This window comes from Girardinichthys multiradiatus, chromosome 14 (genome assembly GCF_021462225.1).
Source record: "Girardinichthys multiradiatus isolate DD_20200921_A chromosome 14, DD_fGirMul_XY1, whole genome shotgun sequence".
In the NCBI taxonomy this organism is placed as follows: domain Eukaryota; kingdom Metazoa; phylum Chordata; class Actinopteri; order Cyprinodontiformes; family Goodeidae; genus Girardinichthys; species Girardinichthys multiradiatus.
Window position 1 is genome coordinate 21,690,844 of NC_061807.1, and position 60,948 is coordinate 21,751,791.

The 60,948-nt window shown below is 39.9% G+C and overlaps 3 protein-coding genes across 4 annotated transcripts; all 3 read left to right on the forward strand.

Annotated features, from left to right (window-relative positions):
* Nucleotides 1-110: 110 nt before the first annotated feature.
* Nucleotides 111-10,563, forward strand: lgi2a (leucine-rich repeat LGI family, member 2a). The gene is made up of 8 exons (XM_047385041.1): nucleotides 111-504; nucleotides 705-776; nucleotides 2,720-2,791; nucleotides 5,462-5,533; nucleotides 5,624-5,695; nucleotides 5,787-5,956; nucleotides 6,062-6,226; nucleotides 8,642-10,563. Exons 1-8 carry the CDS (start codon nucleotides 326-328, stop codon nucleotides 9,457-9,459), a joined length of 1,620 nt encoding a protein of 539 aa, XP_047240997.1. The 5' UTR covers nucleotides 111-325; the 3' UTR covers nucleotides 9,460-10,563.
* Nucleotides 10,564-24,302: 13,739 nt separating this feature from the next.
* Nucleotides 24,303-31,805, forward strand: LOC124880265. Its single transcript, XM_047385255.1, has 7 exons — nucleotides 24,303-24,326; nucleotides 24,442-26,410; nucleotides 27,358-27,521; nucleotides 27,600-27,826; nucleotides 28,074-28,203; nucleotides 28,358-28,458; nucleotides 28,817-31,805. The coding sequence occupies exons 2-7, from the start codon at nucleotides 24,460-24,462 to the stop codon at nucleotides 29,040-29,042; spliced, it is 2,799 nt and encodes a 932-aa protein (XP_047241211.1). The 5' UTR covers nucleotides 24,303-24,326; nucleotides 24,442-24,459; the 3' UTR covers nucleotides 29,043-31,805.
* Nucleotides 31,806-33,075: 1,270 nt separating this feature from the next.
* Nucleotides 33,076-53,369, forward strand: ccdc149a (coiled-coil domain containing 149a). 2 transcript variants are annotated; one of them, XM_047384953.1, is made up of 13 exons: nucleotides 33,076-33,223; nucleotides 34,192-34,353; nucleotides 34,512-34,550; nucleotides 34,810-34,917; nucleotides 35,005-35,121; nucleotides 35,871-36,043; nucleotides 40,953-41,025; nucleotides 41,194-41,278; nucleotides 41,911-42,055; nucleotides 42,970-43,046; nucleotides 44,165-44,197; nucleotides 49,820-49,912; nucleotides 52,126-53,369. In XM_047384953.1, exons 1-13 carry the CDS (start codon nucleotides 33,173-33,175, stop codon nucleotides 52,563-52,565), a joined length of 1,596 nt encoding a protein of 531 aa, XP_047240909.1. In that variant the 5' UTR covers nucleotides 33,076-33,172; the 3' UTR covers nucleotides 52,566-53,369. The 2 variants fall into 2 exon arrangements, with proteins under 2 accessions (XP_047240909.1, XP_047240911.1); XM_047384955.1 differs by lacking the exon at nucleotides 44,165-44,197.
* Nucleotides 53,370-60,948: the final 7,579 nt, after the last annotated feature.

Here is a 60,948-nt window from a genome sequence, read left to right on the forward strand (position 1 = left end):
TAAAAACATGCATAGAATCCAGCCGCTTCTGGCACTAATGGGGGTTTGTATTTGGCTACATGTGGTTGTTTAACCAACAGTTACCCCTCCCTCCTCTCAATAAATAATAGAGGGGTACAGAAAGGGGAAACTGCAGCTGATTTGCTGATGTCAGGCAGCCAGTGCAGCATTTCATGGTGCAGGGTGGAAACGCGCGGTGCTATCTGCTTTCAATCCGTGCTCTCAGTGAATACCCGCTCCTCCCTCCCCCCCAAAAAAAATTTTTTTTTTCTTTTCTTTAAAACAAAAAGGAGAAAACCTCACACATGCGAGCCCGACAGGAAAGATGCCGCCAGCTCTTAGGATTTGGGCTCTGCTGTGTGTGTCGCTGTGCAGCCTGTGTCAGCCCGCTGATCTGAAAAAGGCTTTCCGATGTCCTTCAACATGCAGCTGCACCAAGGAGTCCATCATATGCGTCGGGTCCTCCAACATCCTGAGGAGTGCCCCCAACGAAATCACTTCACTGTAAGTAAAACACCAGCCATCTTATTGGGGTTTTTTTTTTTTTTTTTCTATCGTTTCAATTATTTATTTCACATACTACCTGTATGGGACACTGTGTGTGAATCTAAGCTCGTAATTAGAAAAATCTCGTTTTACCATGCAAGCTGATGGCACTCCGTGTTCTGCTTATTCCAAATATGTATTTCGCTTGTTTTATCCAGGAGTATCGTCAATGGGACTTTCTCTGATGTCAGAGAGGCAATGTTTGCCCACATGCCCACCCTCCAGCTACTGTAAGAAAACGTTTACTACCTCTAATACCTCTCAGATTGCATTCAACCTTGCAGTGAGCGCTCTTTATGAGCTTTACAAAGATGCCTATACCTGGGGCGCATATGACATACAGTATACAGTAACTCTGCATCACATCATTATGCATAAATAATGCAAGCCTCTATAGCTGACTCTATCACCTGCATGTTCAGTACCTTTGAGTCACTTACTGTAATATATTTTAAAGGTTTTCCAGCAAGAGAATCTTTAAAAGCACTGTACAGCTGGAAATGAATAATGCAAACACTCCTGTGTGCATTTAGCACACCCCCATTTGTATGAGGTGCTTTCAAGGGGCCGTCAATCTAAGTTGTTACTCAACCGCAGTGACAGCTTAGATGTCAGCATAAACAAAGGTGAAGCGGATGCACAGCACAGGGTGTTGAGGTTATTCCAATAGTCTAATGTTAGCCTGTTTTAGTCATTCCAATCCCAGTTTTAATGTAAGTTTGGCATCACTGTCATGTTGAAACAGCCAGCTGTGTCCAAGTTCCTTTGTTCTGGAATTTGATTTGAGGTAAGTTTAACAAATTTGAAGGCAGTCCTTATTCCTAATTCCCTTTAGTTTCTGTGTTTCCAACAACATGTTTGACAGCCGGTGCAGCGTTCACCTTACTTTGACTCATACTAACTCACTCTTTATTGTTTTGGCCAAATGGCTTAATCTTTTTCTCGTGAGATCTTCACATTTTCTGGGGGCAGCTGCAAATTTCAGCCAAGCTTAAAGGCATTAATTTTGGTTTAAAAGCTTCTTTGCTGGTTGGCACCCCCTCGGTCCATGTTGACATTATTAGACTTGCTTCCCTTCACAAAATGGTAACACATCCAAATCATTTGTACTTACATACAAACTGGCAATCGTACTTAATTGAAATGATTTGTGGATTTTAAGAGCCCCAAAGCAGGCAGGGTGCAGGTAAAATCACAAGAACAATGAATCTTTGATAACAAAACCAAAAATGAGCTAACAGTCAAGAAACATGGGAAAACTGGGAATAATGGGACCAGGACGCTAATTAATACAGAACTATGAAAACAGAAGTATGTACATCACGATACAACTAAACAGAACATGACTGAAGACTGAAAAAATTAACACAAAACTAAAAATGAAAGTGACAAAAGTCAAAGTCTATGGGATTATAACACAAAGACTTTCCAATCTGGTGTTAATCTACAGTTTTTCTTCTTAGTTCTTTACTGAGTTCCCTGGACTTTCGCAATGTTCTGAGTATTAATCAATGTAATCAGTGGTGTAAAACAAACAAAACAAAATTCTGCTGGCAAACAGAAACTAACAGCTAAAAATGATCATAGTCACCAACAAGCAGTCAATAAGTCTTGACCTTGTTAAATTGAAATACATTCTATAGCTGCCAACATTGCTTGGGAAAAGTAAAAGTTAAGAAAATGTACTTATTTCACACTGCATGTATAATTTTGACCCTTTGTAGATCTAAAATGATCCACATTAAACCTGTGCACCTGATGCATGTTTTTAAAAATCTGCTGTATCATCACTCCACCCTGAAAAATAAACAGCTGAACTAAATCAATAAAACCCGACACTTTATTTGATAATCATGCCCACAATGAGTGTATGTAAACATCTGAGCGAAACTCTGTGTTTTAGTCATGTGCGTCCAATAAAATGAATATATTTCATCGAAAATTTCTTTTTATTTCAACTTTACACAAGATGAGTTTTTTTTTTTTTTTTTTGTTGAGTAGAGAATTTTGTTTCAAATGGTAGAAAGACAATATTGTGACAACAGAAAAAACTGATTCATCTCTTGATTTCATGTTTATTTACATAATAAGTTGCACTTTAACATTTGGTTCAGTTTTGATCAAATGTTTTGTTTATTCTGTTCTGACGGGTCTAATGTCTTATCAATTGCAGACTTTTGAATTCTAACTCCCTGACAACTATAAGAGATGATGCTTTCTCAGGCCTTCCACATCTGGAGTACCTGTAAGTTGTTGCGTTATTAAGTTTTTATCCTTTAATAAGCGATGACCAAACATGTTGGAATCTTAATGCATTAAAATGCATTAAATTGAAACCACATAAATTGCTCCCTTCAATCACAGTTTTTCCATTCTGTACAATTGAATCATAACTATGGAAAAAATGAAACAAATCTTTTGACATTAATCAGAAAAGGGACCAAAAGGCCTATTGTAATTAGGCTGAAGAGCTCCACAGTTCAGTTAGGAGAATCTGTCAACATGGCAACTATTAGTTCTGAACTCCTCAGATCTAGTCTTTATGAAACAATGGCAAGAAAAGTCTTAGTTGGAAGAAAAGCATTAAAAGTATCATTTGTGGGGACACAAACATGTGGAAGAAGGTGCTCTGATCAGATGAAACCAAAACTGAACTTTTTTACCCACACACAAAACGCTATTTATAGTATAAACTCAAGCACCTCACATCCCACACAAAATTCCTACAGTGAAACATTGTGGTGGCAGCATCATGCTGTGGGAAGGCTTTTCTTCAGCACTGACAGACAAGATGATCAGAGTTGATGGGGAGATAGATGGAAATACTGGAAGAAAACCTGTTAGTGGCTGCAAAAGACTTGAGGCTAGGGTGGAGGTTTTCTTTCAAGCAGAACAACCCTAAACATAAAAACATGTTCATGTGTAGAATGGTCCAATCAAGGTCCAGGCCTAAATCCAAGTGAGCATTAGCTTGAGCTATTTTGCAGAAAGGAACGGGCCAAAATGTTGCTTAGATTTTCAAAGCTGGTAGGTATAAACATAAAGCTTGAAGCAGTAATTGCCGCAAAGGCCGGTTCTACAAACTGTTGGCTCAAGGGGGCGGAATACAAATGCACAACACACTTTTTAGGTTTTTAAAAATCCTACGTCATTTTTCCACCCACCTAAAAATGATGTGCTGCTTCATGTTTATTCATACAGTCATATGAAAAAGTTTTGGCACCCCTGATAATTTTTATTATTTTTATTTTTAAATCCTTGGGTGTTTGAATCAGCTTTTGCAGTATGATATGTCAAATCACTGATGGATACAGTCATTTTTTAGTAGTGAAATGAGGTTTATTGGATTAACAAAAAAAGCGCAATATGCATGAAAACCAAATTTGACAGGTGCATACATTTGTCATTTTATTGATATGAATACCTTTAACTACTTAGCAGTGATTTATTGAAACACAAAACTGGTTTGGTAAGCTTATTAAGCCTTGAACGCCATAGACAGGTGTTTTCAATTATGAGAAAAGTACTTCAGGTGGCCAATTGCAAGTTGTTCTCCTCTTTGCATCTCTTCTGAAGAGTGCCAACATGGGGGCCTCAAAACAACTCTCAAATGACCTAAAAACAAAGATTGTTTACAAAAAGCAATCTCAGAAATGTCAGCTGTCAGTTTCCACTGTGAGAAACATAATAATGAAAACGAAGACCGTAGGCACAGTCCTTGTTAAAAATATCAGCGAGGCAGAGAAGGATGATGAGAACAGTCAAAGACAACCAACAGAACACCTCCAAAGACCTACAACATCATCTTGCTGCAGATGGTTTCACTTTGCATCGTTCAACAATTCTGCAAACTTGCACAAGGAGAAGCTATACGGGAGAGTGATGCGGCAGAAGCCTTTTCTGCACACACACCACAAACAGAGTGGCGTGAGGTCTGCCAAAGCACAATTGGACAAGCTAGCTTCATTTTACAATAAGGTGCTGTGGACTGATGTAACAAAGATTGAGTAGTTTGGTCATAACAAGGGGCGTTATGCATGGCGGCAAAAGAACACAGCATTCCAAAAGAAACACCTTCTGCCCACTGAAAATTTGGTGGAGGTCCCATCATGCTTTGGGGCTGTGTGGCCAATGCCAGTACTGGGAATCTTGTTAAAGTTTTGGCCCGCATGAATAACTCAATATCAGCAGGTTCTTGAGAATATTGTTCAAGAATCGGTCACAAAGTTGAAATTATGCCGGAGATGAATATTTCAACAAGACGACGGCCCAAAACATTGCTCTAAATCTACTTAGTCATTCATGCAGAGGAACAAGTACAATGTTTTGCAATGGATGGCCATCCCAGTCCATAGACCTGAATATCATTGAACATCTGTGGGATGATTTAAAACAGGCTGCCACGCTCAGTGACCATAAAACATAACTGAACTGGAAATGTTTTGTAAGGAGGAATGGTCCAAAATACCTTCATCTAGGATCCAGACACTCATTAGAAGCTATAAGAAGGGTCTAGAGGCTGTAATTTTTGCAACAGGAGGATCTACTAAATATTGATTGATTTATTTTTTGTTAGGGTGCCCAAATGTATGCACCTGTCAAATTGCACATTGTTGATCCAATTAACCTAATTTCACTAATGAAATATTACTGTGTCCATCAGTTGTTTGATATATCAAACTGAAGTAGCTGAGCCAAACACCCAAAGATTTAAAAATAAAAATATTTAAAATTATCAGAGGTGCCCAAACCTTTTCATGTGACTGTAACTTCCATTGAATACATTGAAGTTTTTGGTTGTAACAAAACAAAATGTGGGAAAGTTATAGAAGTAATACAACTATATAATAATGCTTAATAGCATGTTACTATAACACATGCTCATGGTTTTTTTTCGTTTATTATCAATCCTCAGGTTCATTGAGAGCAACAAACTGGAGACGACATCTAAATATGCCTTCAGAGGACTCCGGGACTTGACTCACTTGTACGTCCTAAACTTATTTAAGAACCTTTTGTGTTCTTACATTTTCTCTCTGCATTTGCTGCGTATTCACTCACTAGAGCTGTTTTCCAGGTCTTTGGCAAACAACAACATAAAATTCCTACCCAGGGACGTTTTCATTGACCTGGACTCGCTGATAGAGCTGTAAGTTCACTACAGGTTTTATAAATGCTGTTAAAAGTCATAACATGGCTGTTTTATTTCTGCAATGACTCGCATTGGTTCTGCTGTGCAGGGACTTGCGAGGCAACGCCTTTGAGTGCGACTGCAGAGCCAAATGGCTCATGATGTGGCTGAAGAGCACCAACGCCACGGTGTCGGATGTCGTGTGTGCCGGACCGGAGGACATGAAGGGCAGGCGCCTCAATGACATGAGCAGCCTGCACGATGAGTGCACCTCGACGGGTAAGTACCAACAGAGCCAGCTTTGTTGCCGACAGCGGTGTCGGTCGACTCAGCAGGATCAATCTAGGAAAAAATCGCCTCATGATTTCACTCACCTTTCCACAGATTTTGTCCTTCATCAGTCTGTGGCGTCTGAGTCACTGTCTGTTGACACATTCAGCTTCAAGAATGATGTCTATGTGACTATTGCTGCTCCCAGCACAGACAGCTGTATGGTTCTACAATGGGACCACATTGAAATGAACTTCAGGACGTATGACAATATCACAGGTAAAGTAATCTCTTCACCCTGCATCCAAAAAAGTCCAAAGTTACTTTTTTTTGCCTTTTCCCCTCCAAAAAGACATGCTTTAAGGCTGATAAACCTATATTGTTCTTTATTTTAATGTGCCTAAACAGAAGAAAAGACAAATTCCTTTAAGCGTATCATTCAATTTCAACTAATGTGGCCTGCATAGTTTTATGTTTCACTTATTTTAAAAGGACCATAGGTTAAAGGAATATCAAAATAAAAATCCCGATGCATTAAAGTTGTCTTTTTAAATATAAAGATAATTAGATTTTCTGTATTTTTCATCAAAGTTACAGCAGTAGAAGGTCACACTGAAAGGTTTTGTATGTTCCATTCTCAGAAAGTTGCCCACCGGAAAATCATAGGTGGGGCACCTGCTTCTACGGTACTTTCTAAAAGTATTTACATCCCTACAGATTCTTCATAATTTCTTAAATCACATTTTCAAATTCTTATCTAACCAGAGCACCTCCTTCCACATGTTTGCTGTCTCCCCTATATGTCTTATTTTACATAAAGTTGTGGACTGTGTAGATAATTTTTGTCCTGTCTCCCACCCGAGCTGCAGATAACTGCAGCTCCGCCAAAGTTGCCGTAGTCCTCTCTGCTGCTTCTCTAATTAATCGCCTCCTTGCCTGTGAGTTTAGGTCGACAGCCATGTCTGGGTATGGCTGCAGTTGTGCTATACTGTTTTCTTGTTTGTTCATAGTTTGGTGACTTCTGAAGTGACGTCCCTGGATAGCACTGGTTTTATTAAGGGGTATCAGATTATAGGGCTTCAATACAAATGTAAGCCACATTTCAAATGTTTATTAAATTAATTTGTGCTGATTGCCTAGGAAGATCAAAATGAAAGACATTGTGAGTTCAACTGGCATGAATAGGTTGAAAGGCAGTTTACCTCCATTTCCAGTGCCAACCATCATGTGCTCTTCAGTAAAAAAAAAAATGTCTAATGCAAATGTGACAACAGTTTTAAGGTTAATTAAATGGCACTTTCATAAAATTCTCTGATTTTTTTAAGACGATTGAAGTATTAAAGTTCGCTTTAGAATGAATGCTTAGGGTGTTTTCATATCTAAGGTGTTTAGTCTGTATAAAACAAACTAGTTTGTTTCCACCCTTGGTGCAGTTTGATGTTTTGGTCCGCATCCCAACAATACAGAGACTGTTTGGTGCGGTTCTAAATTAACTCTAAATTAACATAGAGCTGTTCTTTAATGATGTGAACGCCAAGCCAAGCCAGCTTTATTAATAAGAATTTTAACAGCAGGTACTGAATTCAGTTCAATTCAGCATTATTTATATAGCGCCAATTCAGAACATGTCGTCTCAAGGCACTTCACAAAGGGTTTGGAAGGGTGTGGGTTGTTGGGGAGGTTGGAATAAACTACTGAGTGTTAGAGTTTGGCCATATTTAAATGGGCTATGTGTAGGAGCACTAAGTCAAATATTAAACTGATAAAGTGTGTCCATCTAGAGTCCACTGATGGTCATTGTTATACTAAAACCCACAATGATTGGGATACCTCTCTCTGTCAGACTGATTATAACCATTGGAAAAGTGAGGGGGTCATACAGGTAGCAGAAATGGAGGGTGTGTTTACACCTCAACCATAACTGAGCTGGTTTAGGCTAAACCTGACTCCCCCTTACTCCATCCAACAGGGAGGGATGAAGGCAGAGTTAAAAATAATTGTTGAGTGTTGTTTCCTGTTGCATTGTGTGAAAGGTGAGTAATTTTAAAATGGGCTTAGTCAATTCAATCGAATCATATAGATTTCGAGTCAGGTACATACATTCCAATTAATCCTAATCATTGAACAGTGCAGTCAGATTCAGTTATTTATTCAAATTGGATAAAAAGTTTTTCTATCTAAGGAAACCCAGCAGATTGCATCGAGTCAGAGATTTGTAGCATTCACTCCTCCTGGATGAGCATGTAGAGACAGTGGACAGTCACTGGCGTTGACTTTGCAGCAATCCCTCAAACCGCACAAAATGTTATGGGATTCGATCCAACAGAAACACCAGGTGGAAGCTGTAGGCTTGAGCCAAAAATCTTCAAACTAGTAAACAAAGGCAGTGCATCTTTTTTATTAGGCAGAAAACATAAAGCCCTATGCAACTTTTAAGACATATTCTTAAAATCATTCGGTATACTTCTCTGATCATTTTGCCTGAAATAGTCCACAGAGTAGCACCCAGCCTAAGGGTCAGATGAATCTGGATTAACACTGAAACAATGAGAGTTAGCTACTGCATTTCAGATATTACCAGCCTGTAACCTTTTAGGAGAACGACCCTTCAGAAAAGCTGAACTATCATTTTAAGCAAATGTCTCACTGATACCTCAGTTGAGTTTAATTGTTAATGTGCTCTTCTGTTTGCAGGTCAGTCCATTGTTGGTTGCAAGTCAGTTATCATCCAGGATGAGGTTTACGTCATTGTGGCTCAGCTGTTTGGTGGTTCCCATATTTACAAGTTTGATGATGACCAAAGCAGGTTTAACAAGTTCCAGGACACTGAAGTGTCCAAGATCTCCAAACCCAATGACATCGAGGCATTTCAGATTGGATCAGACTGGTTCTTTGTTATTGCTGACAGCTCCAAGGCTGGCTTGTCAACCCTCTACAAGTGGAATGATAACGGTTTTTACTCATACCAATCCTTGCATGAGTGGTTCCGTGACACAGATGCAGAGTTCCTGAACTTAGACGGGAAGGCTCATCTAATCCTGGCAAGTCGCTCGCAGGTTCCAGTGATCTACCAGTGGAGCCGGAACAACCAGAAATTCATCCTGCAAGGTGATATCCCCAGCATGGAGGATGTAGTAGCGGTGAAACACTTCCGGATTAAGGAGGAGCTCTACCTTGCCATGACTCGCTACATTGGTGACTCCAAGGTCCTAAAATGGGGACCCAAACAGTTTTCAGAGATCCAGGCAGTACCGTCCCGAGGCTCCATGATCCTGCAGCCGTTTTCGTTCAAGGATCGTTACTACTTGGCTTTGGGAAGTGACTACACCTTCTCACAAATCTACCTGTGGGATGACGACAAGAAAGTCTTTGACCGTTTCAAGGAGGTGTACATCCAGGCACCGCGCTCATTTACTGTGGTCTCCACTGACCGCAGGGACTTTATATTTTCCTCTAGCTTCAAGGGGAACACGCTGATCTATGAACACATCATTATTGACCTGACCTTGTGAGGGGCATGCCTTATTGTCCCTCATAGAACCAATTGTCTTCCATTCAAAGGATAAGTGACTGAAAAAAGGAACAAGACTTTAAAAATTGGTAAATTCCATTACATTTATTGTCATAACTCATATTAGAGCTTGGTGAAGCATTGGATTGACTTGTTCCTAACAGATGTCCATCTTGATAGATCCATGAGCTATAATAACTCCAAGAATCTTTACTTTTTCTCTGATTGTTGCCAACTGAGGACACAGTAGACATGTTTGCCTCCTTCATGACTTTAAGGCCTGTGATGTACGTTATGCTGTCCTTTCAGAGTAGAAGTGCAATGCTCTGATGGACTTATAGTGCCTCCTCCTGGCCATGATGAAGTATCACACCCTGTTTTTCCTTACAGGGAATCTCTTGAAAGCACAAACCTTTAACAATTATGGCTGAGATCTTAGAATGTAGCTGATTAGTGGAAACATTACTGTAGGTGCTATTTGCTGTAATATACACAGCAAGTTAATTAAATGTTAATAAATGGTTGTTTCAAGAAGTTCAGGATATAGATGATTCCACCTCAGATAAAGTTACTTGGATGGAGAGTTCTCATTTTGTTCCAACTTTAGATCAGAGGATGTATGTGTGTTCATCAGGTAAATTTGACATATTTTCAAGTCTAAAAAAGGTTTGTTGGTTTGTGACATAAGAGTTTTTTAAGCATCTGAAAGAAAAAAAGAAATGTAAATATATCCAGTGAAACTGAGAGCTTCTCTCTTTTCTGTTCTTTAAAAAAAACCTGAATGTTGACCTCTTACCAAGTGTACATATAATTAGGACTGCAATGCCACTACCTGTTCTCAAAAGTCTTGCACTTACTAACAAAAATCTGTTGTTACTGCAGCCTGCAACAGCATGACGTTTAGAAAAGGAATAACTTATTTTTAGAGAAACATGACAAAGCCTTTAAGTGCTTTAAAATGGGATGAATTGCGTTGCAAGTAAAAAATGAAATATGCAAGCTTTATAATTCTTTCGTAAGATCCTGTTTGAAGCTTATTGAATGTTTCTCTTAAAAACTGGTGTACATTCATTGAATTGAGTATTGAAATAAATGTGAAAAGATATGATTGTAAAGATGTCTTATTCACTGATCTAAAACTGTGGAAAATTATTTTCTGTCCACTTATACTCTCTTTTAAGGGGCAGAAATATTTTACTTTATAGACAAATGTGAAAAATGTTGCTTCTATGAATAAATTAATAAAAACAAAATCTAATAATAAATTACTTCAACTGAGTTTATCAAAACCATCTGTTGTAAACCCTTTTAGAGCAGCAAGATCCACCAGAAAGCTTCGTACTTGGTGAAGCTGTTGTAGGACCTAAATGCAGACATTAACATGGGAGGATCATGATGAATGGATTGTTTATTTAATGAAAGGCCAGAAACCATACAACACAAAAAAATCTAACAAAACTCAACAACAGCAATGACATAAAGAAAACAACATGAACACACTGGACAACAGAAAGCGAAAGGCTAATAGATGTTGGGAGGGGATGTGGTTATTGGAACAATACAAGCAGACACTGGGGGATAACCAGTGAACATGGAACAACTAGAACTACATTCAAACACAAATTGCCCAATCCAATGCCCAAAATAACGCAAAGCAAAAGAACCAGGATTCAGTTAAAAACAAACTCATGGTGCATAGAACTATAAAACCAAGTCAGTTGCACAGAAATAAATGTTTTATGGGAGCAGCTGCTGCACTCTAAACAAATGTGCCACAGTATAATTATTAACAAAGCTGTATAGACAAGTTTTAGATTAGCACTTGCTTTCAGCATGTCACTGCTGTCACCAGAGTTCTCTAACAAACCTCTGAGGTCTTCAGCTAGATTTATATTAGATTAAATTACACAAATGTGGACTCAAATTACTTATTAGGTGACATCTCAAGGCTGTTGAAAACATTGGATTTTTTTTAAGAGTAAAGGGGGTTAGGGTTACTTTATGTGAGGTGGTATTGAGAGGATGTGCTGAGTAGGAGCAGGACCCAAGCGGAAGCAGGAGAACTGGAGTGTCATGGTGAGTCGAAGGGTTTTAATAATAACAGAACAGGGAACTTACAGAAAGGAACTTAGGCAGAGTTACAGGCAGGAACACAGAGGCATTGAACAGGGAAGTTAGCAGTTGAATCCAGCAGAGAACAATGAAAACAAGAGGGTATAAATACTAGGATATGGAGGAGAATGGACCAATAGACAAGGAAGGTAATTGTGAGCAGCTGGTGGGATATAATGCATGACAACTGAAGGAGGGAGGGTAATTAACTCAGATAATCAGGGAGTCCAGGGAAATAACAAACATCTAATCGAACAGCAATAAGTAAACAATGGAACTAACTAAAGAGCATAAACTGAGACGAACCAGATGTACAAGGAAATACAAACTAAAACATCTAACTCAGGAATCGCAAAACGTTGTTGGACACCAGACTCACTGGTCCCACTGATGAACGTTCACCCCAAAATCAACAACCACAGTGAGAAGGTGCTAAGGCAGTTGGATGTGACAAGCTTTGGTTTTTTGTATTATTTAGTGTAATTAGTAACAAACAGGAAGGCAAAGAAGCAATATGTGTGTGTGACTTTTTTGCAAAGTGTGCATTGGGCTCTGTGTGGGTGTAATGCACTGTTTTTGTGTTGTACGTGCATCATGCGCATTTTGCCTGTATTTGTCTGGGTCGGGTGCAATGATGCTGGTTTTGTGTGTCACGCAAACAATGGCATCGGAGTTGAGGTTATGTTTGTGTTGGTCAGGTGTGGTAATGGTTTTGTGTGTACCCTCCAATAAAATACTGCAGGTGCCTGTGACTCAGTCCAAATTTAAGATTAAACAAAATAACATAGAACGTCCTCTAGTAATAACTAGCTTCTTTAAAAAGTTACTCACCAAAACCTACAGAAAACTTTCAGAAGTACATTTAACAATCTCACTTTGTCTATTGGTACAAATATTGACTATTGGAGTAAAATTTGCATAAACACTCCTGGTTCTGACTGCTGCGCCAAGATGGTGCCTGCCCGGCTCTGTGGCGGTTTCCTCTGCTTGATGCCGAGCAGTGTTGCTGCTGGGGGTCGGAGCGGGCCCTGGGCCACCGGGGGGGCCGGCTCCCGGGATTGGCATGAGCGGCTGGGGGTGGAGATGTAGCTGGGTCGAGGGAGCTCAGTGCTCTGTGTCTTGTTTTGTGCCTCCTTGACCTGGGGGCTGCTGCTCCTGTGCCTTACTGGTGACCTACTTTTGTGCTGGGTGTATGGCTGACCTGGGGTGATGCTTTATGTCTGGCTGCATGAGACTGCTGCTGCCTTCTGGAGCTGGGTCTACCTGCCCTTTGTTGCTCTTAGGTGCTGCTTTTAGGCCTTCTACTGTTCTCACCACACTTACAAATGTACACTCTCAGGTGACAAACTCTCGCTCACACACACCCACTCAATATTTCTGAACATATGCTCACCCACCCACTCATCTACACACACACAAACACCCACCCATGCACCAACACACAATTATTCAAATGATTGAAGGTCATACTAACACAGGTTGCGATAACATCAATGTGGTTTGCCTACTCTGATGCTGAAATGAATCTGAAATGAATAAAGTTAATCATGCAATTAGGTTACTACCTTGAAATAATCCTTTTTGTAGAGCAAAACTGCCCTGGTACATATAGAAAACCATCTACTCTATATGGTATACATGAAACACCACAACAGGACACATAAAAAAAAAAGAAACTGGCTGCAGGGCAGTATTACAACATGATTACGACCCTAAAACCACCTCATCAACACTTCCTTGATAAAGAAATTGAGGGTAATGGTCCTCAAACAGGAAGGTGGAGGAGCACAAGGTCTGTAACATCCACCAGTGATGTTGTCATGCAAGAGGATTCTAGTGTATAGCTCTAGTGAACTCTATGCCGTTTACTTTTTCCTAACACGGCTCAGGATTGACAACACATTTTGTGTCAGTACATGTGGATCATCAATCATTACTAACACAGTCAAATGCCCACAACATTAGAATACGCAATCCATCAAAAGCTATAAAAAGCAAAAATAACTGCATAAAACACATAAGAGTTACAAAACACTCTGCTGTTCATTAGTTTGTACAAAACATATGTTAGAACTTACTAAACAAATCATCAACGGTAGAACTCACTTATGACTAAAACCATTCAGGCAGCAAAGCAGCATGACTTACAACAGGATCGGCAGCAGATTCTGAGCTAAGAATAGCAGACAGCACATGAGACCCATTTCTACAGGTCATTCAGAGGGACAAACAGCAAGATAATCTGAAACCCTCTGCTTATATAAAGGCCTACACACATTTACTTTGATAGTCACTGAGCTCGTACGTATTGATGTCAAAAGGGTGGAGCAAAAAGTAGAAAGTAGAATAGAGAGGAGGCAGGGACAAAAGCAAAAGAAGACAGCCAGCGGACAGATGTAAGACAGTGTAAGTTTGCCACGATCCTATTTAAAATGTCTCGTAAAATCACCTTATGTTGTTATCATGCAATTTCTGTCTTTTTGATGTGTTTTTTTTTTTTCAAAGTAACACATGTTTTGCCTAATTGGGATTATTATTTTTAGTAGTAGTAGTATCATTATAGTTAGGAGTAGTAGCAGTCGTAGTAGTACTTAATGTTTGACGTTTGAGGTTTTAAGTAAAAATACAATTTGTATCCCCTGCTTCGGGAGCGCGCAATCGGCGGGAGGAGCGGCCCCAGTTCTTTCCGTCTCAGTTTTAACCAACTTGTGTCACCATTGTGGTGTCTATCTGGTAGGTCGTGTAGTAGCGGGTGTCCATACTTAATCTAAGTGTACCGTGGCTTTCTAATCAAACTATACCGGCTGCTCCACTATCAAACCCAGTGCCCCAGATTCAGGTCATTTATGACAGTCCTTGGGCCATTTATCCTTGTACTGTGTGTCGATGAGCATTCTTATCCTATTGTAACAGAAGGGAAGCATTAGAACTTATACTTTATTTCACTATGGTATAAATGAAAAAAAAAAAAAAAACAGCTATAAGCATATTAATAAAAGTTATTCCTAACAGCGATGTTACTTCGGTTCGCGTTTCCTCATCAGATCCGGTTTCCCCAACATCTCTCCTCACCCCCCAGGCGGCAAAAAGCGCGCGTGCTTGTTGCAGGCTCGGAACCGCCACGCTGTGCTCGTGCCACAGGGAAACTACGGTTACCCTGAAAGCTCAAACATCGTGTTTCAGAGAAGTCGATCTACAGTTGTTGAGCTAGTGTGCTCTCATTAGATAAACCGATTTAAATATTCAAATATCACAATCTTAAGGATACATACCCATAGGTGGATAGAAAGATAGATGGACGGATAGATGGATATTAACAGGGGAGTGGTGGCCTAGTGGTTAGAATAGGAGGTTTGGGGACACAAGGGGCCAGGTTCCTATCCCACAGATTGCCACTCTGAGTTCCTATATTTATATATATAAGTTGAGAAGTTATCTATCTAGACTGTGTCTCTATATATATTTAGCCTGTAGGCTATCTCTATATGTATTTTTTTTTGTCTCTGTTAGCAGATTTAACTTCACAGCAGTACCTTGACACATTATTCGAGCTTTATCTGATGGAGAAATAACTTCATACAGACTCGAATTTCAGCTTAGAGTGGAGAAGGAGAGATATTCCTTCTGCTTTCACTCCATTTTATTAACTATCACACCATAGAACAACAACATGCTTCATTGGCTATTCAATTAACATATCACTTCCTTTACTGACTTATGGAAAGAAAAGCTTACACATATTTATACAACCGGGAGCATAAACCTTAACTCTCTCTCTCATATGAGAGAGAAACAAAAAATATATAGAGAGATAGAGATAGCCTACAGATATCTATACTGTTCAACTTGTCAATGCACAATCATGTATTTATTGTCATTTTCAGCATTAGACATCCCCAGTGATAGAGTTAGAAAGCTGATAAATACAAACAAGTATAAAATAAGACACAAGTGAACCAAGTAAGTTTGACTTGCAAGGGTGAGACAGTCCTCTGCCAGAACAGCGACTTCCTTCTCACAAAGGGAGAAATCCTTGCACCAGCCTTTTATTTACATCTCCCATTCCAACAAGCAAAAAGTGGGAATCGGTTCAGCCAATTCCTACATAGATCTCAACCTAAAAGAGTAGTCATTCTTCTTTTTCCTGCTCTCGGTGGAGGTGGACGCTTTTTCTCTGTCTCCCGCACCCCTCCCATATCTGCCCTGCTTCAGCTCTGTGTCTTGTCTTTTTTTTGGAGCCTCTTTTTGCACATCTTCCAAATTCTTCCAAAATATGGATTTGGTCAGCTGGTCTCTCAATGCAATTGATCAAATTTTCTCGACGAGAAGACAGGGGTCGGGAGAGCCCACTTGCCCGGACGGGACATTTTTCTCCGGATACACAATGGACTCCTGGCAGAAGTGGAGGATTGTGTGTCTGTCGATATTGTCAGTCGAGGATGTGGAAGATGTGTATATAATTGGATGTTTGATATCAGGATTTCTGCTTTTTGGAGTCAGCGGTTACCTGGCATATTGAGAAATTCGGAGAATGTCAGCAGCTGTTCTGGCCATTGTAAGGCTGCCTGGCATGTGTGATGGGATCTTCAGAGCGATCAACACTCAGACTGAGATGTTACGTGAGCTGAATCGCAGACTGGATGTGATCCTTACACAGGATCGCAGGCAGCTTGCGGTTCCTGGACTCGGGTGAAATGGGATAAATCTTGGAGAAAGTTGTTCGCTCGGATCTGGCAGAAGGACCAGGAATTTGGCTGTTTGGATTTGCCTTTGAGAAGCACCAGTGAGACTCTCAAGGCTGACGGAAAATTAAGAGTCAGCCTAACCCAAATAATTATTGTTTTTCTGAATCTGGCTCCCCTGCACGGCCTTGATGGCTGGCTATCTTCAACTTCTCCTGGAAGTTATGTAAACATGACGCTCTGCTCCCTCTGCCCCCTCCCTTCCCTGAGGACATCTGTGGACCTGCTCAGAACTTTGTGGCCGGTTGATGTACATTCCAACGAACCATCAAGGACAATGGCCTCTGTGACAGTGCTTCATGGACTTACTTGCACACACTCACTTGCTCACACACACATGCTCAAGATAAACATTTGCACCCCTCACACCACCTTCACCGTTCCCGGCATGATGTTGTTTTGTAAATTTGTTGCTTCTTTGTGCTGAGGTTTTTTGCAATCTCAAACTGTATCCTGCTAAGGATAAAGTGTGAAATATGATTTTTTTTTTCCCTCTACTTACCTAATGTGGCCACTTTTCTCATCTAGCAAGGGCAGCGCCTGTGAGTGGGCAGCAAAGCCTCGGTGACCCGTCCCCCCATTGTCTTGTGTCATGATGTATGTTTGGATGGGTTGTACTGGAATTCTAATTTCCCCTCGGGGATCAATAAAGTATCTTTGAATTGAATTGAATTGAATATATGGTATAAGCTTGTCATGTCCAGGGAGTGATCCACTCCAGATCACATTCCTTAACCTTCCACAAACCCTTTAACACACTAAAAAACAATCATAAGAATCATCTAGCTAGAGTAGAACTTCAAACATAAACATGTATTAAACTAAACAGATAATAACTTATATACATTTTTCCAACACCCAGCTAATCATTTCATACAGTCCTGATAGGTATCATGAATTGCTTAGATAGTCGAAGTAGAACAATACCAGAGGATGAAACAGACTCAGCACACAGGATAAGACGGTAAATGAGGTTTATTTCTTCTGTAGACTTTGTTTAAGGAATCTTGAGCTGGAGTTGTCCAGTAGCCAGAGGAGGAGGGGGTAAACCCAGGAATCCAAGGAGAGAGAGAGAGAGTACTGGTGATGAGAATATTTACAGTGCAGTCCTTAGGAGGGAGTATTACCAGATGTTGGCAGGCAGGTAGGCAGATAGGCAGGTCGACAGGCAGGCAGACGGATAGGCAGACAGACAGGAGTCCACATAACTGAGGTTATGTTCCAGCAAAGGTCTGCATCAGCAGCTACCTTAAGAAGCCCATGAGCTCATTAGGAGAATGCGTTGCAGCTGCAGACAATGAGCTGCCAGAACCAACCAGAAGGGGAGGAGCAGAGATCCTACAGTACCCTCCCCTCAACGATTGCCTCCAGGCAATCCAGAATGCTTTTCAGGATGACGTTTGTAAAAGGACGTGATGAGAGCAGGGTCCAGGATGTGAGAACGGGGAACCCAGGTTCTCTCTTCAGGTCCATATCCTGCCCATTCCACAAGATATTGAAAACCACGCCCCCTACGCCGAACATCCAGGATACGATTGACCGTTTATGCAGGGTGGTCATCAATGAGTCGAGCAGGAGGAGGGGGCTTGGTGGGAGGACTCAGGGGACTTTACGAGATTGGCTTGATCTGGGAAACATGGAAAGTAGGGTGAATGTGCATGGAAGATGGTAGTTTGAGTCTCACCGCAGATGGGTTGATGATCCTCTCGATGAGAAAAGGGCCAATGAAACGGGGGGCCAACGTTCTAGAAGTATCTTTTAATTTAATATTCCTGGTGGAAAGCCAGACTCTCTGATTGATGCGGTAGACAGGTGCAGCAGAACGGTGACGGTTAGCAAACCTCTTATTTTGTTCCAGGGTGCGTAGGAGGGTCCTCCTGGTCTGTTGCCAGATCCTACGACACCTGGAAACGTAATGCTGAACAGAGGGGACTAGGATGTCAGATTCAACACTGGGAAACAGCGGGGGTAGATAGCCCAGTGAAGCCTCAAAGGGGGACAAACCAGTAGCAGAGGAAGTATGTGTGTTGTGAGCATATTCGATCCATGTGAGATGTTTGCACCAGGAAGAGGTGTTGTCATTTATTACGCACCTCAAGGCGACTTCAAGTTCCTGGTAGCATCTTTCTGTCTGTCCATTAGATTGGGGGTGGTATCCAGACGAAAGACTTACGGAGGCACCAAGAGCTTTGCAAAACTCCTTCCAAACTTGCGAGATGAACTGCGGGCCTCGGTCAGAAACAATGTCCAAAGGTATGCCATGGATGCGGAAAACGTGGAGAACCAGGAGTTGGGCAGTCTCCAATGCAGACGGAAGCTTGGGTAAAGGAACAAAATGGGCTGTTTTAGACCAGTGATGAAATCAACGGAAATGTGGGACCAGGGGCGGCTAGGGGTGGGCAGAGGTTGAAGAAGACCAGCAGGGGGTTGATTAGTGTTCTTGTTTTGAGCACATGTGGGACAAGCTGCAACAAAATCTTTAATGTTGAGGTTCATAGTCTGCCACCAGAAATACCTTTTGGTAAATGTGATCATACGAGTCACCCCAGGATGACAAGTCAATTTATTGTTGAGCACCCAATCCAGAACTTTATTGACGACAGAGTTGGGAACGAACAGCTTGCCCACTGGGCCAGTACCTGGGTCAGGTTCGGACCTCTGTGCCTCCCTGATGTCCTTTTCAATGGCCCAGGTGAGGGCGCCCACAATACAAGAATCCGGTAGGATGGAAGCTTCAGTCTTGAGTTGGTCAGAATGAGAGAACTGGCGAGAGAGAGCTTCAGGCTTAATGTTCTTGGAACCGGGTCTGTAGGAGATAGAAAAATGAAAACGAGCAAAAAACAGAAACCAGCGGGCTTGTCTGGGGTTAAGTCTCTTGGCATTTTGAATGTAGGAGAGGTTCTTATGATCAGTCCAAATGAGAAAAGGGACTTCAGTACCCTCTAACCAATGCCGCCATTCCTCAAGCGCCAACTTGATGGCTAAAAGTTCACGGTTGCCCACATCATAATTTTGCTCTGCTGGAGACAAGCGACGAGAAAAATAGGCACATGGATGTACCTTATCATCCAGAGGAGACCGTTGAGATAGAATAGCCCCTACTCCAATGTCAGAAGCATCAACCTCTATAATAAATTGTGCACATGGATCAGGATGGGTCAATATGGGTGCTGAAGAAAATAGAGTCTTTAATTCCCCAAATGCCCTTTCTGCCTCAGGAGTCCAATGGAACGTTTTCAGAGAGGAGGTGAGTTGAGTGAGAGGTGCAGTGACCTGACTGTAGTTCCTTATAAACCTCCTATAAAAATTTGCAAATCCCAAGAACCTTTGAAGTTGCCTGCGATCAGTTGGAGTAGGCCACTCTGCCACTGCCTTTTTTTTCTCGGGATCAGTTCTGTACCTGCCTGCCTCAAAAATAAAACCCAAAAAAGACACAGATGTGACAATGAATTCGCACTTTTCAGCTTTAACAAAGAGTTGATTCTCAAAAAGCCTCTGGAGAACTGTTCTGACATGCTGGCGATGTTGTTCTATGTCCTGGGAAAAAATCAAAATGTCATCCAGATAAACGAAAACAAAGAGGTTGAGAAAGTCACAAAGATCATCATTAATAAGAGCCTGGAAAACAGCGGGTGCATTAGTCAACCCGAAAGGCATAACCAAATACTCAAAATGTCCTAAGGGGGTTTTGAAAGATGTTTTCCACTCATCACCCTCTCGGATCCAGACCAAATGGTAAGCATTGCGCAGGTCGAGTTTAGTGAAGATCTTGGCAGAATGTAATTGTTCATGTATGGAATCAATAAGTGGTAGTGGGTATTTATTTTTAATAGTGATTTGATTCAATCCTCTATAATCAATACAGGGTCTTAATGTGCCGTCTTTCTTACCCACGAAGAAGAATCCGGCACCAACAGGGGAGGTAGACGGACGAATGATCCCAGATGCTAAAGAATCCTCAATGTACTCTTTCATGACTTTTCTCTCGGGTCCGGAGAGATTAAAGAGTCTGCTGGATGGTAGCAGAGCGCCTGGGAGGAGATCAATAGAGCAGTCATAGGGGCGATGCAGAGGTAAAGAAAGAGCCCCTTGTTTGCTAAACACAGATGCGAGATTGTGGTATTAAGGTGGAACTTTGGACAGATCAACAGGCTCAGAAGGTTTGAGTTGTTTGATAGAGTGAGAGACAGCAGTTCTTAAGCAGTTCTGGAGACAGAGCTTACTCCATCTCTCTACTTTGCCCTCCACCCAATTAATAGCAGGATTATGTTTCTGCAACCAGGGAAACCCCAAAACTAATTGTGGAGAGATGGAAGAGACAACAAAGAAATCACCCCATTCATGATGGTTACCAGAGGTGATGATGTGAAGCTGAGGCACTTTAAATCTCACTTGAGACATGGTTTGACCAGTGATGCCAGTGACAGAAAGGGAATGGTTGAGAGGCTGAGAGGGTATTTGAAGTTTATCAACCAGATCCGAGGAAATAAGATTCTGTTCAGCACCAGAATCAATAAAAGTGTCAACAGGAAACTTCTCTTGGCCAACAATAATAGTGACCGGAAAACACAGACGAGAGACAGGGGAAGAATGGGATATGCTCATCAAAGTCCCCTGACCTATTGACGAGCCCTCTCTTTTCCCTTTTTGAGGCACCTTGTGATAAAATGTCCTCCTTGTCCACAATATAGGCAAAGACCACCCTCAAAGCGACGTTGTCGTTCCTCTGGGGAGAGTCGAGTGTGACCAATCTGCATCGGTTCCGGTTCCGCAGATCCCTCTGAAGAGGAAGTGGGTGCGTCGAGGAAAGTGGTTCGATGCGCCAGAGAGTGCTGCCACTGTGAATTGTAGTTCCTTTCTGTTTGTCTCTCTCTTAGACGGTTGTCAATGCGGATCGATAGGTTGATTAATTAATCCAGTCTTTTGGGTTCATCTCTCAAAACCAACTGGTCCTTTACTTGATCTGCAAGGGAATTAACAAAAATACCCTTGAGTGCCGCTTCATCCCGACCCACATCCTGCGCTGCCACCCGGAAGTCGATGGCGAACTCAGCCAACGCTCTCCTTCCCTGTTTGAGGGTGAGTATCTTCTTAGCCGCTGCCTCCTGCTGGAGTGGTTGATCGAAGACTCTCTTGAAGTGACTGAAAAAAATGGCATAACTAAGAGACTCAACAGGGTTAGATGCCAAATAGGCGTGCGCCCAGCACAGAGCAGATCCCTTTAGCGAGGTAACAATATAAGTAATCTTGGAGGCAGTAGTAGGGAAAAGGGAGGGGGAACGACTAAATGCTAATTCACACTGGAGAGAAAAACCACCAAAGTTATTAGGATTACCATCAAACAGTTCAGACGGACGGAAGTCAGGCTCTCGGATCCCAGAAGATAGAATTGTGGGTGGCTGAGGATTCTCTAAACGAGCTGGAGGATTGGAAGAGGCAGGTGAGAGTTTGGTTATGATTTCGCTTAAAGCATGAACCATACCACCAAGTTCTGTGAGATGAGAATCCGTAGTCCTTTGTTGTTGCAGTAGCTGTTGAAGCATGGTTTCAGTAGATTGTAGGCATTCCTTTAAGGAAGTCTGTTCATCATCTGAATTGTTCTTCGACTTGTTAGTGGGCTGGAACATACTATCATGAATTGCTTAGATAGTCAAAGTAGAACAAAACCAGAGGATGAAACAGACTCAGCACACAGGATAAGACGGTAAATGAGGTTTATTTCTACTGTAGACTTTGTTTAAGGAATCTTGAGCTGGAGTTGTCCAGTAGCCAGAGGAGGAGGAGGTAAACCCAGGAATCCAAGGAGAGAGAGAGAGTACTGGTGATGAGAATATTTACAGTGCAGTCCTTAGGAGGGAGTATTACCAGATGTTGGCAGGCAGGTAGGCAGATAGGCAGGTCAACAGGCAGGCAGGCAGACGGATAGGCAGACAGACAGGAGTCCACATAACTGAGGTTATGTTCCAGCAAAGGTCTGTATCAGCAGCTACCTTAAGAAGCCCATGAGCTCATTAGGAGAATGCGTTGCAGCTGCAGACAATGAGCTGCCAGAACCAACCAGAAGGGGAGGAGCAGAGATCCTACAATAGGTCTATGCACCCCACGAAAAACTTCCTCTTCCATAAAAAATACTAACAGTTTCAAGGAACCTGTCCTTGACCCTTTACCAGAACCACGGCCAGCCATTATAAAGCAGTTTATGGTTGTCAACGTGATGTCAGGAGGTACTACATTTAAACATGTCATTGCAGAAGTCTCCTGGCTCAATCCCCATCCAGACAGACATTTTTATGGAAAGCCTGTAGACGTTTGGAGCTTGCAGGGAACAGACCCCTCATACCCAGCATCATTTCTATCCATTGAGCGCATTGCTGGAAGATGCGTTGTAAACACATCGACTGTCCATTTGAGCAGGACAGTAGAGAGGGTGGCTGTTGTTATGCCACTCTGCACAGTGGTTGAGATCTAGAACATGTAAATAATGTATGGGACAGTGATAAAAATCAACACAAATTTATACCATCTTCAAATATCTCATAGAAAAAAACTTTTTTTACAACTCATTAAAGAAAAGAGGAGCTTTAGAAAGGAACCACAAACGGTAAACCCGAAAACCCAAACATACATGCATCACACATAGGTAGAAGGAGGGAAGGATAACTTAACAACAAGGGCCCTCTGAGACCCACTTTCACACACTACATAAACATACAACCACTAGTCTCTCCCCACTAAATAATCAGGGCACACACCCTCCCCAAGACAAGTAAAATGTAATTAGACTTTCATCATTGCCTTATATTTACTATACATTAAAATGTCATAATGCAATATAACTCGGAAAGAATTTCTTGAGAATTTAATGTTGGCTGAATGATCCCTCTGTACTATGCACTGTACTTAATTTCAAGGCCACTATGTGCCTTTTATAACGGTTTTTTATATATCAAAATAGCTATTTTTCTGTAGTGGTGGCTAATTCCCTGGAGAAAAAAATAGTATAATAAACCAAGCACTCTATCATTTAGGAATATTCCTGTCTTGGAACTACGATAAATGCCAGGGTGTAAACATTACTCATTTCAAGACTGCCAGGTAGCCAAATCCAACTTTGTATTCCAGATGTCCTGTCTAATTTGAAAGGTAAACCTCTGATGTTGTTCAGTTGAATTGAAGTGTAACAGAAGAGACAGATGGTCTTACCACTTCTGGTCCAGCGGTCCCGTTTCAGCGGTGCATGTCCCTCCGCCTGAACCGGACACTTTTCTCTTCTCCCTCAGCTTAAAGATTTCACCATATGGGCCCCCAATTATGTGGGAGAAGAAAGTTTACTAATATAAAAATGATGAAGAGGCAACTGGTTTCCTGTCAAAGCCGACGTGGGTGACCTTTTATTCAGCACATCTCTGAATACATCTTCATACAAAATCCCAAAGAATCCCAAATCCCTGACCCGAGTCATGATATATAAATATATACAAGAGACATATCATTGTTGTGTATGTGAAATTTTTGACCAATCAGATGTATCATTTATACTTATGCACATTTTTCTGGCAGGATTCAAGATATCATAATTCTTTGCAGCTGGACTGTTTCCATCCAGCCTACAAGTTCACTTCTACAATAACAAGTCCATTAGTCTTTCCTCACGCCAAGAACGTTTCCTTATGTAACTTGTTCCCAGAAAGGCCTTGCATGCTGCTCAGAGTGAAAAACAATAGTAACACTTTTAATCTACCAAGCAAAGCTTTAAGCTTCCACATTAATGGTTGGATCTAACAAAAGGGAAGCCTGTAGCTTCCTTAAAGTCGAACATTGTATTGTATCGTGTTGTATTCGACTACAATACAATAGAGAGCAATATTAGGCTATTTTTGTTATAATACGTTACCTTCAAATATCATGTTTGTACTTGTAGTTTAAATGTTTCTTGTAACTTGGTTTCTTGTTTTTGTGTTCCATTTTTATTTTATTATTTTTTACAGCTTTCTGTTTGGTTTTGAAAATTCTGGTGAGCTTGATCTTTCTCTTTAGATTTCATCCTGTCTCTGTTGCATACTTTATTTTTTGTTTATAACTACATAAATGCACAGTGACAGACACATGACATTGTCTCTTCTTCACAGGTTATCTGCAGCAGAAACATGGATATTTTCCAGCAGGTCCTACAAAGGTCACTAGTGACACATCTTGTGATACAATGTATAGAAGAAAACAACCTAAAGAAGCTTAAAAAGTTACTGAAAGACAACCCTATAAATGGTCTTTATCCCTACAGTAAAGTACATGATAATGTAACCCCACTGACTGCTGCTGTGGTGAACCATAACATAGAGATTTGTAAATACCTTCTAAAATCCAGTGCAAACCCAAATATATCCTCCTCAAATGGTTTTACACCTTTGGATTATGTCTCACTAGCGAAAGCTCCAATTGGTTTTGTGGAAGAACTTCTTGAAGCAAGAGCAGATCCAAATGGGTGGAGTCCTGTCGAACTTCAAATATTTACACCACTGCAAACTGCTGCCCTTAATGACAGAGAAGATGTCATCAAGATGCTCCTCTCAGCTAAAGCAAGAGTAACATTGTTACCATTAACACTCCCAAACAGTCTGAACAACAATAAAAAGATAGCTCAGATTATTCATGATTTGGCATCTAAAGGTAATGGGGATTGCTCCAAAATCTGTTATTTCTTGGATGTGGCAATCGCTGTGCCAGAGGAAACACCAGAGAAAGTTTTTCGAATCTTTCATGATCACATGTTACTGAAGGATCCTTACAGCCATTTGACCATGATTGAAGTGCTGTTCACTGTTAATGGGCAAGGTGCAGAAGAATACAAACGGAGAAGTATTCAATGGCTGAAGGAAATCGATCATTTAAACAACTACATAACAGATGCAGTCGATCGTTTACAACACATCCCAAAGGTGGTAGTGAGAGGTGCAGTTGATACGTTAAATGCAGTTTTCTGTACAATGGATGACATACCAGATGATCAAGCAAAGGCCATCATTTCCAAACTGCTGGATCTGCTTCAGTTAAAAGAGAGACATTCAACATCATGGGATGCTATTCTGGAAAGACAGCAAAGTATGAAATATGAAACTTGGGAAGCTGTTCTCCCAACAATTTATGTGATAACACAGAAAACAAAGGCCATCGACAGCTGGGAATCCAGGTTCATTGAAACATTGTGCAACACAGTTTGCCCTTTTGCTGATGAGCAGTACACCTCTGATATCAGGACCTACACTTATGGCATATTTGCAAACTTGCTCACAGCAAAGATTTTTAAATCGGGTCTGATAACCTCAGTACCCGAGGACATACTGACATATGCAGACATGAGAATGAATGACAAGCTGAAAGAAGGACTGAAACGTCTGAAAAATCATTTGGAAAACCCGATTTCTGAATGTGATGGAACCACTATCGTTGCCAAATCCAAAAAGAAGAAAAAGAAAAAGAAGAACAAGACAAAGAAAAAAGAAAAGGAAAACGCAAACTGTGGTGACGACGCAACTGCAGTTGATGCAGAAACAGCTTCTTTAGTAAAATCAGTCTCAAATGTAAGGCTATTTAACAACAAAGCCTCACCAATTAGAAAATGGCTTCCAATCAGCAAAAGGTGGAATGAAAAGCTTAGCAAGCTCGCTAGTATCGATGAAAGTGAAGTGACACGAATACAGAGCATTATTTATGTAAATAATGAAGAATCTCACATAGCAAAGGGAAGTGATGGTACTGAAGTGTTCCTTGGACTGAGAGATGATGGCACAGAAGTTGCAATCAAGAGAATGTCTAAAAGCAACTATAAAACTTTGAAAAACGAAGAAGGAATCCTTCGACTGCCAGAACTAGATCATCACTCTATTGTTCGATACATTGATCATGCGGAGGATGAAAACTTTGGGTATCTTGCCCTCCAGCTTTGCGAGTACACCTTGGAAGAACTTATCAGTGATGGTAGTAATGATCCTCTGAAGAGAAAGACACTTGCCTACGAGCTTCTTGAAAGTTTAAGAGTGCTTCACTGTCAAAATCCTCAAATTCTCCATCGTGATCTAAAGCCACAGAACGTTTTAATCGGTAAGAACATTTCAGATATTTGATGCTCATTAGATGCTCTTTAATGTTTATGTTTACTATTAAATTGTTGAAAAAGTTTATTTTTGAAAGAGTAATAACTGTTTTCCTTGTAAGAGTGTTGGCATAGATAATAACTTATATAATGAGCCTTTATAGTACTGTAAATGTAAGGTCAGAAGACCAATTCTGTTTCAAAAGATAACACTAACATTTTGTAACATTTTAATGTTAACGTTTTAATAATAATTGGAATCTGTCATACTATGCTATTTTTTTTGTAATAAATAATTTCCTTTCTGTGTGCATTACCAATTTTCCATTGTAAATCCAAGCATCTTTTCCATCACCAATTGCTACAACAACAGTAGCGTCACGAAACCTCCCATTTGATTCAATGAAACCTGAAAGACTAAAAAAATATATATAAAACACATTCAGTCAGAACAAGATAAATATTATTTGTCTGTCATTTGAGGCTCCTGATTTTGAAATATTGACATTTTCCATATTTGTTGACCTCTTCTTTTAAGAGTTTCTGTAAATAATTTAATACATAGTAATCAACAGCACCGTATTTGACATCCCAATATATTAGTGCATCTTTTTTCAATTACCTATATAACTTTTTTTTATTCGAACTTTCCACAGTTATAGCTCAATTTGCCATGTTCCAAAAATATTACATTGCAGAGTAGTCTGGGCTGTTTTATTGTTGTAGATTGTTTTGCTCTTTATAATAATAAGCAATGAATAGGACTATACTACAAGTTTGCAAATAATGTAGCTAGGCTTTTACTTGGTTATTAAATGGCTAAGTCAAGGGTATACCATAGCATTTTCTGGTTGCCATCACACTATTAATTTCCTACAGTCAAAAATCATTGTAAAACGCCACTTAAGAAAAAATATTCTCTTTTTTCTCTTCTTTGTTATGATTTGTCCTGCAGATGTTAAGGGGAAATCAAGATTGGCTGATTTTGGGATAAGTAGACGCTTGCCCAAAGACCAAACAACTCACCAAACAGTAAGTGCTGGAACAAAGTGCTGGAAAGCCAGAGAGACTCTAGAGGAGGGTTGCATTGTGTCATACAAGTCAACAACTGATGTACAGGTGAGTTTTACTGCAACACCTACTCATTTATTGACCTTCTATCATAAGATAAGCTCAAATGTTTTGTTATCTTTTAAGGTGGCAGGGATGCTGATTTATTATATCCTGTCTGGAGGAAAGCATCCATTCAACATCACCAAATCCTTTCAGTTGGAATCCAACATTGATGAAGGGAATTACAGTTTGGATTATGTTCAGGATGTTGTGGCAAAAGATCTAATTGAATGGATGATCAACAAAGAACCAACAGACAGACCGAGAGTTGAACAATGCCTGATTCACCCCTTCTTCTGGCCAAATGCAAAGTAAGACTACAACACAAATGTATTTATTTACTCTTATACATTATGGCAACATAAAGGAAATCTATGTTTTTAATTTAGCTTTCTCTAAGCGTGACCTTAACTGTCACATTATGCCATCAGGACTAGTTTAAAAATGAAACACTGTCTTTGCATCCTTATTGATGTTATATTTCTTACACTTTTGCTGTTTTCTGTCATGCTACATATGTTTTAGCACTTGATCAAACATTTTGATGTCTATTTACAGAAAAGTTGAATACTTGAAAAAAGTTGCTAACAGAGAGGAGGTGGCAAGGTACCAAAATGCAGACCAGAAGTTTATAAATTCACTTGAAAAACATGCAGATCATGGAACCTTCTCACAGTGGAAAGAAAAGGTGAGTGCAACAGAAGAAAACCTCAAGAGATCACCATGAAGTGACTAATTACTCACCAAAGTCTGAGGAACTTAAAGTATGAGTTTTCTATCTCATTAATGTGTCTTTCTTTCTTTGTTTGTTTGTTTCTTTCTTTCTTGCTTTCTTTCTTTAGTTTCCACAACAACTGGTTCAAAAGATGGATGGAAAGAAGAAACCCTACTCTGACAACATTCTGGGTTTGCTGCGTTTCATTCGCAACATGCTTGAGCACTAGTAAGTTAAGATACAAATTATGACAATAAAAATCTAATACTGATTCAAATATTTTCTTGGCTTTTACTTTAGCTGCAGAAACTCTTTTAGTATATTAGGACACATCCACTTTGTCTTTTGCGTTTCCTTTTTTTCTTTTTTACATTGGCATCTAGCAAGTAATGTTATCCATTAATGTTTCAGACTTTGCTTCATGTTGCATAACTGTAGCAGGAGTAGTACCCTCTATATAAAAAAAAACTCAAGACTTTTATAACAAGAACTACATAAACAAACTACATATAAGCTATAAAATGTCATGTACTGAAAAAACATTTATCAGATGTTTATTCAGTTAATATTCGCTCCATGTTCACAGTGCTGAAGATGCTTCCAAAGTTGATGTACTTGCATTATTTCCTGATCTATTTGGATGCGTCTTCAAGTTTGCTAAGGGCAACGGGTGGAATCAAGAGGTCCCATTGAATGAAATGTTTCAGAGTGAAGACTCTCATAGCATCTTTGTGATGCCATCCACAAACATCGAGGAGCACCTGTGTATTTCTGTTCAGGAATCTCAATCCAATAACTTGGAAAAATGTTAATTCAAAAAGGCTTAAAAGACCAAAGAAATGACTGAATCTTGTTCAGATCCTTATGGTATACATGTCCAATCTGAATGCTCATAGTATACTATTTCATTCACTTTAGTCTTTGTGGATCAATCTATTACTTGATCAGCTTTGTACCTGTTCTCACTGTTTCTGGTGTCTTTGAACATCAAATTTACATGTAAGTGTTTAAAAAAATGTTTGCTAGAATTGACATTCTTAAAACTGTTTTTTATGTATGTAGATTTTACAAATGATGCTTTTTACAGAGTCTTCTTAAAAATTTTGTTCTGAAGTTTTGACATACAAACAGTGTTAGAATCAGGTAAATACCAATATCTAATTTTGTGTATCCCAACCAATTCAGGCAAATGTGTCAAAACAAGTAGCTCCATTATAATGAGCTGTACTGGTAAATATCTCTTCTCCTGGGGATTAACGTGCAGGAGCAGGTCTGTGAACACAATACATACGAGTCACCATAAGGGCACGTTCACACTGCAGGTCTTGACGCTCAATTCTCTTTCTATAATCAGATTTTTTTTTGCGTCATCGTTCACACTTCTTTTAAAATGTTGCCTGTATCTGACTCCAATGTGAACTGTTTGTGGTTCCAAACTGACCCGCATTTGCAAATGTTGTCACGCACAGCACACTTCAGCAAACATAGAAGATGGTGGTTTAAAGTTTCAGCAGGTGCTGAGGAGGAAACGCGTGAATAAAGCACAAGTGAAACTGTGACATTCGGGTGTTTTGTGAAGCTTTTTCTGTTGATTCATCAGAGAAGTCTGTTTGGATGTGGGGACAATCCAAATCCCAATTTGACTTGAAAAAAGGTGTCAGTCCATATATTAATGAGGTATAACATCTCGCTGTCCCTCCACCGTCCAGTACAGTTGCAGCTTTCAACCATCTTGCTAACTGCTATCACTTCTCACCGGTGTTAAGATGTGACAAATGTCAATGGAAAGTCACATCAAATCCACCTTGGTTGTTCCCACTGGAATCACGTTCAAAAAAATTAGATACGAGACAGACTCAACCCTGGCCCATATCGTATTCAAAAATCAGATATGGGCCAGATCTGACTGTTAACACTTGTTCTAAAAAGTCCGAGCTGGTCACTTGACACCAAAAAAAGTCTGATTTGGGGTACATTTACCTGCAGTGTGAACGGAGCCTCGTGTCTCCATCTCCAGATCTGTAGAGCCACAGAAGGAGGCAGAATCTGCTACTTCACACAGCTCCTTTCAGCCTGCTTTTTTTCAAACATAAGGTTGTTGAGGTCTGCGTTACCATGCATCATTACTACATTGTGTTTTAGTTAAGTTTTATCTCATGTTTGGTTTCTCTAAGCATTATTTTCTTTTCACCAATTGATTTATCCATAATATAGAAACTTTTGGGATTATCTTACATTTTTAATGCATTGCTAAACTTGATGTAAAGATGACATCTACTTTATAGGATTCAGTCTATTTTTTTCTGTTCATTATAAGTTTGCTTATATAAAATTAGGAAAGTAAAGTAAAGATTTTGGTATTTATATTTAAAGGAGAAGTTATCCTTTTAGGGTTCTTGAATTTGAATATTTGACTCATACCAAAGCTAAAACAGACATTTTACTTAATCATAATGCAGCCAAAGATCAAACATTGTCTTAACTGTATAAAAGTTTCAACAATGAATTGTGTAAAGTAACAGCTTTGGTGTCGAGATAGCTTCTGAAAATGTACCAGTTTAGCGGATTTTATTTAAGTAAAATAATTTGGGAAAATGCAAATAAATGTATTTTATTAATGCCAAAGGAAAATTAAATGCTGCATTAAATCTCTGCTGCTCAATTACAGTTATAGTAAGAGGATCCTCAGAATTTTGTCTGTCATGTTTTTAATTTCAGGAAGCATTCGTCTTTGTACAGGCATCTGTAGAGGCTCCAGAGGCTGTTATATCCGGCTCACGGAGAGGGTTCCATACAACCAAATGGCACTGGAACCTTTGAAACCTCGGTTCTCTAAATCACACGTCACTCTGTGAAATTACCACTCAGTAGTGGAAAAACACATACTTCATTATTGCACATAAGTAACCTCCTGTTAGTTGACATCCTAGCTCTCACTGAGACCTGGATTAAGCCCAGTAACAATGCTACACCGGCTGCACTTTACACCAACTCCACATTCTCCCACACGTCTTGTACATCTAGGCAAAGTGGTGGAACTGGCCTTTTAATTTCTAACACATGGAAATATAACCAACTGCTACACGTAGCTAAATACACCACCTTTGAATAACATGCCATTCAGATCTGCATGGTTGTCGCACGTTTCTGTGCTCTCTTCCATCCCTGACGAATACTGTCCCATAATGGTCCTCTGTGATATTCATTTCTATCTTGACAGTCCTGACTTATCAGTTTTTCTGTCTCTGCATACATTTCAGCTACAACTGGTCCACAGTCCTCAGACTAACAAAGCTGGCTAAGATCTAAATTTCCTTTTAACAAAAAACTGTGCTATAGAGGCCCTCTCTGTCACACCTTTGCACTTTTCGGACCACTATTTTATTAACTTCAGAGCGAGTCTCCTGGGAAGATCAACTGCCTTCACCCGCATGGTTTCCTTCCCCACCGTAACCTGTGGCCCATAGCTTCTCCTTCCTTGTTGCCTCTTTCTCTTCCAACCTTCAGCACATTGTTCTCACTGGATGTCTATATTGCCACAGAGTCAACAGGTCTATTCTGTCCTCTTGTTTGGACAGTCTGCTAGTCACCTAACGCCAAGACCTGCAAAAAGAAAATGCTGCAAATATGAAGATTCTGCAAACCTAACAAAATTCATGGCATTACTATCATCATTCTCTGCCAGAATCGTTGATGGAAAAAGGCTTCCTTCACTGATTCGATTTACAGAACTACTGACTCTTGGAAACTATTTTCCACCTTCATAACTTTACTAAACTAACCACTTTTGCCTCCTAGTCTGATGGCAGACTATTTTGCCTCATATTTTACTGACACAGTGGCAGCTACAAGCCAACAGTTGACCAAACTGACTACGCTAAATCTTCCCTAATAAAGAGTGCTACTACCTTAGAATGCAGAGGTCCAACTGCAACTTCTTACTACATGCCCTTGGATCCTGTTTCTACAAGACTACTGCAGTCCATAGCTCCTAGGGTAACTGCGTGTTATTAACACTTAACTGACATCAGGCCCGTTTCCAACCACACTCAGGGATGCTTTTGTAACACAGCTGCTGAAGAAACCCGGCTATGTAGGCTGTGAGAAAAACCTTAAAAGAAGCCCGAACACCAGCCAAGTCCTCAGTACTTATCCTGTTCAACCTATTATTGTTTTACGCTGTCAAGCACAGTATCTTTGTTTTTACTCTTCAGCATGGGCATCAGAGGAAGAGCACTCTCCTGGTTTGAATCGCACCTCACTATTCGGTCATTAAACTTATCTGCATCGCACTACCTCACCTCAAGGGTCAGTACTTGGACCTCTTCTCTTTCACATATACACCACCTCACTATGGCCAGATCATCCGAATTTATGAAACACTCTGTTAAAAAGACTAACAAGTAAAAATGGGAAAATAACAGCTTTTCAAGATAGCACTTATATTTTATTTTTATTTTATTTCAATCAAGTAAAGTTATCTGTCAAAGTGCAAGCCAAATAAAATTTGAGCTACTTTAGATTTCTCTTAATGTCAAGAACATGCATTTTTTTTATCCTTTACACTTCAACAACGGTCTTTCGTCATGTCTTTGTTTTCAACCAATAAACATCTACATGGTTTAAACAATTTAAGAGCAGACGTGTTTACAATTTCTTATCCATGTTGTTTAAATAAACGACTTCCATTTTAATATGTGACACTGCAGAGATATTTTTTGAATCATTTATCGATGCTTTTAGTAAGAATATGTTCATGTTATAGTAGAAATTGGAAGAAAAAAAGTCGATGCAAAAGTTTATTTTGATAGTTCTACCGGAAGTGGTTTCATTTTGACAGCCGAGGCAACAAAATGACGTTGCAGGAGAGATAAACGGAGGAGGAGGCGAGGCAGCGCCGCTCAGCCTGTATCCTGACATTTCTACCTATAATTTTACAATAATGCAGTCTTCCAAGAGGAGCGAGGGCGACTGGCAGGGACTGGTCAGCGAGGTAAGGCGGAAAAATAAACCCCGTGAACAGCTGCTTCAGAGACGGATACCTTTAACAGATGCTCCACCTGGTCCATATGGAACCAGCAGCGGTGTGTCTGATAAACAGACTCATAAACTCATTATCGACACACAGACTCGGCCTCTATTGTCATAAGCAAGGCTTTTATCTATGGCTAAAGATGAAAGCCAATATAGCATGTTACACGAGGGAAACCAGTTCGCTTCCCAGTTACCACCTGTGGGCCCACCTGGTTATCAGGATAATTGAGTGAGGCTGTCGGTGGAGGTATTCATGCATTTTAGCGACTGTGTATTGTAAGGCAACTTTCGAAAGTTTCATACATAAACCGCTTTAATTTAAGTTGATATAATAACTTTATAATTACAAATTTCAAAGCATTTTACTGGGATTGTAGGAAATTATTTGTATTGGTATCAGTGGCGATTCTAAACTAAATGTACCAGGGGAGGCAGGATGGGACCAGTGTTATTTCATGGGGGCACAGAACAAAAAAATGAAACAGAAAAAAAAAAACAGGGCAATATTTCATCATTTAATATATAAAATGAGCCACTGGGGCTGCAGGTTGCAGAGCCCTGATCTTGCAGATGAAAACTGTGGTCCTATCTCAATACAGCTGAAGGTTAAAGTGCGACACTTGAATTTTTTGTGCAGTGTTTTGGTATAATCCTTATTTGAAGATTTTGCTAACATACCCTGTTTTCAGCAAATTATTGCTAATGGACAAAAAAAAGAAAGAAAAGCCCAAAAAACTTCAAAAGACAATTGGAAAGCCTGGAAAACTATGAATCAAGACCACATGAACAGATTACAAGATGGTCTGGCTGCTTAGGAGCTAAATACAAAAGAGCTATGCAGTATCTTGTGGAAGTAAAAATTACCCCCTACCAACTTCATCCATGACAATGCATTTTATTACACCAATTCACTGTTTTCTGTTGTAGTTCCTGGTGTGTAAACGCAAGCTGGAGAGTAAAAAGGAGGCACTGCTCATCCTGTCCAAAGAGCTGGACACCTGTCAACAGGAGAGAGACCAGTACAAGCTAATGGCCAACCAGCTGAGAGAGCACCACCAGGGTCTGAAGAAGAAGTACAGGGAACTTATTGTCAGTTCAACATGCAGAATGAAGCTTTTGTAGATTAATATTTGTAAGGTCGTATATTTTATAAAGAAGGGATAAAAAAGGCTGGGCAGAAATGTGTATTTGAATGCTTTGTTTGTTGGTGTAGTATATTCCTATCGTGTAAATCTATCTTGTTTCAGGATGGGGATCCTTCTTTGCCACCAGAAAAACGTAATCAGGTGAGTTTCATGACTCCACAACAAAGATGATCGAAACTAATTGAAAGGAAACTATTTTTTTTTACACAATTATGATTCAACACAATTCTGCAGTTTTTTGAAATTTCATTTAGTGGCCTTTAAGGCAGAAGTGTTTAGCTAGATTTGATCAGGAAAGCAGTTGTGTCCTGTCTCAATGTTTTATAGGTGGATCTGCTGCTTTTCTTCGACCAATCAAGCGGCCTTGCATTTATCCACCCTGCTTTCCTTCCCCCTTTAGGTGAACCTGGGTCAGCTGTTAAGGGACTCCAGGGAACGAGTGAAACAGCTCACTGAGGAGATGAAGGACCTCACTCAGAGGCTGGCTGAGGCTCAGGGGGACAACAAGGTGCCCCCTCGCATTGATTCATTGAAGCTTTAAACAGAAATGAGAACACATATGTTTGAAGGAATTGAATGCTATGTGTTCTTGCAGCTGCTGAGGATGACCATCACTCGACAGAGGCTGGGGGACGAAGAGGTGGGGGTCCGCCACTTTCCCGCGCATGAACGCGAGGACTTGGTTTCCCAGCTAGAGAGAGCAGGGCGACAGGTGATGTTTTTTCTTAGCTTATAAGCATTTAACACTGTTAATATGCAGGGTTAAAATGTTATTGTCTAGATGTATAATTCATTTGGGCGCTCTGCTTCTCATCCAATGCCCACTGAAGATGAGCCCCAGCCCCTACATCCCCCTCTCAGAATGTACACCGAAAGGATTACTAGAAGGCATTTAAACTGAACTCCACCATTAACCTTTGCGATACTGGGAAACAAGGTTTAGGAGTGTGTTCATAGTTGGATGGGAAAACCAGAATTGGAGCCTCCGCTCTAATTCATCCCAAAGGTGTTCAAGAAGGTTGAGGTCAGGACTCTTTATGCACCTGCAGCCGTGGGAGTGATTGGAACACCAGAATTAATTGATTTGGTGGTGGCACCCGATACTTTTGGTAATATAGTGCATCAGTTGAACACATATTGAAGGCCGCATTTTCTTACCGAGGGCAGTGAGTAGATGAGCAAAAATTACTTTTAATACTCGACTGTCAAAGTGGGTGCGAAACCTCTCCTCTTGTGAATACGAATTATTGCGTAGCCTGTGCAAAACATCCTGTGGCAGATGGCTTCAGTACTACATTAACATGAAATGGCAAAATGTTGAAATGACCCAAACCCGTTTCGCAACCTCTGTTCCTGAATAATAAAAGCAACTTTTGGAGTCTGAGCCAACTTTACTTTAATAACCAAAGCTTTAAAATACATAATTGATGTCTTTTACAGAAAGATTTTACATGTTTGCAGATGGAAGAGATGGAGCACACCATAAAAGCCCTGACAGATGAGTTGCAGGATGTTAAAGCAGAACGCACCGTGTTCATGGAGAAGGCGGACCGGCTAAATGTTGAGCTAAACCACGTTTTAGGGAACCACGAGTCACGCATCATTGATGTGGACGCCCTTTGCATGGAAAACAGGTGAGTGAAAAACGCAGGACGTCTCATTGAATAAGACACAAGTGTTCCTTCAGCTGTGATACTGTTTTAGTTTAAGCTGCTTTCCCCGTGATACTTTATGGAAACATTGGTATAACTCTTGCAGTAGGCTCAGTTAAGTTTAAAAAGCTGCTCACTCAAGGTTTATCATTAATGATACTTTTTCAAACATAGCAAATGTCTACAACCTGGTTGACTTTATCACCATTTTATGATTTATTCAGTTAAACAGCGCCCGATAATTGAGTTTAGGAAAGCCTAAAAAAAAAAAGATATATATTTTTTATTAAAGTATAATAATCTCTCTTTAAAAATGAGGTAAAATCCATCCTTTTTTTTTGAATGAATACATTTATTCAGTGTGTAAAAATAAATAAATAAAATAAAATCCCATTAGGAGATTTTCTTTTTAAAGAAAAGTACTGGTACCTCTACCAATTCCTCCGACACATTTGTAATTGGTGTGTTTTTGCAATTTATCAAGAGTTAATCAGATATTGTAAGGTCCTGTAATTATTAATCCATTACTTTCCCTGGGGAATAAATATGGCATGAAACAAAAGTCCATTTTCCTGTTCCCGTTTAAAGGAAGACAGATTCATGTCGATCTTTGTAGCAGGACAAGTGGTACTTTCCTCATTTTTTTCATACCTGCTATGCGGTACATTAGTAGAATAAATAAAAATGGACATAAAACAACACAACAACTCACGCAAAAGAACAAATATCTCATGTTGTGTTGAATGCTAGGGACAAATCTAAGACCAGAACAGAATTTATTTTATTTTGCCAGTCATACCGGCCACTCAGAGCCTTTCTAGCCTTCATTAAGAGCGTCAATAATTGCTTGTGTAACAAAAATATTTTTAAGCCCCTAATTGTCTCATTAAATTCAGGTCATAAGTCGTTGTAGGATGGAGATGTAGATATTTCAACACTGGGCCACCATGGCTCAGAGTGAAGTAATCGTCTTGCAATCAGAAAACCGTGGGTTCAGTTCTAGCATCCTCTGGTCACATGTCAATGTGCTCTTGGGCAAGGCACTTGACCTTAGTTTGCCTTTTGATGTGGGCATTTTCTGAAAAACATTGATGCTAATACACATGTACTGTGTACTGGTTTGTGTGACTGTGGCTCTAGTCTAAAGTGCTTTGAGTAGTCGGTATGACTGAAAAAGCTCCAAAGTTCTGGTTAAGCGTTTTGACAAGAATTACAGGTTAGTTATTGTGTTGCATGCAGTTCCCCACAGCATCATAGCACCTCTTCCATGCTTAGCAATTCAACCATCTTCCATTCTCCATTGCTGTATCTTATAAACAAGGCAGAAATCAGAAACCTACATTTCTATTTGTAATAAACCAATTTCCTGTTCAATTATTTCTCCTAGTTTTATTATTCTGCTAAATTTCCTTCCTTTTGCAGCACAAAAGTCTGAAAAAGAGATGTTTCTGCAGCTAAACCCTTCATGTGGGCTCTTAGCTGAGGACAAATTCTCATTTGAAGGGTTTTGGAGCATTGATGATCCAAGTAAAGACTTTGGCTCGTTATTTACTAGGTCTGTTCTCATAAAGAGATGGTTCATCACTCTGTTGGGGATGTAGTCGAGTCCGCATGACTGAACCAGATGACAACCGCTGTCCTGGACCATTCAGCTCCTGTTAGTCTACCTGGGCTCTGTTCCTGAGGAACCAAGCGCTTTGATCACTTGCAAGAGTGGTTCCAACTGAGAGGCGTTGTGTCTGGGCAGAGACATTAGCCTAGAATATATATGGTGGGAAACCACCATTATTAAATTATTAAACCAATATTAAATAACCAGTCTTAAGTAAGCAGACCTTTTGTGGTCATCTTTTTAGTCTTTAGCACAAGGAGAGCACACACATACATTAAGGATGCCCATAAGCTCTGAGCTCTGCAGTTTCGCACGTATTGTTCAATCCATCCTTTGTTATGAAACATTAACAAAATAATAGCTATGTGTTATATTTTAGATATTGGTGATTTCTGTAGTTCTTTGCTTTTTGTTGTGGTTTAAACTGCTTAAGTTATTCTAAATGGGACCGCCACGTCTACGGGTCTCCCGCTGTGATAGAACTTGCTTCACATCATGGTGTTTGATTTATTGGAGGTTTTAATACCTACCCTGCTGGATCCTGGTATTTCGAGTTTGTTCTGATTTTGCGTTTTCCTCCTTTTCCTCTCTTACTAACTAACCCACACACATGACTCAGGGAGGTTGCGAGAGGATGGTGTCTTTGTCTAAGTTGCGCCTCCCGTTTTGTTTGTTATATCCGACACATCCATCTTGTCCACCATGTTGTATTTCAGCTTGCATACCCTTGCTCACACACACACAGACACGCACGCACGCACACCCATATATACGTACACATACATACACCCATGATATTGCTGCATTGAGAATTCTTCTGTTTTTTGCTAAATGCCGTTTTATTTGGTATTTTCAGCTGAAAGTTACAAGTTCAGTGATGGAGTTTGTTGACTCGAGTATTTTAACTGTAGATATTCCGCTAATAAACTCTGGTGTGATTTAAAGAGAAGTTGTTTGTGTTTGTTGTTTAGATCTGTGCGGTGCTCGCTGGTTGAGAACGCCGGTCGGATTCACTCCTTCATGTTTTGCTCTATGATACCACACCGCATCCTGGCTGGTACTTGTAGAACAATAATCTACATAAATTGAAAGGGTTTGGCTGTTGATTTCTTATAATCTAATCTAAACGGTAATTTGGTCTTATAATGGTAATTTAGTCGCAAATTATAGTCTTATTAATAATATCCTTGGGCATTTATTAATAGCTATTGATAGCCAAACAAGGCCATTATTTCCCAACAATTCTTTGTACATTTTATTTAAGACTTTAAAAAAAGTCAAATTTTATTATTTTTCTGAAGAAATTTAGATCCATGCTACAAAATAATGATTAGAAGTTCTTTGCTTTTTGTAGCTTTCCTTCTTAAAAAATTGGTAGTAAATGAGTACTTTATAGCATAGTAGTTCACGTAAAGACACACGTCATCACAGTGAGAACCTCACAGATGAACAGATTTCTTTGCAAATATGTGAATTGCTATCACCGTAACAAGATAAATGACTTTTTACACATGGCTTTGGCCCATTATGAAGAAATATAGATACAGTTTGTATTGAGTACCGTTCTAAATGATAAAAGGAGTCACACTGAGTGTGAGTTTCTTGCTCTGGTCTTGCCAGAAAGGCTTTTTTGGTCAAATGTTTACAACTTCCAGAAATTAAAATGGAGCCCAAATCTAGCCTCATGCCACCCTCTAGTGTTACGATCCTCTTTCATTCTTCAAGAGAATAATGCTTAAAATTTATGTTGCAGTATAAAGAGCACAGTTAAGATGGCAGAAAAGTGCAGGTACCAGGGAAACTCTGCAAGAGTAATCACGACGCTTTTGTGCAATAAAACTAAACTAAAAGATATGAGTGTTAAATGTAAGTATTGTTCCATTTATTGACAGCTTCCATTCCACTTCACCACATTAAGGAATAAAATATTCTAGAAATGATGTGGTTGATTTTACCACATCATTAACAGAGCTAATTTCTGTTCATGGCATTTTAGTACTGGTGTTGTTTTCAACGGCTATTATTGTTTAACTTTTTCTTTTTTTCTTTGCTGCATGTTGATGCTAAAATGCCGTCTTCCTGTTATGTATAAACAGTTCTGGTCAGCCATGTTCATGTACTGAATATGGGGATGAATGTCGTTCTAATTTGCAGCTTTTAATTAATTAATGTGAACCATTATTTTTCCATTTTGGAATGATTGTACAGAAAACATTTGAACTAAATAAATAAATAAAAAAACAATTCCACCAATTTACTGTAGGTTTTCTAGGTCAAATGTGGACAAACAGGTGGCCTCAATAAACACAAACACCACAAATGTTTTGATACCTGGGCTTTTAAGCATTCGTTTACAGTTCGAGGACTGTTATGGTTTTGATGATTTGTTAGACCATGATGTGGTTCGGACACCTAATTGTGTTAAAATAACAAGCATCTGAACTTTACTATAGTAAAATAAATAGGTTAGGATATTCAAGAACAACCCAGAAACCCCAAAGGCCTCACTAGTGTCCCCGTCCAGTCAAGCAAGTTTTTCTTAGAGACCTAAGAAGTCTAATTGTCAGATTAGCTGGATGAGTCGTTGTTGTTGTGGGGTTTTTTCGGTTTTGTTTTAGAGCGAGGCTTTAAAACATAAGAACACTGTACCAACTCTCAGCCATGGGGCTGGTAGCATCATGCTAAAGGTCTTTTTCAAAATCAGTAGTATTGGGGCTTTGTAGAAAACATGGGAAATACTTAAGATATAGGAGTAGCTCCAAATTCTTCACCTTAAATTCAATAGACGGTTAAAACCTAGAAACGGTTGGGTGCTCCTGTGATCCCAAACACACATCCAAACGCGTTTTGTTTGTGGATAAAGCTGGCATATATTTAACCTTTTAAACGTCTTATCCTTCAACTGTACCGGAAGGTTGTGCTTAAGAGCTGTAACTATATTAGGAAAGAAAAAGTTAAATAAGCTCTACTAAGAGTCAAAAATCCAGCCAGTGATGCACCAAAAGTTTATTAAAGGTTCCAACATTTTGTGGACATAAACTTTCTTACTGGACTCTACTGTGCAAAAGTTGCCTTCCTGGAAGTAAAATAGAAACAGATTAAGGAAGACTCAAAACCTTTGCACATTAATGAACCCAAACTTTATTTTTTTGTGTTTTGCCTTCTGCCATATTTAGAATGTCCATTTTCAGAGCTTAGGAACGACACGTCTTGCATATAAAGTGCCTCTAGCCATCTGTGCTTTGACACTGATTGCATTTTCAATCACTTTCACGGTAGGTATTTACATGACCGGCTCTCGCAACTTCAGGAGGAGGTGGACCTGCTCAAATCAAACATCATGAAGTACAAGGTAAATGTTTCTGGTGAAGGGTTAACTCGAAAACTGCCTTTTAAGTCCCTGAAGCCCAACAGAATTGCATGTTTTTATGAGAGAAGCTGAATACATTCAAATCGTTCATCAAACTTAGCAGGATAATCTTTGTTGCCTGTTTCTTTTTTTTTTTTTTCTTCTTCACAGACGGCCCTCGAGAGGAGGAAAAACTCCAGCACATACGGGAGATCAAACAGCATTCCCCTTACAGGTGTGCTGTCGGCACAACAAGGTGAAAACACCAACTGTTGAGCTCCCTTTAAACGCAGACATAAAACACATCAGAGCTGATCATCTGGAAAGTGTAAAAAGCCGGTAAAACTGCACCTGTCACCTTAGTTTTTATCTTACAGATTTGATCAGGTATTTTCATTGTCATCAGTAAAAGAAGTTAGGTTTCCCGTCTCAAACCGGGTTTTTACTTAATTATTTAATAACTTGTGTTTTGTCGATCCTTCAAGCCACCCCACAGACACCAACTGTGTTTTTAATTATATTCTCAGTGGTGCAGAGTGCCACTGGCAGGGAAATGAGGCTGCCATGATGACTGACAGTCGCTGGCAGAAGCAGCACAGTGGGTTCTGGAGTTAAAGTTAGGGAAGTGTCACCTAGCAGACAGCTGTTTCTAACACTCTGTCTCTGTCTTGCGCTTGTCATGCTGTTCCCCCCCCCCCCTCTCTCATTCTGTCAGTCTGTTTGTTCTGATGTCTACTTTTAAAGGTTTTTTTAAAAGTTTTGTTGATACATTATTGTTAGATTGTGGCCTAGTCCCATATACTCCCCCCTCTGCTTCAGAAAATTGTAGGTTTATCTGTTTCTATCCGATTTTCTCTCCCCTTAAAGCCCTTTTTCTTCCATTCTTAGTCCAGGAGATGCTCCTGGAGGAGCAGGGCTGCAGCTTGCCTGCCACACCTCAGTCCATCTGTGACCTCAAGTCACTTGCCACTGCTCTGCTGGAAACCATCCACGAGAAGAACCTGGTCATCCAGCATCAGAGGCACTCCAACAGGTAAAATGTCTTGCAAAAGTTTCTTGACCTATTCCGCATTTGGTCACCTAGTAATCTTGAACTTCAGTATATTTTAAATATTGTATATTTTATTGTTTTGTTGTAGTTACGTGGCTCATGGCTCACGTTAGTCAGACTGAACAGAGTGTTTAAAGAGTTTTCAAGTCTTGCTACAGATTCTCAGTTTAGGTCTGACCTTTGGCCAGGCAACTCTAATACTCAAATATGCTTTGATCTCTAGACAATCTGCATCAACTCTGTAAAGCTTCCCTGGCCCTGCTGAAGAAAAGCTTCCCCACAGCATGATGCTGCCACCACCATGTTTCACCATGGGGAGGGTGTATTCAGAGTGATGTATAGTATTAGTTTGGCATGTAGGTTAAAACCCTAACCCTACCTGGTTGGTGGTGAACCTTGTTCTTGCCAGACCTCCATACAGACCAGATTAATGGAGAGCAGAACTAATGGTCATAGAGTTACCATGGGCCTCTTGGCTGCTTCACTGATTAATGCTGTGATGGACTGATCAGTGCTTCATGACATGCATAAAGCTTGGTATATTATTTTTTTATGTAACCTTGCTTTAGGCAATTGGTTGCTCTGCAAATTATTTTCTAGTTTATAATCAGGAGGCTGAATACAAAGCCACAGCACACCGTTAAGATTTTATTTGTAAAACAAAAAATGTTGAAAACAGTATAATATTTTCCCTCTGCCTTACAGCATAAAACAGTTTTCTCAAGCTCTACCAGTTTCCCCATAGTCTTGATAAAACGTCAGTCTTATGTTTTATTTGTAACACCGCTCCTGAAATGGTTTCAGTAATTACTGTTCCTTCAGTCCTCCTCCTCAAAGACAAACACTCTGCAAAGGCAGGCAAAGATAGAACCTTACCTCTTATATCCCTTCTGCAGGATCCTGGGAAACAGAGTTGCAGACTTGGAAAGGAAGTTGAAGACCTTGGAGGTTTCAGGATTGTGGTGTTTACCAGGTTGGTTGAAAAAAAAAAAGCATAAGAAATGGGTTATACTGTACTCAATACTAAAGTCGTACAGCGAGCAGTCTGTCACCGCTATTTACGCTGTTGTTACTAGACTGAATGTCGCCAGTTTGGGTTGGTGGACTAATTTCTACTTTAGTTTTTAAAATAAAAAATGATAAATATGCATGAAAGGACATTTTCAAGTATCCCTAAATATAGATTTCAGCCTCTTTATGTTTTCACTCCTTTGCTAAGACAGACATCACTGAGAACGCGGAGTCTCAACCACACCATAAGCAAACACAGCTGTGTGGCTGTTCAGGTTTGTCCTGTGTTTTAACCGGACCTCAGCTGATCTCCTGTCACCATCACAGATAACGGAGGACAGAGCACCATCAGCATTAGGACTTAGTCAGTCAGTCTACACAATGTTTTAGGCCAACAGCCTTTTTCAATCGGTCCACTTACATCCACTACATAAACGTGTTCTTGTCCAGCCTTGTTTGCTCAAAAGGTAATAATTTAAAAAGGCTTCAATTACTTTTATTGTAATAATTATTAGGAATGGGATTTTTTTGTTTCACCGGCTGGATACTTAAATTAAAATTTGGATTTTTTTCTTGCATTTTGTTATTGTGAGATTATGCACTGAAATAAACAAGGAATTTATTAAATATTTATTTATTTATTTTTACACATTTTTAGCAGGGATGCCAGTGAAGGTGGGGGGAGCCCCATTTATTTCACCTAAAACAGCCCAGCCAGCCTGGGCTGTTTTAGGTGAAATAAATGGGGCTCCCCCCACCTTCAATGGTAGCCTGAAATGTTTATGTAGATGGTCAAAATAACATTTACATAACTGACTAAATGTAGGTTTTTCCAACAAAATGATGCATTTTAATAAAATAAAGAATTAGTCACTATATTTCAATTAATTATTTAGAAGTAATTATTAATTTGGCTGTAGTTTTTTTGTTTTTGTTTGTGTTTGTGTAAAATATATGTTGGTTAACTATGGATTCCCAAATATTCTGCATGTTTTGTGTTGATATTTATCTATATATCAATAAGGTTTTGTATTTACAACGTTGTTACCTCTCTGTCTTTCTCCTCTGGCCACATCTCAGGCTTGACCTACCACGTGTCCGTGGGAATTGGGAGTACGTATTCCTTCTGCCCCACTTAGACCATCCATGCCCCCACCCCCTCCTCTGTTTGTCATGCCAGAACAAATCTGGGCAGACGCCCAGAAAACATGCCACCTTGTGCCCACCTTTTACCATGTGTCGACTCCATTGACCACAAGCTCATGTGTCTGTTCATGATACCACTGACACAACGAGACCATGTCAGCAGCACACACCCATCGTGTTGTTCCAGCTGGCCTGTTCCCCATATTACAGATGAGGGTGGGGTGGTGCTAGCAAAAGTATTCACACTGCTTAATGTTTTTTCACATTATGTCACGTTACCATTACAGCCTTTAATATATATTTGTGGGATTTTATGTGAGAGGAAACACGAAGTTCATAGTTGTGTACAGAAATAAAAGGATGCAGGATTTTAAAATCTTTTAGCAATATTAAAAAGTTTCAGGTGAACCTCGGCCAAAGTCTCATGTCAGCTGATTTATTTCCAGGATTGCCGTGTATTTGGTTCTATTCATCTTCCCATCACATCTGATTAGTTTCCCTGTCCTTTTGAAGAACATCATCCCCACATAATGATGCTGCCTCCAGCATGTTTCAAGGTGGGGGATGATGTTTTCACAGTAATATGTAGTGTTAGTTATTTTTGCCGGACAGCCTTTTTGCACGTAATTAAAAAAATAGTTCAGTTTTTAGTCTCATCTGACTAGACTATGTTCTTTTACATGTTGGTTGTGTCCCCTACATGGCTTGAGGCAAACTGGGAACGAGACTTCCCTTGCCTGACCTGCTATGTTAGATAGATGGCCATGCATTCTGCATACTGTTGAAATGTTCGTATGACTGGTGTATTGTTTTATCTGACCCTGGTTTAAACGTCTCCACATTGTTCTTCCAGAACTGTCTGTGTTCCTTGGTCTTCTTCATGATATTTGTTCATTAACTTTCACTAACAAACCTCTGAGGTCTTCACAGAACTGCTGGAAATCCACTGAGATTAAATTACACACATGTGGACCACTAAGGCGACTTTTAAAGGCAGTTTATTGCATTGTGTCTTATTTAATGGTAGAGTACAGGGGGATGAATACAATTGACAAATCTGCACTACTTTGTGTTGATCCTTTACATAAAATCCCAGTGAAATACATCAAGGTTTGTGGTTGCAAAGTGACAAAAAGTTAAAAATGTCAAGGGGTATGAAGACTTTTACAAGGCAGTTTATTTCTTATGTTGAGGTTGATCAGAAGGCTTTATAAAACGTAATTTTTAACGTTATTTACAGTTCATTTAAAAGCCCCTCTAAAGCCTTTTTGTAAACTATCTAATCAGATCAAATTAAGAGCATTATTTTTTTTTACTTGAAGTAAAAACTACATCACATGTTTTGGGGTCAAAAAATAAAAAAAAAATGAATAAAAAGAAATAGCTATTCAATGTCTGTAAACAAATCCTGAAATAAAAGGAAAATACAGCAAATAATATCTAAAGCAGCGTCTTAAATCGAGTTGGCAGTGTAAGTCCAGGTGAACCAACTTCTTCACAAGAAAAACACTTCCCTCCTTTTTCCACTGGAGGGCGATGTTACTTTATCTACCAACCAGTCTGAAAGGTGGAGGGGCTGTGGCTGGATGGCGTTGCGCTGACATGAGAGCGTCATTCTCTCTGCCATAAAACTGACAAGCATCCATTACTGAAAATGATTGCCCACATTACAAACACATTTAGGGGAATGTGCCGTTATTAGGGAATTTGTAGGCGAGGGCCCAGAGTGCCTGACGAGCACGCTGTCCACCACAGTTAGGGAGACAAGGATATAGAGAAAGAGAGGCGAGCGTCTGTGGCCTTGATGTGATGGGACGTCGGGCTGATGGATATTAAAGGCAAACAGGATAGAATGGAGGGCCTTGGCTGCCTACCTGAAGCCCGGAGAACACGGGAGGCGACTACATTGTCTACGGATGAGAGACAGCAGAAAACAATAACAATGACATCGATGTAGTGAGTTAGATGAAGTTGAGATTGATAGGCTCTCGCAGTTCACCTATAACTTCATGCTAAATAAGTGCAAGCTGAACTGTAACGCTGCAAAGGAAAGCCTTGAAGGGTCCGTCAGACTAGAAACTACACCTACACAGCTTTGTTTTAGCTTACTGACAGACTTCAGCTGCTCAAGTGACATGTTTTAAGTGACAAAGAATGTTTCACAGCTACAAAGGGCTGCATTCTGGACGATGTTTGTGCCTGAGTGAGCTCTTTTATCTGTTTTTGGTTTTCAATATTTTGATGTATTATTCATAAATATGGCTTAGTGAGGTATTACTTTATTATAACGACGTTGCTTTGTCGCTGGATAATGGTATTAGTGAATTCTGTGTTTGAAAATCATTGGTCCGGTCAAAGTAAACTGTATGGCTTGGTCGTTAGAAACGCAGGACTAGCCACGCTAGTCTTGAGGTCAAGGTTACAACTGACCTGGAAATGGTCATTGCTTAATTCACTGAAATCCTTTTGACACCTTACAAATATAAACAATGCTTTCCAAAAAACAAACGGAGATAACTGTACCCTGCTAACGCCAATTAAAGATTGGTAGGGGCTGCTGTGCTGTAAGGTTCCTAACTGGAGCGAAGTGCACACACCTAAACTTCACTCCCTCTAAAACATGTGGACACAACACTACACCAGGTTGAAATTGCACAAAATGGGAGGCTTGGCAGTAAACTGCTCTTTCCAGAAACATACAGTCACAGGATTATTCTTATGTCACTGATTCAAATACAGTTATTGTTTGTTTCCTCCTCCAAAGAAAGGCTGAAACGAATGGTGGAGGTACAGAAACCTCCTGTATTAATCGGGAAATAATGCAGAGCGTAAGGAAGCATCATCTTCATCGGTGTAACAAGATAATCAAGAATGCAACAGGAAAAACAACAGAGATTTTCCTAAGTTTCCACGATCCATGATGTTTAAACGGTTGCGGAGGTTCTGCTGGCTATAGCGGGTCTCAGTCTGTTGCAGTAATTTGGCTTTAAACAGCTTAATGAAGGAAATGAAGGAACTGTTCGGTAAGAGGGCTTCTTTTAACAGGTAAAGAAGGATGTTGAGAGAGCCTCAGTCAATCAAAGGTGAAGACAGGGTTATGCAACTTGGTCTCACAGCAAAACATACAACTGTCAGAAGATTAAAATCTTTAGTTTCATACTAATACATGCCAATGCAGTATATGGTCTGGATAATGTGTATCTTTATATCCCGCTGTAGAAAGTGTAATAATTCATCTCATCACAATGTTCTATGAAATGATGCCATCATGGACAACTGCACTGAGAAGCTAAGACTATTCTAGCAGAGTAACATCTTCCACTCACTTTTTAAACATTTTTTTTATTAAAGATTAAGAATGTCTAAAGCTATAAAGTTTCGGCTGGATTTTAAACACACAAACTAAGCAAGCCGGCTTTTTCTGTCTTCGCTGACTGTTTTCACCACGACAATGTCCCAAAAATATTTTTATCAATGCTTCAAAATTTTCTCCATTACATTTCAGGTCATTTTAAGTTTGGGGAGTTGATGGGAGTCTTTATTCATGATGTTCATTGTTTTTTAATGTATAATTATCTAGTTTTTACTGTCTAAATTAGGGGTCAGTTACCTTTACAGTTTAAGATTTCCCTTTCTGCCCTCACTTCCACTAAATACAATCGGCTTGAGCTGCAAAATTGACATGACTCTTGGAGCAACGAGAACATAAATATGTTTTATAAATATATATTATATAAATATATATTATATAAACAATGTGCTTGTTTTATGGTGAAATTAAATAACATCTTATCTCCAAGTTTTGGTTTTAAGTGAAAGTGAAACATCAAACTTGTGCAATCCGGGGGAAAAAAAGGCAAAAAATATAAAAATAAATTAAGCAGATTATATGCAGCCTGATGTAATTAATGAAACATCATTTAAAAGCAAAAATAAACCAAGGATTAAAGACAAAATTAAACAAAAATGTTTCTCAAAAAATAAAAGGGGTTTTAACTGCACTTTCTGAAAATGGCTTAAATGATCTGGGCTTTTATTTATTTTTTGTTGTTTTAATGTGTTAAATGTTAGGAGCTTTTTACACAAAACAACAACTTTCAATGTCTTTAACCAAATTTTAAAATCGAGACAGTGGTGTTCTGTTTGGCATTTTGGTAGATTGTTTTTCTCATAGCTTTAATTATTATTTTTTTAGTTTTGAATTTAAAGCAACATTTTCTTCATTCTGATAAGAACAAAATGTTTTCCCAAATCAGTTACCGTAAATTTTCTCCTTTCACTTATTTCGATGCTTCAAATTATCATGAATCTGAGTTCAGTAGCTTTACTGTCATCTGAAGAGCAATGCTGCTTTAACAGATTAGTGAAAATAATCGTGTAAAACACAATAATAGCATTTAATTCACCTTTTGAATGACGACGACTTTTTAAAACGTATTTTATAATAAGAAATAGTGCTCATCCAAATTGCTACAGCAGTAAAAGAGACAAATCAAACACTGGATCCAGTGTTTTTCACCAATGCTGGCAATTTGCATTTTGTCCCATAAGATCTCACTTTAAAGGTCACGTTCTGTTTTTGAGTTTCTTTCTCTTTTGTAATACAAGAAAACCCCCAAACCCTCCGTTAATAACGTTATTCTCTCCCTCAGAAGACGGCAGCTGAGCTGTCTCAGCCGCCTTGTTTTGTGGCCCAGGCTTTTCTTCCATTATTTGTTTACATCTACATGCAGCAGATTTGCATAATGCCTGCCTTCTGGCTAAGTTCGCACAACTGGAACAAAGACAAAAAAAAAAAACAAGTGCACTTTGTGGTTTTTAACCAGTCTGAGATTTTTTTGGAAACGGGGCCAAGAAAAACTCAAGAAGTACTGTAATGATAGAAGAAAAAGAAGGATAAACAAGTTTTTTAATGCTAAATTGTACAAATTTGTACAGATTTTCTACCCACCATCCATCGTCCATCAACTCTCACCCTTCCCTGCTGAAGAAAATCATCCCCACAGTATACTGAGAATGGTGTGTTCAGGGTGGAGTGAGGTGTTGTTTTTTTTTGCCAAAGTTTGCATACAAACTTTGATTAGTCTTATTCTTTAAAGGCATTTTTTCTGCCTTGTTTTTGTGTTTTTTCTGTGCTTGTTTCACGTCAAAGCCTCACATTTCAACACACACTCGCTCACACACACTCGCCAGAGTAGTCTGAGTTTTGCCTTGCTCAGAGTTTCTGTAAAGCGGCAGGCTACACGTGCATGCTCCTGCGCTTGTGTTTATGTGCGTATACAACTGTGTTTATGACGTCTGGAATATGGTGTACAGTCCCTTTCGAGGAGCATATGGTGTCAGCCTAAAAGGCGTCCAGCCATCACTAATGAAGATGGATGACAGGGAGCCGAATCCTCTTTCTGTGAGTGCTGCATTGCATACGTGAGTGCGTGTTTGTATACTGTGTGGGGAAAAAAAGAAAGAAAAAAAATGTCTTAAATGTGCTTCATCCATTCCATCATGTCCTAAAAGCCACTTTTCTGCCATCATGTTTGATGTGACAGTAACTGAGGTTGGGGTGTTTCTGTCTTGGAACTTATCTTACAGGAATCAGGGACAATACGGTGTTTAATGAAAATCTCCAGCCGGAGCTTCGTCCAACGTGTGCCACGTCTTTGCCAAACACGCAGCCTCTCAAAGGTAAGTGTGTAACTGTGCGTACCTTCTACTGATGAGATCCCCCCCACCCACCCCCCCAATCCCTGGTATTCACACAGCAATTAACTACAGTGTAGAGAAACACTTCCTTCTGTCTCCCGTGTTTAACCTGAGTCCTTCCCCTTCCCGCCTCCACGCCTCTCAGCCTGTTATTGGTGCAAGCTGCCCAAATGCCATGGCATTTTGGAAGCGGATTCTCGCCCACTGACATTCAGAAACTTCTGCCATGTTCTCTTTTAAGAGAGGGTGGAGGAGATGCCATAAATATGGATGCCACTTGCAGTAATGTTGCCTTTTTTTCTTGCCATGTTTTTGCCTCTGTGTGTGTCTGTGTATAAACTGTGGCTGGGACTCTGCGTGCAGTCTTTAACCTTTTTGCCTGAACATCCACAAATATGGGTCAGTAAGACCCTAAGAGAGAGTGTGCATATATTCAGGGAAGAAGCAGAACTAAGCTGTTGCCATTACTCAGACGGAGGCGTCATACTTGTTTCAACTCCACCTGCCTGGAGGCACTGCTGCTATATTTAGCCTGTTTCTGTCAAATACAGTGTCTTACATATTTATTCCTACCTGTTGAACGTTTTCACATTTTGTCATATTGAGATCACAAACTTAAGTGTGATTTTTGGGATTGTATGTGATAGACCAGGGGTGTCCAAAGTGCGGCCTGGCAGCCATATGCGGCCCGTGGAATAATTTTGTGCGGCCCTTAACTGCAGCTCAAAATTGATGTAACCCTGATGTAACCCAAATAGTTTTCTTATTGCCGAGACTAATTTCTTTTTTAGTTTTTTCAATTGAATCCAAAATAATTTGCAAACTGGGTTCCTTTCTTATATGACGGCAGACGTGCCAAACCCTTTCTTTCGGATCTACAATGATTTACACATCCCTTTTAATACAAAAATAATAACTACTTTATTTGCTTAATGAAATCATTGCATGCTTAGCCTGTTGTTGGTCAGATAAAAAAGGGCACAATAAGGGAAATCATATGTTTGCCCCATGAGTAATTTCGACTTGACCGTTTTGGCCCATGTGGCAAAACGTTTGGACACCCCTGTGACAGACCAACACAAAGTACTGCATGATTAGGAATGAAAGGGATGCAGGGTTTCCCAGATTTTATGCAACTAAAAATCTGAAAACTTTGGTGTGCTTTCATACTCTGACCCCCCTTTGGCAGTGCAAGCAGTTGCTTTCAGAAGAATTGGTCTTAATTAGTAAATTGTGTACCTAGCTACTCTTTGAAGACCTTAGGGGTTTGTTGGAGAACATTGTGGCATCATGAAGACCAAGGAGCACAGCAGACAGGTGAGGGATGAAGACGTGGAGATCTTTAACCCTCCCACAGTCCTGGCTAAGCGCTAGTACAGAGCGAGGCAGATGTCACAGGAGGCGCCAGAAAGAACTGCACGCGGGGTTGCTCTGACCCCGCAGGACCAAAAATCTAGGGCAGTGGTCGGAAATGTGATGTGGAGGGCGCCTTGCAGCCCGGCATGTGGGAAAACCACGAAAGAGACGGGAAAACTCGAGTAGCGCACACGGGTTCTGTGTGACCCCTCCAGGACTGCGGCAGGGTTAAAGAAGTTTAGGTTATAAACCAATATCCTAAGCTGTAAAACATCCCACAGAACACTGTTCAGTCCATTGAATACAAATAAATGCCTCATTTTTTTGTATTATTTGTAAAACCACGAATTACAATTAGGTGCTACTTTCTAGTGTTGTATCCCATAAATGCACAATAAAATCTGTTTGTGCTTGTAAAGTGGAAAAAATGTGAATAGGTTCAGGTGGTATGAAAACTTTTGTCAGGCACTGTATGAAACTAAGATAACTTTATACAGCTAATTAAAAGTGAAACATTAGCATTGCTTTTTACATATTTAATTTGTTTGTTTTGCACATCATAGACTTGGTTTTGAAAATATTTGTTACTACGGTAAATAAATTAATAATTAGTATAAAGCTAAATTGTAGTTGTTGTGAAAGATTCAGTACACCGTAGTTGTTTTTTTAATTAATGTGTGATGTCGGTTGTTTTACAGCACAGATGATCCCCTCATTAACACCATCAGGGCAAAATGAGGCGCAAGTGTTTGTTTTCTGATCTTGGATTTGGCTGCAGCTCAAGTCAGCTATTACAATGACCAATCACCTCAATTCTTTTCTTCTCCCACTTCTGTCAGATGACAGAAGTTCACATGAATCATCTTGGGAGTGCCGCACCGCTGGCAGTGACCTTGGCACAGATGGCGCCAGCAGGGAGGACGCACCTGCACAGCTCAGCGGCCCGGATCCCTTCGCAGGCGTGGAGACGGGTGGGATTGACGGGAGAGAGGGAGAAATTGTGACCCTGAGAGACGATCCCGAGCTGGAGGATGGACGGAGTCCAGTGGAGGAGGCAGGGCGTGAGGAGAAGGGAGGAGAGGATGAGGAGCTGGGTTCTTCTGTGGAGGAAGGAGAAGAAGCAGCTCTGGCACTGGATCTCCGTCCAACTGAGTCAAAGCTTCAGTGGCTTTCCATCGCACAGACTTCTATCAGTTATTCAGGGGTTCCCTGCCAGGACAGTGAGTCTAATGATGCACTTGAACATGAAGAAGCCTCAGCATCAATTCCAGAGAGCTAGGTCAGGCTGGGGTGGGTAACACTGAGCGGGACATTTACTGCACCTGGCATGATCTAATGTCATGAAAAAATAGGAAAACTTCTCTTTTTTGTCGTAGTTATTGATGATTACATTAATCATCCCTAGTTGGATCCCCACTGCTTAGCCTCTGCTCATTAACTTCCTTCCACACTGAGCAGCTTCGCTTTCAGTCAATAAAACAGAGAAAACACTTTTTTCCCCCCAGATGCAGCTGACAAAGCCAGAGGTGCACTCTGCATCTAGACTAGCCTGTTGTTGCGCTACAGCAGAAAATCTTCCTATCAGTAGAGCTGCAAACTGGATGCCCTGCAAAAAAAAACCAAGTGATCAACTTGTGTCCTATTCTGTCTTGTCGCGTTCCCTTTTGAGGAGATAATCCCAGTTGTTTGCTTTATTCTTCTCAATGTTAAGGAATGCCAATGAACTTAATGCTGCATTTTTTTTAGGGGGACTTCCAAAGGGGATTTCAAATTGCTGGTGTCCCAAAACTGGTAATGTATGTGTGATAGATACTTTTGAATTTATTGTTTCACCTTAATTCTGTTAATCTGTTCATTTAAATCTCGCCTAGTTTTTTGGATGTGACTAAATGTGCCTTACATGTCAAAATATTTAACATTGATAAATATAAATTTATAAAAAGAGTTTTATTGTTGGTTAGGGTGCAGAAACTTGGGATTTATTAGTTTTCTTGCTACTAAACTGAGATTTTTGTCTTATATTTGTCCAAAAAAAAAAATCACTTTCTATTGTCACATTAAAATAAAAGGAATAGAATAGGCATTTTATTGTCTCAGTTGAGAGATTTTGCACATCATTGCCCATTCAAATCATCTTTATAAATAAAATTAAAACGTATCTCAAGCCGAACAAATTTTAACAGCAGATAACATGAAGACAGAGTTGACATCAACAACAGCCTCTGCCACCCGTGGATCGTTAGGACATATCCACCGAGGATATTACAAGGGTCATCCAATTTCAGAGAAATATATGATTGTGACGGGTGCAAACTTGTAGCAAATGGCAAAATGCGCTGCAAACCCACAAGCACAAAAGACAAATGCAAGAGAAAAACACTGCAAGAAGAATTCTGCAATCGCAGCGTTTTTCTTTTGCAGCGTCTGTTACTTGTTACTTTTCAGACCTGCTGGTCACAACAAGGCATTTTAAAAAAGAAAACCTGTTGCTTGAAAGTATAAACATTTATCTTAGTCATGAGCGCCACAAATCTGGCCTTTATTATAGAGCAGCAAAAAGGAGGAACTACCATGATGTTGGGATTTTCTTCAACAGGAGCAGGGAAGCTGGAAGGAGCTACACACACAGTTGGATTTTTCTGAATTTCTCAGTTTGACGTCATTTAAGTGCTTTAAAATCTAAAAATGTTTTTCATATCCTTACAAGAGCCATCCATAATTGTGCAGGATGAGGTTCAAACCCCGTTTCATTTACCCTTGGGAGGAAAATGTTTTCTTCTTGCAGTTTCATTAAAGCTTAACATTTTAAGTTTTGGTCAGTTTTATTTTTTAACTGAACAGGCAGTAGATCTCATAAAGTGTCTATTTCCCTTATATAACTTTAAAGTTTCAAAACAGCAGAAGTTTCCCAGTCAAAAAAGTTAAATTCACAAACACACCAGGGTGGCCGAAGTCCAGAGCCCAGTGCATATTGGGAAATCAGCTGCAAGTCCCTCTCCTACATGCAGGTGACAGCTGGCCTCTCCAGGCTAACGCAGCATCAAACCCAGAATGCATGAACTGCTTATTCTGCAGGAGGCCGCTTGCTATTTTTATCTCTTTTAATAAAACCGAGGCAAGGAAAAATAGGGAATTCAGCTTTAGGGATGGAGGTTTGGGTGGTGGTGGGTGGGCCTAGTGCATAACCAGCATGGGACCTGTGCCATGCAGCTGATTTGGCAAACTGCACCAAGGCTTTTTTTTTTTTTTTTTTTTTTTCTTCCAGCTTTAAGTTTCTCTACCCAGATGGAAGCTGAACTAATAAATTTACATGATAGCAGCTTGCCATTAAATTTCTCTAACGTAATTGCCTAGTTTTTAATTGTCTGCATTCATATAAATGGTTGGAGGAAACCAGCTGGCTATCTATTTGTAAAAAAATATATATACATTTTTAAAAAGCTACATGATCTTATACAGGGAAGTCGCGATTGTTAGGTAAGGTGGACCTGTTCTGAAGAAAATAACATTGTTTGCTCTATCCTGATTGTGATGTGGAAAACTTCAGCTAGTTCAAAAAGTGAAACAGAATCTGACCAAATTATTCTAAAAGAATGTTTCATTAGATGGTGCCACCTGTATCTACCAAGGTATTTCAATCCAAGGAGGTTGAGATTATACTTTCTCTGAGAGCTTTACAAACAAATAATGCAAAAAGAGGTAGTTTATTTTAAAGTTTTCAGTGATTTCTTTTTTTTTACTTTTTTTTATAACTGTTTTTTAGGGAGGAATTATAATGCAAAATACAATCTCTCTGACTGTGAATAACAATTTGGTGCACACGTTTGAATTCATTGTACTTTTTTTTTTTTTTTATCCACATACCTACACCCTGACTAATATTTGGGTACATTTCCCTTTAGCAATTTGCATTTTGACCAAATACTTTATGTAGCCATCAGCTAGCTCCTGACATGATTCTGACTGGACATTTAATCATTCCTTTCAATATTTTTCAATTGAACTCAAGTCAGCACTTTAAGGAGGCCATTCCAGGAGATGTTAGCAAGCTTTATTTCTGCATAAACTCTTAACTGCATTAAGGTAGCTAAGGTGTTAGTTGTATCCTTTTACCAGACTAACATGACAGTAAAATTTGAACTTTATTTAAAATTTTGCAGTAATGTAAATCTTTCTCAGAAACATTAGTTTGAATATTGCATGTTCTTCAGCGCTTACCAAAACATTTAGGAAACAATGCAAGAACTCCCATATTATTATAGAAATTACCTCTTTCTGCTTCTTTTTTCCTTGTAACAACTGACTAGTCTCCACACTTCCTGTTGCCAAAACTGAATCTGACTGCAGCCACAGGGGCTCTCGTGCCCATGCTGGTATTGTTTGTAAAGCAAGAGCTTGTGGCCAGCCGATAAGCCGAGAGCCCACGCTGGAGGTCAGCGCATGCCCGTGCCGTATAGTCAGATCGCCATTAAGATTGGAGAAGGTGGGTCAATGTGATAAGACCTGACAAGAACTATTGATGTGACATCAGTGATGGGACACTGGCTACATGTGCCTCAACCTTTTTCCAGCAGGGGATTTTTAGGGTTAAACTGGTCTGGTTTCAGGGATCAGAATATTAAGAATGCATTTTCTGCTAGTTGTCAAAATATCTGAATGATGCTTGTGTTTCCACTTAGGTTTGAGTTTCAAACTCACAAAACTGACAGTCTGCCGCTATTAACCCGTAATGATATAAATTACAATAATCAGACAATGTTAAAAGAGACAAATATGGATCTAATCCAGCAATTCATACTCTATGTGAGAACCAAAATAAAACTCCCCGAATCTTATAAATTCCCTGTATATGTAAATGATGGCTTGCAACCCTCCATCAGTCAGACCTTTTTGAGCCAGACAGAAAAAAAGATTCTTCTAGAAAAACACGTGTGATGTGCAGGTTTTGAAGGACCGTGAGCACCCAAAGAAAAATATTCTCTTCTTTTTCAGTCTGAAAAAGCTGTATTACACCCGAATGGCTAATTAACTACTGCGTTGTTCAAAAGTATTTGTTGGACTTTTTCACATTTGTCACAATACAACCACAAACTTCATTATACACTGCTCAAAAAAATAAAGGGAACACTTAAACAACACAATATAACTCCAAGTAAATCAAACGTCTGTGAAATCAAACTGTCAACTTAGGAAGCAACACTGATTGACAATCAATTTCACAGCTGTTGTTCAAACTGAATAGACAACAGGGGGAAATCTTTGGTGATTAGCAACACACTCAATAAAGGAGTGGTTCTGCAAGTGGGGACCACACACCACTTCTCAGTACCTTTGCTTTCTGGCTGATGTTTTGGTCACTTTTGAATGTTGGTGGTGCTTTCACACTCGTGGTAGCATGAGACGGACTCTACAACCCACACAAGTGGCTCAGGTAGTGCAGCTCATCCAGGATGGCACATCAATGCGAGCTGTGGCAAGAAGGTTTGCTGTGTCTGTCAGCGTAGTGTCCAGAGCCTGGAGGCGCTACCAGGAGATGTGGAGGAGGCCGTAGGAGGGCAACAACCCAGCAGCAGGACCGCTACCACTGCCTTTGTGCAAGGAGGAACAGGAGGAGCCCTGCAATATGACCTCCAGCAGGCCACAAATGTGCATGTGTCTGCACAAACGGTTAGAAACTGACTCCATGAGGATGGTATGAGGGCCCAACGTCCACAAATGGGGGTTGTGCTCACAGCCCAACACCGTGCAGGATGCTTGGCATTTGCCAGAGAACACCAGGATTGGCAAATTCGCCACTGGCGCCCTGTGCTCTTCACAGATGAAAGCAGGTTCACACTGAGCACATGTGACAGAGTCTGGAGACACCGTGGAGAACGATCTGCTGCCTGCAACATCCTTCAGCATGACCGGTTTGGCAGTGGGTCAGTAATGGTGTGGGGTGGCATTTGGCCCTCCATGTGCTCATCAGAGGTCGCCTGACTGCCATTAGGTACCGAGATGAGATCCTCAGACCCCTTGTGAGACCATATGCTGGTGCAGTTGGCCCTGGGTTCCTCCTAATGCAGGACAATGCTAGACCTCATGTGGCTGGAGTGTGTCAGCAGTTCCTGCAAGATGAAGACATTGAAGCTATGGACTGGCCCACCCATTCCCCAGACCTGAATCTGATTGAGCTCATCTGGTACATCCTATCTCGCTCCATCCACCACAGACTGTCCAGGAGTTGGTGGATGCTTTAGTCCAGGTTTTGGAGGAAATCCCTCAGGAAACCATCCACCGTCTCATAAGGAGCATGCCCAGGCGTTGTAGGGAGGTCATACAGGCTCGTGAAGACCACACACAATACTGAGCCTCATTTTGACTTGTTTTAAGGACATTATATCAAAGTTGGATTAGCCTGTAGTGTGTTTTTCCACTTTAATTTTGTGTGTGACTCTGAATCAAGGCCTCCATTGGTTAATAAATTTGATTTTCATTGAAGATTTATGTGTGATTTTGTTGTCAGCACATTCAACTTTGTACAGAACAAAGTATTCAATGAGAATATTTCATTCATTCAGATCTAGGATGTGTTATTTGAGTGTTCCCTTTATTTATTTTTTTGAGCAGTGTATTTATTTGCATTTTATGTTATAGACCAACACAAAATGGTGACTAATAGAGAGGTGGAGAAAAAAAATAATCAAACAATTTCCAAGTCATGCAACAGGTTCTCAATTAGATTAAGGTCTGGACTTTGACTGGGTCATTTTAAAATATGAATTTTCTTTGAACTAAACTGTTTCATTGTAGCTCTGGTTGTATGTTCAGGGTTGTTGTCCTGCTGGAAGGTTAACCCCTACCCTGGTTTCAAGTCTTTTGAAGACTCTTAACAGGTTTTGTTCCAGGATCTGCCCAGTATTATGTCCATTTATCTCTCCAACAACTTTGATTATGTTAATTGTCCCTGCTGATGAAAAGTATCCCCTCACCATGATGCTACTACCACAATGTTTCTCCAAGGAGATGGTGTGTTCTGGATGACATGTAGCACTTTTTTGACCAGAACACATTGTTCCTCATGTTTCTTGTGTCTCCTTCATTGTTTGTGGAAAACTACAAGAAGGACCTTTTTATGACTTTCTTTTAACAATCAGCTTTCATCTTGCCTCTTTTCCATCAAGCTAGTTGCCCTGCCCACAAATTCTCTGATCTAAACTGTGGATCTCTGCAGCTCCTGCGGAAATGTTATGTTTTGGTAGGTTTTAAGTTGGTCTGTGCTCTTTCCATTTTTCAAATGATGGCTTCAACAGTGCTCTGTGGGATGTTGAAAACTTATATTTTATATTATTGTTTTATAAAGTAACTCTTTTTAAAATGTCTCCACAGCTTTATCCCTGACCTGTCTGCTGTGTTTTTGGCCTTCATGATGCTGTTTGATCACTAAGGTTAAACCTCTTGAGTCCACACTGCTGGACTTATACTAAGATATAACGTGACTTCTGAAGGCGGTTTGTTGTACTAGATTTTATTTAGTGGTATCAGAGGAAAATGGGCTAAATTCAAATTCATGGCATATATTTTAGATTTTTATTTGTAAAACATTTTAATAATCTTGTTTCGTTTTTCTTCCACTGCATAATTATGCACTATTTTCTCTTGATCTATCACACAAAATCATGATAAGTTACATTGAAGTATAGTTGAAACGTTACAAAAGTGGTATAAAGACATTTGTAAGGTATTGCATCTTGCATTTGTAAAAAAAAAAAAAACAAACAAACATAATGACCCAAAGCCTAAGGCAAAAATAATGCTCAAGTGGTTTCAGAGTTAGTCTCTAAAACCACTTCGTTGAGCTTCAGCTTCAACCCAGAAGATTTAAGTTTCTAAATGTTTTTATGCAATCTGTGAAAACTTGCTGAATATATATGCCTTTATTCATAGCCAACCTTTTGATGGTTTGAGACAGCTTGCACCCTTTGTTTGCCTCATCTTCTGTGTTTAGATCAAATGTAAGAATTGAAGACCTGATATGAACAAAGATCTGAACAGACGTAACTAATAAATCATGTTATCAGGGTCAAAAAGACAAAAGTTTAAAAAAATCACATGTAACTGGAATACTGTGATAACATGGTAGTGGTAACAGTTTCTGAGGTTTTTCACAGAACCAACCTATGGAGGTCATTCGCTGTAGATCGTTTTTCTGTATTCTTAACAGATGCAAGCTTTCAAACTGGCAAAAATAGAACAAAATGTTGTTTTTTTTGCTTTGCTCTCTGCTTTTTTTAAAACTGCAGTTTACATTCATGTGATTAGTCCCTAATCCATTCGCTTACTGCAAGCTCTGCCTGCCACAGCTATTTCACAGATAATTGGAGATGCATTTAACAGCCTGTGACAAAGAGACAGACTTCAAGGTGGGAAATTCACAGCATCCTAAAATATCCTGAATATTAGAGCACGATGACTTTGTTGTGACTCTCACTTCTTCTTAATCATACCCATCAATCTCCCAACAATAGGAAATGAACTCCTTATTCGCTTTTATGCAGCCTGTGAGCAGTGTCTGAGCTGTGTAATTATCTGTGTCAATAGCAATGATTGTTTGTTTTGACAGGTTATTCTTCACTTTATAATTTTAGACACTGAAAGTAGGTTTTGAAGCTACTAAAGGCTTTATTATTTTGAAATTGTCATTAAGAAGTCAGTTTTTCAAGCTTCTTGAACATATTTGTTTTCCAAAAACTCAGCTTTCGGAAAACATTGAATATGGAAATCTGCGCAGCATCCTTTAAAATGATCCTGTGGAAATCCTTATGAGTTGCATCATTTAAAAAGGTTTAGCTTGTTTTGACTAACTGGACCCACTAGTGTAGCTGTCTGCTGCTGTGGCATGTGTTTGACGTGCTTGAGCGTGACCGGTTAGGATGATCAGTTAGTGTATTGTGGTAAAATTGGGTAACAATGTGGCAACAACACTCACAGAGGCACAGTTTCAGATGGAAAACAAATGTTTGTGCCCTCTTTGATGGACAATATTAGAAATTGATTTATTTTCATAAAAATTTTTAAAACAATATTTCCAGTGTTCAATTATTGAGATGAGATTTTTTTTGTAATTTAGTAGTTGAAATAAGTAGCATAAAATGATCTACTTGCAGATCAGTGGTTTACATCTACTCACCTTGAGCATGAGATGTGATTGTAATTTTAGGCTTTTCAATGATTTGATTGAACCATTCTTTGCAAAGATTTAATGTTTAGAAAAAATACAACTGCCATGAGTTTTGAAAACAATTACTGGGTGCACAACTTTTTTGGGAGCATTTTATCTACTCCACATATGGTCAGAATTACACAGAGTGGTATACATGCAGTATACAAACACCACCATGAATATTTGGCTCATTTGATGTGCTTTGAGGATAATCTTACTGGCCCTGTCCCAATACCCGCACTTCCACCCTTGTGTCCCTGAATTGCTCGTTCCAGTTGATGGTTCGAGTGCGTAGTGTGTCCCAATAGCTAGCTTTCACGTGACGTCACATAGCTATGCCGCGAGAGCGCGGAATGCAGATGGAGGTCAGGAAGTGGTGCAGAGTGGTCCTTAGCCCCGCCCCCTCTGTGCCCTCAATCCGCCCTTCGGCGAAGCCTGCATCGAAGCGGACTTCACCGAA

Bases quoted from the DNA above. Each gene is read 5' to 3' on its own strand.
- lgi2a (XM_047385041.1), top strand. From the start codon at position 326: ATGCCGCCAGCTCTTAGGATTTGGGCTCTGCTGTGTGTGTCGCTGTGC. The intron at 505-704 runs GTAAGTAAAACA...TGTTTTATCCAG, and splicing joins CCCAACGAAATCACTTCACT to GAGTATCGTCAATGGGACTT. The intron at 6,227-8,641 runs GTAAAGTAATCT...TTCTGTTTGCAG, and splicing joins GACGTATGACAATATCACAG to GTCAGTCCATTGTTGGTTGC.
- LOC124880265 (XM_047385255.1), top strand. From the start codon at position 24,460: ATGGATATTTTCCAGCAGGTCCTACAAAGGTCACTAGTGACACATCTT. The intron at 26,411-27,357 runs GTAAGAACATTT...TTTGTCCTGCAG, and splicing joins GCCACAGAACGTTTTAATCG to ATGTTAAGGGGAAATCAAGA. The intron at 28,459-28,816 runs GTAAGTTAAGAT...CCATGTTCACAG, and splicing joins CGCAACATGCTTGAGCACTA to TGCTGAAGATGCTTCCAAAG.
- ccdc149a (XM_047384953.1), top strand. From the start codon at position 33,173: ATGCAGTCTTCCAAGAGGAGCGAGGGCGACTGGCAGGGACTGGTCAGC. The intron at 36,044-40,952 runs GTGAGTGAAAAA...CTTTCACGGTAG, and splicing joins GCCCTTTGCATGGAAAACAG to GTATTTACATGACCGGCTCT. The intron at 44,198-49,819 runs GTACGTATTCCT...CTTATCTTACAG, and splicing joins CGTGTCCGTGGGAATTGGGA to GAATCAGGGACAATACGGTG.